Raw genomic sequence first — 62,140 nt, forward strand, 5'->3', positions numbered from 1 at the left:
ATTTATTCAGCCATCAGTTGGTCATTTATTGGCTCGCTTTCTGCCAGACTCGTTTTACTGTAATGGAAGCTTGATTTGAGGAAGGGAAAAAAAACCTGGCTGATCAATTTGTATTCATTAATTCTTCATATTAAGACCATCAGCAGATTAAAAAACAACAACCCCAGAGTTGATTGATTGTATCAGTTGGGATCCATCTATCTGCATGAAATAATTCATAAGAGAACAACCCCTTGCTTGGAGTTTGATGATACTCACATCACAATTTAGGAGACACGCATTGCCTCTTCTAAAAAGATTACCGTATGCAGGGTGTTTTTTTGGGAGGGGGGGTTGTGTGTGTGCCAAATGCATTACAAATAATTAAAATGGCTGGTTTTAAAAAATATAAATACAGTGGTACCTCTGGTTGCGAACGGGATCCATTCCGGAGGCCCGTTCGCAACATGAAAAGAGCGCAACCCGCAGCAGTGCATCTGCGCATGCGTGGGTCGTGATTTGCTGCTTCTGCACATGTGTGTGATGTTATGTTGTACATCTGTGCATGCGCGAGCGGCAAAACCCTGAAGTTACCCTTTCTTGTACTTCCCGGTCGCCGCAGGACATAACCTGAAAGAACGTAACATGAAGCGGAACGTAACATGATGCGCACGATGTCATTTTGCACATCTGCGCATGTACGAGCGGCGAAACCCAGAAGTAACCCTTTCCGGTACTTCCAGGTCACTGCGGGACGTAATCTGAAAGAACGTAACATGAAGCAGACGTAACCAGAGGTACCACTGTAATAATAATCTCCTAGCTGATACGGCAGGGAGACTTTCATCAATCGAAATATTTCATTATATTGGAGGATGCGATCCTGTGCTCATTGGCCAAGGAAGAAGCCCCACTGAAGTGGGATGATTCCTGAGATGAAATGTTTAAAGTTGCAGTGCAAATGCTATAACCCTGATTGTCGCTTACATTTTATTCCTCTGATCTGCACAGGAAGTTATTTAACAGCTACTAGTGTATTGCTTGTTAATTTATAGGATTTCGTTTCCAGACCTTTTCTACACACCTTCCAGCATGTCAATATCCTTCTTAAATTGTGGTGCCCAGAATTGTACACAGCGTTGGAGGTGCAGACTCACCAAGGCAGAACAGAGGGGTAACTATTACTTCCTCTCAATAAGAAACTGGATTTAAATAGAACATTGGGTCCCAAAGTAAACATAGATTTTCCCAGTAAACAAAGGACCTGGATCTTTACACATAAGCACACAAACACTTGTATAAGAGTTTCCTCCATTTAAATAAATAAATGGAGAAACCATTGTTAGATACCAGGAATTGTACATCCGAACTTTCGCACTCACCACAAAACTGTGGTGCAAAGATTTCTTGCTGGGACAGCAGAAGGAAACATCTGGGTTAAGAACACAGGGAGAATTGCAGGGTGCATGGCTTTTAAAAGGGATTTGGACAGGAAGGTGTGATGGTTTGAAGTGTGCCAGGAATATGGTTTGGAGTCTGTCCACAGCAGAGTTCACTGAGGAGGACAGAAGAACAGAAGCTGGAGGTTCAGGCAGAGGATTTCGTCCGGGCAGAGCTCAGAGATCAGGACTCTGAGACGGAGTGAAGACTTAGAAGGCCGAAGCTGCAAGCCCTGCAAACCATCAAAATAAAAAATGGTAATGCAAAGCAAGGACCCCATTGGTTGGAAAACTCCACAAACTGCAGAGTTGCTTCATGCATTGAAATGAATCGGTGGTGTTCACGAAAAAGAATTTGTGTCTTGGGTTAGGACTTGGTTCGCATCTGAAGCTCACTTTGGCCAGCTACTCTGTGTGTGTGTGTGTGTGTGTGTGTGTGTGTGTGTGTCTGTGTGTCTGTGTGTGTCTGTGTGTGTCTGTGTGTGTGTCAGCCTAGCCTTCCTCACAGGGTCGTTGTGACAATAAGCTCCTCTTCCTCCCTGTTTACATTGATCTCCTTGGGGGGGGGGATATGGGATATAAATGGAATAGTGAATAAGAAGAAAATGACTGGGCTTACCAAAAAAAAGTCGGCATAACAGAATACCAGCACAAAGGCATTCAAAAACAATGCCCAAAGGATCAGATCAGCTTTATTTATTTATTTATTTATTTATTTTATTAACATAGAAAAAACATACATATACATTTACACAACACATGTACACAACACACTACCTAATTTTCATAACATAAAACATACCTACATTATACTATACTATACTATACTATACTATACTATACTATACTATACTATACATCCAGTAGTGAGAGCTGGGCCATAAAGAAAGCTGATCGCCGAAGAATGGATGCTTTTGAATTATGGTGCTGGAGGAGACTCTTGAGAGTCCCACGGACTGCAAGAAGATCAAACCGATCCATTCTGAAGGAAATCAGCCCTGAGTGCTCACTGGAAGGACAGATCCTGAAGCTGAGGCTCCAATACTTTGGCCACCTCAGGAGAAGAGAAGACTCCCTGGAAAAGACCTTAATGTTGGGAAAGATGGAGGGCACAAGGAGAAGGGGAGGACAGAGAACGAGATGGTTGGACAGTGTTCTCGAAGCTACCAGCATGAGTTTGACCAAACTGCGGGAGGCAGTGGAAGACAGGAGTGCCTGGTGTGCTCTGGTCCATGGGATCACAAAGAGTCGGACACGACTAAACCACTAAACAACATACTATACATATCTACATACCTACACAACTACCCCACACGGACACCCGCCAAGTGACTTGACTTCCAGCCGTTCTTGTTACGCTACTTTATTTTTACAACTAGCTTAAACGCATTTTATTATTTCTTTTATCTCTTCTCTTATCTTAACTTTACTCTCACTCTAATCATTTTCTGGATTCACTCAGTATCTGTCAGAAATTCTACTTTTTCCACATAAATGTTGATGTATTCCTACTCCTTATTCACTTTTTGTACCATATCTCCTCTTATCCTACCTGTTAGTTCGGCAATATGGAAGTATTCCATCATTTTAGATAACCAGTCTGTTTTAGTTGGGACGCTGCTGCTTTTCCCATTTTTGGCAATCAATAACCTTGCCGCCGTAATTGCATACATAAATATTGGTCTGACCGTTCTTTTTATTTCCTCTGACATGATACCTAGGAGAAAGGATTCTGGGTTTTTTCCAAATGAAAATCTAAACATCTTTTTCCGTTCATTATAGATATTTTCCCAGAATCCCACTATCTCTTTGCACTCCCACCACATATGTAGAAAGGTTCCTACCTAAAGGATCAGCTCTAAAAGACTTTCGCTGGATGGTTGTGGGCCAGTGATCCACTATCATTCGGCTCAGCCTACCTCAGAGGGTTGTTGTAAGGATCAATGGAACCACGCCAGGCATTCTGCCCTGAGCTCTCTGGAGTTGGTTAGAGCGTGATGCTGATAACGCCGAGGTTGCAGGTTCAATTTCCGTAAGGGACAACTGTGTGTTTCTGCATTCCAGGGGGTTGGACTAGATGATCCTCAGGGTCCCTTCCAAGTCTGTGATTCTATGATTCTGCGCTGAGAATTTGAAAGGAGAGTTGCTGTTCCCAGAGTGCAAATTTGCCCCACTTTTGCCTGTCTCAAAGATGAATTGCAGGCTGTGATATTCTTTCAGAAACCTGTTTGAAACCTGGGAAAGAGAAATGTGTGCCTACGTATTAAAGGCCTTTGAAGATACAGTATGCTGCTACCAGACCCACACCTGACATTCAGGTGGGCATAGTTTGCCAGGTGTTATGTACTGAGTTGAATAGGATCCAGAATGCAGCAGTCTGATTGGTCCTAGAACTATAGGATCCAGAATGCAACAGTCTGGTTGGTCCTAGAACAATAGGATCCAGAATGCAGCAGTCTGATTGGTCCTAAAACAATAGGATCCAGAATGCAGCAGTCTGATTGGCCCACAGGAGCCACCCAATCCAGCTCCAGGTGGAAGTGAATCCGCAACCTGATTGGCCTACAGGAGAATCCCGGAATTAGCCAATCACATGGGGCCCATTGTGTAAATACTGTATAAAAAGCAGACGTTCTGGGGGAACTTGCATTCCTCCTCACCACTATGAGCTGAATAAAGGTAAAGGTAAAGGGACCCCTGACCATTAGGTCCAGTCGTGGCCGGCTCTGGGGTTGCGGCGCTCATCTCGCTTTATTGGCCAAGGGAGCCGACGTACAGCTTCCGGGTCATGTGGCCAGCATGACTAAGCCGCTTCTGGTGAACCAGAGCAGTGCACGGAAACACCATTTACCTTCCTGCCAGAGTGGTACCTATTTATCTACTTGCACTTTGACGTGCTTTCGAACTGCTAGGTTGGCAGGAGCAGGGACCGAGTAACGGGAGCTCACCCCGTCGCAGGGATTCAAACCGCCGACCTTCTGATCGGCAAGTCCTAGGCTCTGTGGTTTAACCCACAGCGCCACCTAAAGAGCATGGAATCCTCTCTCGACTCTGAGTATATTTCACCAGGGATGGCCAGGTGGGCCAAATTTGGACCCCTGGTGGGGACAAAGCTGACCCACTGACTAGAGGTGCCACCCTAACCTTAGAGCAGCAGTTCTCAACCTGTGGGTCCCCAGATGTTGTTGGACTACAACTCCCATCATCCCTGAGCTCTGTCCTTGCTAGCTAGGGGTGATGGGAGTTGTAGTTCAACAACATCTGGGGACCCACAGGTTGAGAAAGGCTGCCTTAGAGGGTTGAGATGCCCCACTGCTGGTGTGTGTCGTGTGAAACAAAGCCTTGCTCAAGCCATGTTTGGCTCTTAAAAATGACTCTGTCTTCAACCAAAACATATGTTACTGTGGAACTTAGGAAACTGAGTTATACAGAAAGAAGGTTCTTTTCATCATATGTGGTGGTCTTGTTGGAAGGTTAAAGCTTACTGGGAAATGATATATAATGAATTGAAAAGAATGTTCAACATAACTTTAATTTAAAAAAGAAGCTTTTCTTTTGGGAATTATAGGGACAGAATTAGCTAAATTGTATAGAAATTTATTTATGTATGCTACTACAGCAGCAAGAATGCTACTCCCCCCAAAATGGAAAGAAGCAGAAGTCCCAGCAAAGGAAGAATGGATACAGAAACTCATGGAATATGCAGAAATGGCGAAACTCACCCGAAGAATAAGAAATCAAGATAACAAATTCTTTATAACAGAATGGAAATGGTTTATTGAATATTTACAGATAACTTGTAAACAGATAAAAACATTAGCAGGATTATCGTAGTTTTATAAGAGCATATATTTACAGATGATAATTAAATGAGTAAGTTAAATGAATTTGGACATGCAGAAGATATGGGGGGGAAATTAATTTAGGGAACCGCAGAAGGCGAGGGAAGGAAGTCAAATTTTGAAATGTTAAAATGGATTGTAAAATTAATGAAATGTATAAATTTGCAAAGTATAAATAAAAAACTTTTTTTTAAAAAAAGGAAGATGCCTTATACAGAGTCAGACCACTGCCCCACAGTGCTCTCCAGGCCTTCACACAGGAGCAGTCTTTGACCAGCTCCATCCAGAGATGCCAGGGATTGAATCTGCTGTGCAAAACAACACATAGAAGACTATGGAACTCCTTGCCACAAGAGGCAGTGAGGCCAGCAACTTGGGTGGTTTTATGCATAGCTCAGTTGGTTAGAGAGTGGTGCTGACAATAATAATAATAGTAATAATAGTACAGTGGTACCTCGGGTTACGTACTGAATTCATTCCAGAGGGGAGGTCCGTTCTTAACCTGAAACTGTTCTTAACCTGAAGCACCACTTTAGCTAATGGGGCCTCCTGCTGCCGCTGTGCCGTCGCTGCACGATTTCTATTCTCATCCTGAAGCAAAGTTCTTAACCCGAGGTAATATTTCTGGGTTAGCGGAGTCGGTAACCTGAAGCATATGTAACCTGAAGCGTATGTAACCTGAGGTACCACTGTAATAATAATAATAATAATAATAATAATAATAATAATAATAATAATAATTTTATTTATACTCCGCCCTCACTGGCCAGAGCCAGGCTCAGGGCGGCTAACATCAATAAAAACACAGTAAAAACATAATAGGGGAAAGAGAGAGAGAAAAAAAAAACCCCAATTTAAAATACAGGTTAAAATGCAATTTAAAACGCAGCCTCATTTTAATGTAGCCGATAAATCAAGACCATAAGGGGAGGGAAACATAAGGGTCAGACTGAGTCCAAACCAAAGGCCAGGCGGAACAGCTCTGTCTTGCAGGCCCTGCGGAAAGATGTCAAGTCCCGCAGGGCCCTGGTCTCTTGTGACAGAGCGTTCCACCAAGTCGGGGCCAGTACTAAAAAGGCCCTGGCCCTAGTTGAGACCAATCTAACCACCTTGCAACTTGGGAACTCCAATATGTTGTTATTTGTGGACTTTAAGGTCCTCCGCGGGGCATAATAGGAGAGGCGGTCCCATAGGTATGAGGGTCCTAGGCCGCATAGGGCTTTAAATAGCAAGGTTGCAGGGGGTTAGATCCTCTAAGCCCTTCCAACTCTAAAAAATTCTATGATTCTCCACAGTTGGAGGCTGCAATACTTCTGAGGTAATGGTAACGCGGGTGGCGCTGTGGTAGAAACCACCGAGTCTCTTGGGCTTGACGATCGGAAGGTCGGCGGTTCAAATCCCTGTGACGGAGTGAGCTCCCGTTGCTCAGTTCCAGCTCCTGCCAACCTAGCAGTTCGAAAGCACACCAGTGCAAGTAGATAAATGGTATTATAAACCAGTAAGGTTATATCATATTACAAAATCTGGAAGTAAGAATTGCTGGAGGAAATGTGGAGTGATGAAAACGTACAGTCATATGTGGTGGGATTGTCCATTAGTTAATGAATTTTGGAAACACATTTGTATAGAAATATGGGGCATTGTGGGAAGTAACGTGGAAATAACTAAATTAATGGTTCTTGTTACCCAGTACTGCGTTAAAAACAAAAGAGGAAAGTAAATGGGTAAAATTGATGGTAACTGCAGCCAGACAGGTTATAGCGAGTAACTGGAAAAATGCAGAAGAGCTAGGGATGAACCAATGGAGGAAAAAAAACTGAATAATATTATAATTTTAGAATACCTAACTGTGAAAATACATAGAATGAAAGGGTTTAAGGTCAGTGAGAAGGAGGAGGATTGGTTTGAGAAGATACTCAATTATTTGAGTAGGTTTGAACAATTTGGGGCAATTAAAATGTTAAAAGTTAAATATGTTATTATTGAATATTATTATTGAATATTATATTATTGAATATTGTATATTATTGAGTATTGTATACCCAATGTATCAGCTGCCAGGGGGTTTCACTGTTTGTGTTTTGGCGGTTGGTAAAAAAATAAAAGTAAAAAAAAACCAACCCCTTAGCGCATTGCGGGAGGGCCATGCTCAGTGGTAGAGCATCTCGTGAGAGCATAAGAGCAGTCTGCTGGATCAGGCCAATGGCCCATCCAGCCCAGCACCCTCTTCTCGTAGGAGCCAACCAGATGTCTGCGCGAAACCCACAAGCAGGAACCGGGCCCAAAAGCCCTCTCTCCTTCTGTGGTTTCCAGTAACTGGTGTTCAGAAGCATGGCTGCTTCTAAGTATGAAGACAGAGCAGAGCCTCTTTTAAAGCCATCCGAGCTGATGGCCAGCATTGTCCCCTGTGGCAGGGAGTTCCATAGATTAACATCACTTGCATTGAGCAACTGCTATCTGACCCTTATCTAGTGGAGTTTTTGCAAACCCTCCCTTCATGCAAAAAGCCAGATCTTTGAGCGGGGGGTGGGGGTGGGGGTGGAGAGCCCATTTGTTACACAAAACCTCCAACTTAGCTCTCATCTTGCAATCTGAAGGTTTCGTGTTCGAATCCCTCTTAGAACTGCCTTTTTTTGTTTTTTGTTTTGCGACTACACCTAAACTGTTACGCTTGTGGAGCTAGTTTTGAATAACACACACACCAAAAAAAAAAAAAATCCAAACACAACTGTTGCAGTGTTAGATTCCCTTTCTTTCCACACTGTGTGGGCGAAGGCACGAATTATCTCCAATTCACATCCCCCTTTGGACCATATGCTTTGGCTCTGTTGCACAGTGGGGCTGCTGTTCCTTCTCTCCAACCCCCTGACTCCCCCCCAACCACGCTTTAAGATGAACACAACTTGACCCAGACACCCACAGCCGTGCACATCTGTATCTCAGGCAAGCGATCTCTGCGACCTCCAAGCGGCGACGTTTTGCTCGGGACGCACATCTGCAAAGAGGGAATTTCAGCTGGCATTCTTAGGATTGTTTGCCTGTGTCATTGTGAGAGAAGAAGTCCTCACCCACGCGAGAGGCTCCAGGAAACTGGTCGCTGTAAAAATATTAGCGTTCAGAACATAAAGAGCAGCGCACACACACAGAGAGAGACACATGCTTTGAAATCATTACAGCGAAGCTCACATGCTTTGGAGGAGCTTCAGAGGATGAGTGCAAAGGAATCCAATCTATTGCAGGCTGATCTGCGAGGAGTTTCTTCATTCGTGAACTCTCTCTCTCTCTCTCTCTCTCTCTCTTCTCCCACCCCTCCTCCAGTGACTTAACTTTCCTCTTGGCTTTCCGAGAACCTCAGTCTGCTTGAATGCCGCAGGACGGCGAGACCCCCCCCCCCTTCAGGAGCGCCAGAGGTTCACTGGCCGAGCACCTCTGGCAAAGAACGGAGAGGGAGGATTTGACAGCGGCCACTTTTGCCACAACACTAGGTGAGTATGGGAGAGGATTTATCTGAATAGGATCAAAGGGGAAGGGGAATCTCTGGTGGAAGGAACTCCTGGGAATTTTCTGACTTGTTCTGGATACTCTTACAGACCACGGAGTAAGAGAAACATCTGTTGCTCCCTTTCTGTTTTTCGTTCAACAGCAGGAAAAATAAAATAAAACTCTGGGGCACTGTCTAAGCAACATAGCTGTCAACATTTCCCTTTTTTAAAAAAGGGAAATTCCCTTATTCCGAATAGGATTCCTCACAAGAAAAGGGAAAAGTTGACAGCTATGCCAAGCAAAGGGCAGCCGTTTGCCAACCGATTAAGTTCCCATCGTGGGGCAGCTGAACGTTGGCTGAGAGCTGCGCTCTCATCCACAGTTCCTAGAAAGAAATTCCCATTTGGCTCAAAGGAACTGACTTTGGAGTAAACACACTGATGGCTGTATTGGATGTCTCGCCCGCTGAAATCAAGAGGGTCAGGGCTGCAATCCTATGCATGCGTTTACCTGGGAGTAAGCTCCGCTGAAAGCAGGGAGACTTGCTTTTGAGGAAGGAGAGGCAAATCTGTCGATTGCCCATTCTTCCACATTTCTACATCAGTTTGCGAACGAAACATTAAAAAACCTCACAAAAATTCTCAGGCGAATTTAACGCACATCTCTCCTAATATAAAACAACATAAGATTTCTGCCCCCCCTTACATTTTTGTGTGTTACTTTCACCAATACATTCATTTTCATGGACTCTTTACCCTAACACACACTTTTTGGGGGACACAATTTTGGGGGGTTGGAGAACCTTGCTGAAAAATTCAGAGAAGTGCGGATTTTGAGGGATATTTGTGTGGTGCTTCCTTTGGGAAGTACAAATTAGGTAGGCTAAAAAGTGAACTGAACTGAATTCCTTCCCCATCCCTCCTTCTGAGTAAACATGCATTAGATTGCACTATCAGGGTTGTTCAACTCGGCCAGGTCTCATCCTGTGTGATGGAGGATGGACTAAACAAGGGTGATGTCATGGTTAGGACGACTCAGCTCGGCTCTTAGGGAAGGGTAGGGTTATTCATGCTGATGGCTGTTTTACACAGTGATTCATCCAGCCTCGTGATTAGACTGCTGTAAAGTGCTCTGTGTGGGGCTTCCCCTGGGGTTTGGTCCGGATGCTGCAGCCAAGTTGCTGAATGGAGTACCTGAATGAGCAAATATCACGCCTGTTCTGGGGTAATGTCACTGGCTGCCAAATAGCTACTGGGATATGCTAGGGTTGCCATATTTCAAGAAGTGAAAACCCGGACACAAATGTGAATATTCTATCCATTTTTCAAGGATGAATCCTGGCTAATTCCAGGAAATTCTGGACTTATGGCAGCCCTAGATATGCTCAAGGTCTTGCGATTAACGACCCAGGACCAGGTTACCTGAAAGATTCCCCAACCATTGTATAGCGCTGCAAGATCACATTGATCACCTGGGGGAATCTTTCTTCTTTCTATCTCTGGGCTAGTAGCATACGTGTGGCTGTTGTCGCATACATAACAAATCTTTTCTGCTCCTTTGGAATGTCGGTACCTATAATAGAAAAGCTTCTGGTTTTTTAACAAAAGTTATTTAAAACATTTTTTTCCATTAATTACAGTGGTACCTTGGTCCTCAAATGCCATGGCACTCAAACAACTTGGAACCCAAACACTGCAAACCTGGAAATAAGTGTTCCGGTTTGCGAACGTTTTTCAGAAGCCAAACTTGCTCTGTTTTGAGTGTTACATTTTCGTAACTTCCGATTTGAGTGCTACACTTCCATTTTTCCACCTTCGCCGCATCAAGCAGTTGGTCCCTTACCTTTCCCGCCCCGACCTGGCCACAGTGATCCATGCGACGGTCATCTCTAGGCTTGACTACTGTAATTCGCTCTATGCGGGGCTGCCCTTGAAGCTGTCCCAGAAACTCCAGCGGGTACAGAATGCTGCAGCGAGGCTCCTCACGGGGTCTCTGCCATGGGAGCATATTCACCCAGTGCTTTTCAAGCTGCACTGGCTCCCGGTGGAGTACAGGGTCAGATTTAAGGTGCTGCTTTTGACCTTTAAAGCCCTTCACGGCCTAGGACCCTCGTACCTACGGACCGCCTCTCCTGGTATGCCCCATGGAGAGCCTCAAGGTCCATAAATAATAACACCCTAGTGGTCCCAGGCCCTAAAGAAGTTAGATTGGCTTCAACCAGAGCCAGGGCCTTTTCAACTCTGGCTCCGGCCTGGTGGAACGCTCTGCCTCATGAGACCAGGGCCCTGCAGGATCTGATTTCTTTCCGCAGGGGCTGTAAGAGTTGTTCCGCCTGGCCTTTGGCTTGGAGCCAATTTGATTCCCTCCCTCTCTCTCTCTCTCTCTCTCTCTCTCTCTCTCTTTCCTCCTCTTTCTTTCTTTTCCTTCTCCTGCGATGAGGCTACATTTTAATATTTTAATGTTCCATTATTTTAATGTTGTATTTTATTTTTGTTTTTAAGTTGTAATCATTCATCTTGTTTTTATTATTGCTTGTAAGCCGCTCTGAGCCCGGCCTTGGCTGGGGAGGGCGGGGTATAAATAAAAAATTATTATTATTATTATTATTATTATTATTATTATTATTATTATTATTATTATTTTGAGTGCTACACTGAGGTCTGTCTGTTTTTGCTATTTATTTTGTGTTTTTGTTTTTGTGGCTCTTTTTGTTTTGTTTTTGTGACTGCGTGGAACCCAGTTCAGCTACTGATTGATTGATTGTGTGACTGCAGTACATTGTTTATTGCTTTCATTTTATGGATCGATGGTCTCGTTAGATAGTAAAATCCATGTTAAATTGCTGTTTTAGGGGTTGTTTTTAAAAGTCTGGAACGGATTAATCCATTTTGCATTACTTTCTATGGGAAAGCGCACCTTGGTTTTGGAATGCTTTGGTTTTGGAACGGACTTCCGGATTGGATTAAGTCTGAGAACCAAGCTACCACTGTATATGTCATCTCCCAGAAAGCTTTTATCACCTTACATGACCACACTCTGGTTTCTCTTCACATCGTATAAAACTTTTGCCTTCTACTTCTTATGTTCTTATGAACCAATGCAGTGTGTGTGTGTGTGTGTATGTTTGCAAAGAAGTGTTTGCCATTCCAACTCTGCAATTTCTATGATTCTATGTTCCAAACATCTCATGGACTTCAGGTGTGCTCCTGAAACATCTCACATACGAAGAAGACGTGAGCTTTCAGATGCTAACTTGGCTTTCATCGTTCACAATATACGTAACCACAGGCGGATATTTTGTGAAGGCTGCAATCCTATACATATTGACATGGAATCAATCCCATTCAAGTCTATGGTTATTGTGGGGTTTTTTACCCCATAGTAGACAAGTATGGATGGGACGTGGGTGGCGCTGTGGCCTAAAACACTGAGCCTAGGGCTTGCCGATCAGAAGGTCGCGGTTCAAATCCCTGCGATGGGGTGAGCTCCCGTTGCTCGGTCCCTGCTCCTGCCAAGCTAGCAGCTCGAAAGCACGCAAGTGCAAGTAGATAAAGAGGTACCGCTCTGGCGGGAAGGTAAACGACGTTGTGCGCTGCTCTGGTTCGCCAGAAGCAGCTAAGTCCTGCTGGCCACATGACCCGGAAGCTGTACGCTGGCTCCCTCGGCCAATAAAGCGAGATGATTCCCACAACCCCAGAGTCGGTCACAACTGGACCTAATGGTCAGGGGTCCGTTTACCTTTAGACAAGTATGGAGTTGCCTTGTAAACAAGGCATTTGATGAAGCCCTCAAGGAATGGATGCTTTAGCTGAGATTCCTGCAACACAGAGAGTGTTGGAGTTGAGGAACTTTGATTCTATGAATGGCTCTGGGAAGATGGGCAGAAGGGTCAATGGGAGGAACCATTCCTAATAGGAAGAAGGGGGTCACCCCATGAAATAGTTGATAGTTGCATCACTTGGTTTCTTCGTGTCACCCCTAGGCGGCCTCCCTTTTGGGCTGATTCTTGACCGAAGTGTCCCATTTGCTGTTGTTCTGTGGGCTACCACAGCTATTTCCTGTTTGGAGTATGGATGGTAAATGTGGTCTTTGCTGTCCTCCAGGCAACAGCCGTTGCAACGCAACTGTTTGACACATTTACGACCTCAAGCTGGCGCATGGCTTATTTTATTTATTGCAGAGGAACATAGGAAGAAGCTGTCTTCTACTGAGTCTGGCAGTTGGCCAATCCAGCTCAGTGTTTTTATCTGTCACAGAATTGTTGCGACCCTCCAGGGGTTTAGGCAAAGGTCTCTCCTAGACCTACCTGAAGATACCAGAAATTGGACCTGGGACCATTCAAGGCGGTAGATGAAGGCTACTTAGGCCTCCCATCCAGGAACTGGCTGCAACCAGGCCAGCACAGAATCATAAAATTATAGAGTTGGAAACATCATCAAGCCCAAAAACAACAATTTATTTATACCCCGCCCATCTGGCTGGGTCCCCCAGCCACTCTGGACAGCTTCCAACAAAACACTAAAATACAATAACCTATTAAACATTAAAAGCTTCCTTAAACAGGGCTGCCTTCAGATGTCTTCTAAAAGTTTGGTAGTTATTTTGCTCTTTGACATCTGGTGGGAGGGCAATCCACAGGGCGGGCGCCACCACCGAGAAGGCCCTCTGCCTGGTTCCCTGTAACTTGCCTTCTCGCAGTGAGGGAACTGCCAGAAGGCCCTCGGCGCTGGACATCAGTGTCCGGGCAGAATGATGGAGGTGCAGACGCTCCTTCAGGTCTACTGGACTGAGGCTGTTTAGGGCTTTAAAGGTCAGCACCAACACTTTGAATTGTGCTCGGAAACGTACTGGAAGCCAATGCAGATCTCTCAGAACCAGTGTTATGTGGTCTTGGAGACCGCTCCCAGTCACCAGTCTAGCTCCCGCATTCTGGATTAGGGTAGTTCCTAGGTCACCTTCAAAGGTAGCCCCGCATAGAGCGCATGGCAGTAGTCCAAGCGGGAGATTACCAGAGCATGCACCACTGTGGCGAGACAGTCCGCGGGCAGGTAGGGTCTTAGCCTGCATACCAGATGGAGCTGGTAGACAGCTGCCCTGGACACAGAATTGACCTGCGCCTCCATGGACACCTGAGAGTCCAGAATGACTCCCAGGCTGCGCACCTGGTCCTTCAGGGGCACAGTTACCCCATTCAGGACCAGGGAGTCTTCCACACCTGCCCGCCTCCTGTCCCCCCCAAAACAGTACTTCTGTCTTGTCAGGATTCAACCTCAATCTGTTAGCCGCCATCCATCTAACCACCTTCAGATAACCCTGCAATGCAGAAATCTCAGCGAAAGTATCCATGACAGATGGCCATCCAACCTCTGCTTAGAAACCTCCAAGGAAAAGGAGCCCATCACCTCCTGAGGGAATCTGTTCCCCTGTCAAACAGTTCATACATTAGGAAAGTTCATCCTGTCATTCAGATCCTGCCCTCCAGAGCAGGAGAAAACAAGTTCGCTCCATCTCCCGTTTGACGGCCCTTGAGACATTTGAAGACGGCTATCAAATCTCTTCTCAGCCTCTTTTTTTCCTGGCCAAACACGTCGAACTCCCTCAACTGATCCGCATAAGGCTTTCTTATTGTTATTTTTAATTAAAAGTCACCACTAGGGATTGGGGGGGCGGAATTCAGTTCAGTTCACATTTAAAGGCAAACTTATCTCATATTCACTTCCTGAAACAGTCCGAGAACAAAAGCTATCCTTTGAAATTTGCACTTCTCCAAATTTTGCAATGCCACGCTCCAAAATGCGTACCAAATGCATTTGATAGGGTAAAATGCACATTCAGATGCATACGTTGGTGGAAGCAACGTACAAAAACGCAGTGGGTTCAGGAAGGTTGCTTTGCAAATATAGGGATTCAACACAGAATTGCATAGTCACTCTACGTGGGGCTGCCCTTGAGACTGACCCAGAAACTCCAGCGGGTGCAGAATGCCGTGGCGAGACTCCTTATGGGGTCCTCACCATGGGATCACATTCACCCTGTCCTATACCAGCTGCACTGGCTCCCCATGGAGTACAGGATCAGGTTCAAGGTGCTGGTTTTAACCTTTAAAGCCCTATACAGCCCAGGACCCTTGTACCTACAGGACCGCCTCTCCTGGAATGTCCCACGGAGGACCTTACAGTCTTCAAACAAAAACATCTTGGAGGTCCCAGGCCACAGAGAGGTTAGGCTGGCCTCAACCAGAGCCAGGGCTTTTGGGGCCGTGGCTCCAATCTGGTGGAATGCTCTGCCACAAGAGACTAGGGCCCTGCGGGACTTGACATCTTTCCACAGGGCCTGCAAGACAGAGCTGTTCCGCCTGGCCTTTGGCCAAGGCACAGCCTGACCTCCTCCTTTGGTAATCCTCACAGAACTCTAGCCCAATGGTTGCCATTAATTTGATTTTGAATTGATTTTAAAATGAATTGATTTTAAAATGCTGTGTTAGTTTTATTGTTGTTAGCCGCTCTGAGCCCGGCTTCGGCTGGGGAGGGCGGGATATAAATAAAATATGATGATGGTGATGATGATGATTAATATATGTACTCTATGTTAAAGGTAAAGGTAAAGGGATCCCTGACCATTAGTCGTGACCAACTCTGGGGTTGCGGTGCTCATCTCGCTTTATTGGCCGAAGGAGCCAGCCGGGATGACTACGCCAGCATGACTAAGCCGCTTCTGGCGAACCAGAGCAGTGCACGGAAACGCCGTTTACCTTCCCACCAGAGTGGTACCTATTTATCTACTTGCACTTTGACGTGCTTTTGAACTGCTAGGTTGGCAGGAGCAGGGACCGAGCAACAGGAGCTCACCCCGTCGCGGGCATTCGAACCGCCAACCTTCTGATCGGCAAGTCCTAGGCTCTTTGGTTTAACCCACAGCGCCACCCGCGCCCCACTGTATGTTAGGTCGTTCTAAAATTTTGATGAATATTCACGAGCCGTTAAGACAGTGTGGTCTAGTGGTTAGAGTATCAGACTATGACCCAGAAGGCACAGGGTTCAAATCCCCTCTCAGCCATGATGTTCACTGGGTGACCTTGAGCCAGTCACTGCCTCTCTGTGTGACCTACCTCACAGGGTTGCTGCGGGAATTAAATCAATAGGAGGGAAGCCATGTTTGCCATTTTCAGCTCCTTGCAGAGAAAGGTGTGATACAAATGCAATAAGAATAATAAAAAAAGAAGACAGAAAATTATTTGCAAACTGATACGAAAATGTGGAGAACTGAAAAAATAAGAAAACGAGAGAAATTGAAACTTGACAATCACCGTTGCACATCATGGACACACTGAGTTATTTTAACACACAGTTTTGAAGGATCTTGAAGGGGGGGGCTACAAAGCCTGTTTTACTGGATATGACAGTGAGACAGGAAAAAATAATGAGTGTATAAGGACTTTGAGCAAGAAGGTCTCCGTCATATCACAACTTCCCGTAAAAGTCTATCTCCAATCTTTATGCCAAGTGATTTTACAGCAACCCCCACCCACCCCAGTCCTTTGAGGTTTACACCATTCACTCTTTGGGTTGCTTTGAAAAGATATTTGTGGATTTTCAAGCAGACACAGAAAAACCTAAAGTAAATACCCATGCTGACAGATCCCTTCTGATAAAACCTATGACTGATAAGTCAACCGTTCCCCAAAAGTAAAGTCAGCTGACCAGGAAAAGAGTCTATTTCTTTTTTTTTTAAGCCAGACCACTTGCCCCAAACTTACCCCAAACAGCCAGGCTCCACCATTGCTGCCACCCCTTGTCCAGCACTGGGTACCCCATTGCTAGGTCTAGAGTGGTGGTTCTCAAACTTTTTTCTCTGGGGCACACTCATTATTGAGGGGAAGTGCGTGGAACAGGTCTCGGTGTTTCGATTTCTGGGAATGGAGTTGAGAGACGACCTAACCTGGGGAGAAAACAGGAAAGACCTGATGAAGAGAGCACAGCAGTGGTTATATTTTCTGAGAATCCTCCGGAAAAACAATCTCTTAAAGGACCCATTGATGGCATTTTACCATTGCACTGTGGAGAGTGTACTAATTTATGGTCTGTGTGTGTGGTTTGGGAGCTGCACGGCCAGGGAACAAACAATGCTATCCAGGGTTGTAAAGACTGCAGAGAGTATAACTGGGTGCACTCTTCCCACCTTGGATCAAATCTATGCTTCCAGGTGCCATAAGAAAGCTGCAGAGATAGCACAGGATAGTGCGCACCCCGGAAATGATCTCTTTCAGCTTCTGCCTTCTGGAAGAAGGTATAGGGTTATAAAGGCCAGGACTAGCCGTCTGAGAAACAGTTTCTACGCAAATGCAATTCTGGTTCTAAACGCAGCATAAGGGGTCTCTATAGTACAGTGTATTTTAAAATGGGGTTTTAGACTTTTTAGGGGTTTTTGAATGTTTTATGTAGTTTTTCAATTTCATTGTTCTGCATGGAACAATGACAATAAAGATATTGTATATTGTATATCATATATCAGAATAAAAAAAAATGTTCACGCTACACCTAATTTTTGATTGATAAGAAATACATTTGAAAACAAACACTCAAAGTTTTCTGTCCTGTAATTTATCTTAACATATTCTAACCTTATTTTTCCCTTTAATACATTAAGAATCTGTTTGTACTTGGTTCTTTATAGCATTTCCGCTAAAGCCATGTAACTTCATTCCAACATTTTTCTAACATTCATTGATTTTACAGTATTTCTGTAAATAATCTTTAAATTTTTTCCAGTCTTCTTCCACCGACTCTTCTCCCTGGTCTCGGATTCTGCCAGTCATTTCCGCCAGTTCCATATAGTCCATCAACTTCATCTGCCATTCTAAAGTAACTCAAATTTAAAAGCAAAGCTACCTAGCTTGCACTTTCAGAAACAATATGCTGAAACACGGCAAGGCTTTGAAATTCGAAATTCTCTGAATTTCGCAGTGCAGTTCTCCAGCCGAGTGATGTGTGCTAAAAGGCATAAAAGCGTACCTTAAGATTGCATATAGTGGCTGAAATAGCATAGAAAAATTGCATTATTTGGGAGGAAGTTCCTTTGCAAAGATGCACATGATAGACAAAGTGGTATAGATATGTGTGCATTCAGTTCTCATTGAAATCAGGATGAATTTTCATGAGGAATATTCAAAAACAATTTTGCAAATTGACATGAAAATGTGGAGAACTGAATTTAAGATTGGAGAAATGAGAAACTGAAATCGACCGATTCTCCCATCCGTACCCACTATTTACTGTATTTTTTGCTCTATAGGACGCACCTGACCATAGGACGCACCTTGTTTTAGAGGGGGGAGAACAAGAAAAAAAAATCTCCCCCTTACTGCTCAGCGCCCCTTCAGTGAAGCGGCAGGAGGCACTGCGCAGAAAGGGGGAGAATTGTTTTTCTTGTTCTCCCCCTCTAAAACAAGGTGCCGTTCATTCACCTTCAGGTGGCTACCTTGGAAGCCTGGAGAGCGAAAGGGGTCAGTGCGCACCGACCCCTCTCGCTCTCCAGGCTTCAGTGAAGGCAACCCAAAGCCTTCAGAGCGGAGGTTTCAGGTTCCTTTCGACCTGCTCTTTGGGGCTGGCGGGGGAAAGCTCACAGAAGCCGCACACCCTTTAAGGAGCTTGCGGCTCCTGTGGGCTTTTCTACAAGGAGGGAGAAGGGACTGACTGACTGCGTCAGTCCCTTCTCCCTCCTGAGGAAAAGCCTGCAAGAGCCGTGCGGAGCTTGTGTGCGGCTTTTGGGAGCTTTTCCTGCCTGCCTCCCCCCTGCATTCGGTCCATAGGACGCACACACATTTCCCCTTCACTTTTGGAGGGGAAATAGTACATCCTATAGAGCGAAAAATATGGTATTCTTCATGATGTCTATCACAGCTTTCAAAAACCCGTTTCTTCCAACCCCTACCTTAAACAACTGGTTTGGTCTCTAACTTGGACTCTATTTTTCTCCCACTCTTACAGAGCCATGAAATTCTACCTCTTTCTCTTCCTCGCAGCGCTGAATGGAGACGTCTCAACCTTCTCAGCGATGGAACGGTCGCCCTGTGAAATTGTAAGAACTTCAGCAAAGGGTTCGAACCCAAGCAGGGCAAATCCTGCAAGAAGCTGGTGTAATGTCTTGGTTTCAGTAAGGCTTTTGACAAAATCCCCCATGATATTCTCTAAGGAAGCTGGCAAAATGGGGGTTGAACGAGGTCATTGTCAGATGGATTTGTAGCTGGTTGACTGACCGAACCCCAAGCGTACTCACGAATGGTTCCTGATGATCATCCTGTTCTTCATAAACAACTTGGATGAAGGAACTGATGGGATGCTCATCCAATTTGCAGATGGCGGCAAATTGGGAGGGCTGTAGCTAAGCCTGACAGAGGAAAAACACACCTTTAAAGTAGTGTTTGAGTTGCATGGTGTTATAAACAAAAATTGCCCTTTTCCCTTATGGGGTATCCAAGAGCCTTACATAGGTTCCCTATTGGTAGGAGAGAATAACAGAGGCCAACCAGAGAATATTGAGAAGCAAAGTAAGCTTGATCTTTATTGATCTGTTGCAACAGGGTGTTCCCCTCACCCGCAGGAGAGAGGAGGAAACCAGAAAAATGGTGCACAAGGGCTTATAAAGACTTTTGAAATTGCCACCCTGTAGATCAAGACCACCCCAGAAACATCATACATACATCACAGAAGGGGTGTAACCTAAGACCACCCCTCAGATACATCACACATACATCACAGAAAAGGCGGTCCTAAAACAGAAATTTGAATGTTGTTTTTCTCCTGTCCTTGTTTATCTCCTGTCTGGCAGGTTACTTGACTGGATACCCTGGGGAGCCTGGCCAGTCTTTTGTAATGGTAAATACTTAGTTCCTGGGCCAGGTCACAGGCTCACACCCTATTCAAACACAGACATGCCCTTAAGACAGGATTTGTGAAGGAAAAGACAATGGGGAGGCTTTTCCATTTTCCTTTGACCTTGCAGAGACAACATTTGGTCAGTTTAGGAATCAAAATGGTTCCAGGTCGGTCTTCCTGTGCTGATCTATGTATGTGCTTGGTGGTACACTTATGAACATTACCATATATCTAAGACCATAAAATTCCCATCACAATGGTCCTTTTTGCCAGCTTAACTTGCACCGGTCCCCAGGTCATGTTGTTGTAAGCCAGAAAATAGCTTATCTCCTGAGTTTACGCCAACAAAACTCAGAAACGAGAGGAGTTAGGAATCCAACATTGTTTGTTGCAAAGCAATAGGTTACAGTCAGATCATTCCACAAAACTGCAACCCCTTCCGGTAGTCCAGCCAGTGGTATTTATAAAATTGCAAACAAAGCATTTCAATTTCCACCAATCATACACATCACTACCTCATTTCAGCACTCATCTTGCTTTATTGGCCGAGGGAGCCGGCATACAGCTTCCGGATCATGTGGCCAGCATGACTAAGCCGCTTCTGGCGAACCAGAGCAGCGCACGGAAACGCCGTTTACCTTCCCGCCGGAGCAGTACCTATTTATCTACTTGCACTTTGACATGCTTTCGAACTGCTAGGTTGGCAGGAGCAGGGACCGAGGAACGGGAGCTCACCTCATCATGGGGATTCAAACCGCCAACCTTCTGATCGGCAAGTCCTAGGCTCTGTGGTTTAACCCACAGCGCCACCCGCATCCCTCTGTTTAATACACATGCGCAATAAGCAGTGGCAATTTCTGCTGATTAAGTTCTGATTCCCACAGTGTTCTGTTACAGTGTGTTAGTGTTCATGTTGGGAACCTGTGTTACGTGGAAACATTTGCACCATGTAGCAACTTACGTTCTAGCTCAGGGGTCAGCAACCTAAGGCCCATGGATCGTGTGCGTGCGCGGCCACGATTTTTGGCTCTGCACATGCGCAGATGCCATTTTCGGCGCCCCCGAACTGAGTTGCCCCCTCTCAGGCTGCGCTAAACCAGCACAGCAACTCGCTTCTGCAGTGCCCAAAATACCACCTGCGCAGACGCAGACACCGAAAATCACATCTGTGCATGCGCAGACACCAAAAATCGTGGCCGCGCACACTCATATGCACACACGATCTGGCCCATGGAGGGATCTCCGCGGGACCAATCCAGCGCAGGCAAGATAAACCTTGCTGAGCCCTGTTCTGTTTTGAGCTGTATCTTTGCGGTTCACATATTAGCAGTATTTCTGCCCCAATTTTTTGGGGGGGTGCATCAACTTGCAAAATCACCAGTTTCATAAAGTGACAGGCTACTTTTCTATTAGAGGCACACTCAAGGATTTACAGGGGTACACATGGTCCCATTTATTGTGGCCCTTTGGGCCACTGCCACAATGTGACCAAGTCAAGGGTTACTAGGACCTGGTCTAAGTCCTCCCTCTCTAGTCATTTCATACCCCCAGAACTCCCCCTTTCCAGGACTTACACTGGCATAAGATCTGCTGGAGGTATCTCTGGTTGAACCATGAAGGATGGGGAGTTACACCACCGTAACCTGAACGCACCAGGATGCTCTTAGCTCAGCTGGCTTCTAGCCGCACACATCCTTGCTGTAGGATTGCTCTCATAAGCTAGGAACTGTGCCCGCTTCACATTTCTGCAACAGTGCTAAGCGAAGGGAGCTCAGATTGGTGCAGCGTCCAAACGATGCCAGATTTCACCTTGGTTTCGTTCTTACCCGTCCAAGTACGGATTGGCATTTCTTCTTTCAGGCATTGCAAATTCAATTTAAAAAAACCAACCTGCCCAAATGTAATGTAGGAACACAGGAAGATGCCTTTATACCCAGCTCAGTAGTGCCCACACTGACTGAAAATGGCTGTTCAAGGTTTCAGGTAAGATGATTTTCCGCAGCCCTTCTTGTAAATGCCAAAGGTTGAACTCTGGACCTTCTACATGCCAAGCAAGCACTCTGCTACTGAGCCACAGCCTTTCCCATGGTGTTTGTGCAATTATCGTTAGATATCCATTCACCCGGACGCGGGTGGTGCTGTGGGTTAAACCACAGAGCCTAGGACTTGCTCATCAGAAGGCTGGCGGTTCGAATCCCTGTGACGGGGTGAGCTCCCGTTGCTCGGTCCCTGCTCCTGCCAACCTAGCAGTTCAAAAGCACCTCAAAGTTCAAGTAGATAAATAGGTACCACTCTGGCAGGAAGGTAAACGGTGTTTCCGTGCGCTGCTCTGGTTCGCCAGAAGTGGCTTAGTCATGCTGGCCACATGACCCGGAAGCTGTACGCCGGCTCCCTCGGCCAATAAAGCAAGATGAGCGCCGCAACCCCAGAGTCGGCCACAATTGGACCTAATGGTCAGGGGTCCCTTTACCTTTACTATCCATGTATATCACACACATATGCACAAAAACCAAATTGTATGTTACAGTGGTACCTCTGGTTACAGACACTTCAGGTTACAGACTCCGCTAACCCAGAAATAGTACCTCAGGTTAAGAACTTTGCTTCAGGATGAGAACAGAAATTGTGCGGCGGCAGCGGGAGGCCCCACTAGCTAAAGTGGTACCTCAGGTTAAGAACAGTTTCAGGTTAAGAGCGGACCTCCAGAACGAATTAAGTTCTTAACCAGAGGTACCACTGTATTTTTCAATCACATACAGTGGTGCCTTGGTTGTCAAATGCTTCGGAAGCCGAACGTTTTGGTTTTTCGAACAATGAAAAACCAAAAGTGAATGCTTCCGTTTTCGAACGCGCCTCAGGAGTCAAACAGCTTCTGAGGTATGTTTCTCAATTTTCTCAATGACATTTGCCAACCACCCGTTGAGCTTCGGTTGTTAACTGTTTCAGAAGTCCGGAATGGATTATGTTCGACACCTGAGGTAATAATAATAATAATAATAATAATAATAATAATAATAAAAATACTGTAATACATCAAACATTAAAAGCTTCCCTAAACAGGGCTGCCTTCAGATGTCTTCTAGAAGTCAGATAGTTGTTTATTTCCTTCACATCTGATGGGAGGGCGTTCCACAGGGAGGGCGCCACCACCGAGAAGCCCTCTGCCTGGTTCCCTGTAACTTGGCTTCTCGCAGTAAGGGAACCTCCAGAAGGCCCTCAGTGCTGGACCTCAGTGTCCGGGCAGAACGATGGGGGTGGAGACGCTCCTTCAGATATACTAGACCGAGGCCATTTAGGGCTTGAAAGATCAGCACCAACACTGTGAATTGTGCTCGGAAACGTACTAGGAGCCAATGTAGGTCTTTCAAGACCGGTGTTATGTGGTCTTGGTGGCCGCTCCCAGTCACCAGTCTAGCTGCCGCATTCTGGATTTATTGCAGTTTCTGGGTCACCTTCAAAGGTAGCCCCACGTAGAGCGCATTGCAGTAGTCCAAAAAGCACACCCAGTGATAATCTGCTCTACAAATCCTGTCCATAGCCACCTGAGTTTGCTGCCTTCCTCCTGTATGTCACTGTCTCACAGACTGAGCTAAAGGCGTCCAGTCTCAAGAAGCTGTCTTTGAAGAACTCAGACCATAGATTCATCTAGGTTCCTATAGGCTACACTGGCTGGCAGCTGCTCTCCAGGGTTTAGGGCAGTTATGCCCTGTTAATGCTTCGTTCTTGGCCAAGCGATTCGCTGGAACGAATCGAAGACCGAGCAAAGCTTTCGTTCTCCCGCCATTGTTGATTGGGATGCTCTGCGAGGACGTGGGGAGGTCAGGAGATTCAAATTTCGTTAAGCCATCTTGTCTTCAAGCCAGAAAGCCAGCTGTAACATAAAGCAAGGAGAGGCAGCCCTCTCTGTTGGCAGATATGAATATCATGCTCATGCTCTCCTGTGCCTTTCCACAAAGCTTCTTTGGAAGAATTTCCTGTTGAATTTATGCCCCAAGTTGATCAGGGAATTTAGGGGTGCACGGAGTTGTCTTAAACCAGCTCTGCTTGAAGAGTCAGTTGTACACAAACTCTGGAAATCCCATCTTTTGCTTGTTCCTGTTGGAAAGGGAATCCATGCGGAATTGCTGCCAAATGGTTGCGTTCCAGTGCTTGCTGGGTTGTCTTCCCTTGTTTTTTGCAGACCTGATTTGGCCAGAGGAGAGCTTGAAAATGCATTTCTAGCACGCGCAAGGTTTGAGCTGCCTGGGCTTTTAAAGAGCAACTGTACCTTTAATCAAAAGCTTCCTGTTTTCAGATTCGTTCGATTGCTTCCCATTACACTTTAACAAGAATGGCTGGAAGCTAGTACAATAGTACCTCGGGTTAAGTACTTAATTCATTCCGGAGATCCGTATTTAACCTGAAACTGTTCTCCGCCAGAGCCCAATTTCTGTTCTCATCCTGAAGCAAAGTTCTTGACCTGAAGCACTATTTCTGGGTTAGCGGAATCTGTAACCTGAAGCGTATGTAACCCGAGGTACCACTGTCATAATTAACACACATATACACCAGGGCGGAAGAGGATTAATTCAGGGGCAACCTGCCAACAGGAAACATTGCTGGAGACCTTAGCCAAATAGGATGCATGTTACAACAGGATTTGGGTCAAGGAGAAGGGCATTGCTGGTCCCTATCATGCTATATTAAGTGTGGAACCACCCTTTTAACCCCTGTTAATTGTGGAAGAGTAATCCCTTCACTGGGGACGCGGGTGGCGCTGTGGGTAAAACCTCAGCGCCTAGGACTTGCCGATCGCATGGTCGGTGGTTCAAATCCCCGCGGCGGGGTGCGCTCCCGTCATTCGGTCCCAGCGCCTGCCAACCTAGCAGTTCGAAAGCACCCCCGGGTGCAAGTAGATAAATAGGGACCGCTTACCAGCGGGAAGGTAAACGGCGTTCTGTGTGCTGCGCTGGCTCGCTGTGATGCAGCTTCATCATGCTGGCCACGTGACCTGGAAGTGTCTGCGGACAGCGCTGGCTCCTGGCCTATAGAGTGAGATGAGCGCACAACCCTAGAGTCTGGCAAGACTGGCCCGTACGGGCAGGGGTACCTTTACCTTTACTAATCCCTTCACAGTGCCAACGGGCTCTAGCATGGAAGCAACTGTGAGCTGTCGCCCGAGTCAGTGAGCCAAGCCCCTGGGGGAATGTGCCAATTGGGTGTAGCCTGCACTTCGTCCGGCCTGTTCATCTGCAGTTGTACACATCTTGCATTACTCACAGGCACGAGTGAGCTGGACATTGCTCAGCTCCTTCGAAAGCGTTCTGCCTGTCTGGTTTTGTCCACGCTGAAGCACCAGCAGATGTTTTGGGGAGGGTTTTCCCAGAGTACAGTCATTCTGAAGAACTCTTGCTCAGTTCTCCTTGGGAATTATAGGATTCCGGAATATTTGAGGGATCTGGGTTTGCCCAAGATGGGTGGAAACAGCCCCAGGTTGTCCTGGATGAAGACACCTAGAGCAGGCATGTCCAACAGGTAGATTGTGATCAACTGGTAGATCACTGGATGTCTGCGGTAGATCACTGGTAGATCATTGGCTCCCCCAAAGAAGCTGAACAACTGTGGCTCCCCTAAAAAAAGCTCAACGTTTTACCTCCTCCCTGAAAAAACTCAACAACTGAGACCTGAACCTCCCAAAAGGGGGTAGATCACTGCCAGTTTTGAGTAGATCACAGTCTCTTGGGAGTTGGCCACCCCTGACCTAGAGCAATCTGGGGCCACCAGCAGGTGGACTGAAAGAAGGATTTACCAGCTCCATCTGGTATGCAGGATGAGACCCTACTTGCCTGCGGACTGTCTCTCCACAGTGGTGCATGCTCTGGTTATCTCCCGCTTGGACTACTGCAATGCGCTCTATGTGGGTCTACCTTTGAAGGTGACCCGGAAACTACAACTAATCCAGAATGTGGTAGCTAAACTGGTGACTGGGAGTGGCCGCCGAGACCGTATAACACCAGTCTTGAAAGACCTACATTGGCTCCCAGTACGTTTCCGAGCACAATTCAAAGTGTTGGTGCTGACCTTTAAAGCCCTAAATGGCCTTGGTCCAGTATATCTGAAGGAGCGTCTCCACCTCCATTGTTCTACCCGGACACTGAGGTCCAGTACTGAGGGCCTTCTAGCTGTTCCCTCACTGCGAGAAGCCAAGTTACAGGGAACCAGGCAGAGGGCCTTCTCGGTAGTGGCACCCTCCCTGTGGAACGCCCTCCCACCAGATGTTTGATGTATTATAGTATTTTATTATTTTTTGGAAGCTGCCCAGAGTGGCTGGGGAAGCCCAGCCAGAGGGGCGGGGTATAAATAATATATTATTATTATTATTATTATTATTATTATTATTATTAAAGATTCACTTATCTGCTCAGCAACAAAGCTGCTTTATACTGAGTCAGGTCATCGCTACATCTGGCCTGGCATTGCTTAACCTAAGTAGCAGCTACCTGCTTCCATAGCCTAGTGGGTAGAGCATCTGTTTTGCATGCAGAAATCCCAGGTTGGTTCCCTTCAGGTAGGGCTCGGAGAGATTCGGTGCTGGGAACCGTGGAGAGGTGCTGTCAGTCAGGGCAGGCAACACTGAGCTTCATTTGGTGGATGGTCTGTCTTAGCATAGGTCAGTATAGTTAGCATAGGTCCGTATAGTTAAAGCCATGGTTTTCCCGGTAGTGATGTATGGAAGTGAGAGCTGGACCATAAAGAAGGCTGATCGCCGAAGAATTGATGCTTTTGAGTTCTGGTGCTGGAGGAGACTCTTGAGAGTCCATGGACTGCAAGAAAATCAAACCTATCCATTCTGAAGGAAATCAGCCCTGAGTGCTCACTGGAAGGACAGATCCTGAAGCTGAGGCTCCAATACTTTGGCCACCTCATGAGAAGAGAAGACTCCCTGGAAAAGACCCTGATGCTGGGAAAGATGGAGGGCACCAGGAGAAGGGGACGACAGAGGACGAGATGGTTGGACAGTGTTCTCGAAGCTACGAACATGAGTTTGACCAAACTGCGGGAGGCAGTGGAATACAGGAGTGCCTGGCGTGCTCTGGTCCATGGGGTCACAAAGAGTCGGGCACGACTAAACGACTAAACAACAACAACTGTCTTAGCCTGAAGGAAGCTTCTCAAGTTCGGAAGAACATTCCCCTTGGGAAGTGTTAGAACAAAGCTGCTGATCAAAGGAACATGAGTAAGTTGAAAAAGCGATGGGCCCCACTGAGAGAGGTCTGAAGCATTGCCTAGCCCTCAAATAGTTCCCTCGGCCGTTCCTGCGAGGGCTGGAGCCCGTGCGAACGACACGCATCCTGTTTTCCTTCGGCATTCTTTCCTATTCCATATGGAATACCCCCGAATAGACTGCGGTCGCAGAGCCAAGAAAGAAAGTAGATTATATTTCCAAAGCAGAAGAGAGATCTGGAGAAACTTGGACGGGGTTCAAAAGTAATGTCTGGGCAGGAAAGGAGAGGGTGGTGAAAGATGTTGTTGTTTAGTCATTTAGTCGTGTCCGACTCTTCGTGACCCCATAGACCAGAGCACGCCAGGCACTCCTGTCTTCCACTGCCTCCCGCAGTTTGGTCAAACTCATGCTGGTAGCTTCGAGAACACTGTCCCACCATCTCATCCTCTGTCGTCCCCTTGACAGAGGTGAAAGATGAGCCCCCTCCAAAAAAAAAAAAAAAGTGGAAAGAGGTATAGAGGCTTTGTTTGGGAATTATGATGGGTGAAGAGGGTGCTCGTCCCTCAGACCATGTGGTGGGCCGGACTATATTTTGGGTGGGGAAATGAATGAATTCCTGTGCCCCACAAATAACCCAGAGATGCATTTTAAATAAAAGGACACATTCTACTCATGTAAAAAGACGCTGATTCCTGGACCGTCCGCAAGCCGGATTGAGAAGGCGATTGGGCCGCATCCAGCCCCCGGGCCTTAGGTTGCCTACCCCTGATAGATGCAAACAAGATGGGAAGGGTGAGGAGCAGAGGTGGAAGGCAACCCAATGCAGAGAACGCTTACTCATGCCGGGCCTGGGCACTGAATGTGGCCCTCCAAGCCTCTGCGTCTGGCCCTCAGGACTTTCCTCATTGGCCCTGCTTTGCACCCTTCTTTGAAAGTATCCTTCTGGCTAAAATGTTCCCTTGAGCTCTGATAATACCTTTAGCTTCCCTGTATGCAGGATTGGGTTTGTGTCAAAACAAGCCTACTTTACAAATACAGCGGTACCTTGGTTCTCAAACTTAATCCGTTGCGGAAGTCTGTTCCAAAACCAAAGCGTTCCAAAACCAAGGCATTCTTTCCCATAGAAAGTAATGCAAAATGGATTAATCTATTCCAGACTTTTAAAAACAACCCCTAAAACAGCCATTTAACATGGATTTTACTATCTAATGAGACCACTGATCCATAAAATGAAAGCAATAATAATACAGTACAATAATCAATGTACAGCACTATATAATAAATAAGACAGTATTGTAGATGATAAAGATAATTTTTTTTATTTTTTCTTACCTGCACTGATGATAGTCATTGTTTGGATGGGGGGCTTTTATGCATTTCCACAGTCACACAATCAATCAATCAGTAGCTGAACCGGGTTCCACACAGTCGCAAAAACAAATGAACCGAAAAAGCCTCAAAAATAAAAATGCGAAATAAATAGCAAAAACAAAAGCACCAAACTTAATCCATTCTGAAAGTCCATTTGACTTCCGAAATGTTCAAAAACCAAGGTGCAGCTTCTGATTGGTGCAGATGCCCCGGAAACAATAGCCGATAGTTGCAGTGGATGTTCAGCTTCCAAAAAACATTTGAAAACTGGAACACTCATTTCCAGGTTTTCAGCGTTTGAGAACCAAGGCATTTGAGAACCAAGGCGTTTGAGAACCAAGGCATTTGAGAACCAAGGCATTTGAGAACCAAGGCATTTGAGAACCAAGGTACCACTGTGTCCATGAATTTGTCTGATCCTCTTTTAAAGCCATCTAACTCTGTGGCCATCATAACCTCTCCTGCAAGGACACTACTGCATGCACGCTATGGAGGGATAGCTCTGTTGGTAGAGCGTGAGACTCGCAGGGTTGTGGGTTTGAGCCACACAATGGGCAAAACATCCCTGCATTGCAGGGGTTGGACTAGATGACCCTTGGGGTTCCTTTCAACTCTACAAGTCTATGATCCCCATAATATTTTTTTGAAATAATTTTTATTTGGTTTTACAGATATAGAATCATAACAGTACAATACAAAAATACATATCCTTATTTAGAGATTTCTCCTGATCTCTCGACTTCCCACCTTCCCCTCCACGGGTCCTATTGTCATCCTTTTCAACTGCATATTATTTCATAATCCATATTTTATGTCTCTCCATTTTATCCATAGCATTTGCTACATTACAAGTGTTATCCAAGATAAATTATAAATTTTCCCCTTTCTTTATTGAAGTTTTGGTTTTCTTGGTTCCTGAGCTATCCAGTCAGTCTCGCCATTTCGGAGTAGTCCTACAGCTTAATTTGCCATTTCTCTCTGGTAGGGACTTTATCTTCTTTCCATTTTGGGGCTAGTATGTTGACGCATACATAAAAAGTCTTTTCTGCTCCTTTGGAATATCGGTACCTACAATTCCTAATAAAAAATCAGAATTTATTTATTATTGTCCACATAATTTAATTCTGTGCAGTGTATCGAGGTTCCTTCTTTTATCTGCCCCAAATCTTCCAACATTTATTTTTGTTGGATGGCTTTGAGCTGTAGGCAATGTGAATGTCATCCTAGCTCATTCCTCTCTCTCTCTCTCTCTCTCTCCTTTTTTGTAGAGAAGTATGGAGGCATTTTGTCACGGCAAAGATCTTCACCAGATACCTCCAGAGCTTCACCCAAATTTACGTAAAATCGACCTCTCCAAAAACAAGCTCCTGAACATCACAGAAAGTCCCCTGGCTTTTTACACCTCCCTCCGCCATCTAGACTTAAGTTCCAATTATATCGGTTTCATCGAGCCTGAACTCTTCAGAGATATGAGGAATTTGGAGGAGATCAACTTGGCCGACAACCAGCTCTACCAGTTGGCTCAGTACAACCTGTGGCTTGGCTCACTCCCCCAAGTCAGAATGCTAGACTTGTCCCGCAACAGACTCTACACTGGGATGGCTGAACATTTCATCCACAAAGCTCCTTCACTTCGGCATCTTTCATTGGCGGAGAACAGCATTATAGAAATTTCACAAAGGACGTTCCAGGGGTCTCCAGGTCTGGTGGAAGTGAACCTTCACAGCAATATGATCATGGAGATAGAAGAAGGAGCCTTTGAGATCCTGTCTCAACTCTCCAAGCTCAACCTCTCTATGAACTCCCTCACCTGTATTGCTGGCTTCAACCTGAAACAGCTGAGAGTTCTCGATCTCAGCCGGAACAGCATCGAGACCTTCCATTCCACCAAATCGGAGGAGGAGTTCAACCTGGTTTGGCTGGACTTGAGCGAGAATAAGCTCCTTCGGTTCCCATTTCTCACGCAGGCAAGCAAACTGGCCTACCTGAATTTATCCAAGAACATAATGCAGTTTGTTATGGTAGAATCTCCACGTGATGACGATGATGGCGACTACGGCTGGATGGACACATCCCTTGGTCTTCAGGACCAGGCTCAGAAGAACAACACCATCTCTCCACATCTGCCTGGACTGTTATATTTGGACCTGAGCTACAATGAGATCCAAACCATCCCTAGCGAGTTCTTCACTTCCATGTCTGCCCTTCAGGTTCTCAACCTCAGCAAAAACTGCCTCCAGACTTTCATGGCAAGTGCCGAGCTGGTCTCCCTGACCACCCTCGACCTCAGTTCTAACTCTCTGCAGCATCTGGATTGGGGTTCCGGCACCCTGGTCAACTTGCAGAAGCTCTTCCTCCAAGGCAACCATCTCCAGGCACTGCCACCAGACATCTTTGCCCACCTCCCTCGCCTCTCGCTCCTGAACCTCCGAAGCAACAACCTCTGTCTTTGTGGCTTCTATTCAGGGTTAGCCAGGAAAAGGCTCGCTGGGGAGGACCGCGGCTGCGTCTCGTTCGTTGACCTTCCTGAACTTCAGCACTTGTACCTTTCCGACAACAAGCTGAAGAGGATTCCCATGCATGCTTTCTACAGGACTCAACTCGTGGCCTTGGACCTCTCTCTGAACTGGGGACTCCACATAGAGCCCAAATCTTTCTCGGGCTTGGAGATGTCTCTAAAATATATGGATTTGCACGGGAACGGCATGACGTCTCTGAGCACCGACTTCCCGCTTTTCCCACACCTCGTATATCTCAACTTGTCAGACAACCGATTGAGCTGGTTGCCTGCTTGGTCTGAGAACTGCTGTGCCTTGGAAGTTTTGGATCTGCAGAACAACAGCTTCAGCGACCTCAAAGGTAGCAAGATTCCAACTTTGGAGAAGAACCTACGGAACTTGTACCTGGCGGGCAACCCGCTCAGTTGCTGCGGGAACATTTGGCTCTCCCAAATGATCCACAGGGCCACTGTGGAGATCCCCAACTTGGACCTCACCAAATGTCAGTACGCCAAGAGCTTTGGCTACGAAGAAGAAATGGCGGTCAGGGACATCAGGCCAGAAGATTGCAAGAAGGAGGACCTCAAGAAGATGAGTGTCTTGATCTTGGTGGCAGCCATCCTGGCTCTGTCCCTGGTCGTCGTCGGGGTGGGTGTGTTTTGCTGCTATCGCAGGCACATGTTTGGCCGACACTTTAAGGCATAGGTCTTACATCTGAGGTGGGCTTCCATCCCTACATCCCTCACCACTGGACGACTCGCATCCAAAGGTGTGAACGGACCCCACTGAAGAATGTGGGAGGTGAGAAGATGAAAGCTTGGTCTGTGGGATTACTCTGCGATGACTCATTCACACATGCAGAACAAATCTACTTTATTTTTCAATTAAAGTTGTACATTCATCTTTTGAGCTGCTGAGCAATGGTGCACAGAGCACATGATCTCCTTAAATAATTTGAACATATGTTTACAGAACAGTTTGCAAAGGAATCATGTCAATGCTCTGGAACAGTCAAGTCCAGCTAGACAGGCAGTGCTATTGTCTTTCTTGGGGCAGAGAGATGGAGGCTGGCTGGGACCAAAAATGGACTCCAGGTCAGATGTGTGGCTTGGAAAGTGCAAAGCTACGAACGGGTCTTTGGACAGAGCCCCTGTCCTTGCCCATGAGCACCAAGACCTTCAGGTTCTCATGCAGTTCTGGTTTAAAATGTGCTCAAAATAGATGCCCCCTCAGCTAACAGAGGAGCAGCATACATGCAAGTCCTCACTTGGTGACCAGGTTACTGAGAAACCCCCCCCCAAAACCCCCCCACACACCTCATTCAGGGATCCTCCAGTCATGAAGAGAAACCCAGCCATGAATTACCCACATTTCTCAAACTGTTGACACCTGGGACCCCATTTTTTTCTGGATTAGAATGGGAGGTGCATCAATCATTCTTATAATTAAGAAACCACCCGTATTTCCTCTCCCATCTATCACAGGGGTGGGAAATCTCAGGCTAAGGGGCCAAAGGTCCATCTACCTGGTCTTCAGAACTGTCTCCAGGCCACACACCTGTCTGAGACACAAGTCCTCTGCCCCAGCGCACATCTCCCACTTGCCCTGCTTCCCACCATCGTCTAATATTTTTGCCTCGCTGGAATGTGTCCTCGGACTCTGGCGATGCTTCTCGCTTGTCTGGATGAAGACTGGGGGGAGGGGTGTGAGCACGTGGAGTGTAGCATTCCCAAAGCAAGGAAGGATTGGACTCTGATTAATAAAATACACACGAGGCTTGAGCAGCAAGACTCTGAGAGGAGGTGCCAATAATGATTCCTCTCCACCCCTCGGCCCAGGTCGTTTTATTCACAAAAGAACTTTTTACACAGTATTTGTAAGAACCAATCAGATTTCCTCTGAGCATTTCAAAAAAAACCCACATGGGGACAAAGTTAAAGTTAAAACTACAAAGAGCTAATTTCCTGCTTGAGAATGCATAGTTCAGAGTATATAAAATAGGAAAGGAGGAGGAATGCTTTTAGGAAACCCTGGAGGTCATAAACAGGAGAGGAAGGATGGGTAGTATTTACCATCTCTTTGTGAACTCTCTTCCTGGCCCTTAAGATCGATCTAAAGATTAACAAACTACATCAAAGTAACCTACTATCTTTATGTACTGAGGATGCCTGATGAAGCAACTGGCCTGTGTTTCATTTTTTTTATATATAATAATTTTTATTAAGGTTTTCCAAATTAAAACAAATCAAAACAAATTAAATCCAATCTATAAACTTTTTGCCAATAACTAGGACTTCCCCTCCCTACCCCCTCTTGTGTTCCAAATCTTCCAAATAAGCAATTAAATTCAACAAGTTCTTATCCCCAAATTACACTCTTCATCAATAACCCAATTTATCCAAATTCCCATCCCCTAAGATCGATCTATACCCTTCAACGAGTTTCCCCCTTTCAAACATAGTACAGATGGAAATAAGATAAATATGAATAATAATTTTACAGCCTTTGGATTCCAATTTTCCCTCCCCTCTTTCCCCTTTGCGTTTCACCTATCCCTCCACTTCTAATATCTTCCTGGAGTTCCCACATTACACTATGTCCCTCAGGTTCTTTGCCAGTCTTTAATTACGGATGTCCAATCATAGAAGGAGTCTATCAAATAAGGGCCCATTTCTTCTATCCAGGTTTTTATATCCAGGAGTAAAAACTCCAATTTTGTATCCATAAGCTTGTCAAACCTGAATATCCCAAATGTTCCCCCAGTTCTGTCCAGTTCTTGTTATTTCCTTGTTCTTGTCAATCATTCTCCTCCTTTTTATTTCTCTGTTCTCCCACAGAAATGTTCTTTTTCCAAAAGTTTCTAGTGTCTCTGCAGAGGCTTGTTGTTCATGGAGCAAAGCATTGCATCATGTTCCTTTCATTTTCCAACAAATAGTTCCATTGTTTCCTGTAGTGTGTAGACCTCTGTAGACAAAATAATGTCCCATTCCTGCAGTTTCCCAGGAGATTAAAAGTTCCATTCAATTGTTCAAGTTTCCTGTGAAAAACACATGCAATATCCCTCGGCTCCTCTAGGTGGATTGCAGTAACAAAGTTCCCTTCCAGAATCACATCCACCAGACCAAGTAGCTTGTTGACCGATATTTAAAACAGTTTATATTCAATTTATAACAAATATAACCGGCAAAGTCCTCATAACAAAGTCTCTATTTTCATCTTCCTTTTTGACAGCTCTTTGACAGCTGTCAAAACCTCCATCGCTTTTCTCCAGGCAGTTTCACGAATCGCTCCAGGGATTCCGGGGGGGGGGGGGGGTTGCTTTTAAAACAATTCCACTTTTCTCCTCCAGCTCAATCTTATAATTTTCCCTCGCGAAGTTGCTGATTCGGCAAGATAAGGTTACACTCGATCTTAGTTGTCCAGTCCTTTGTTTTGGCTCTTCTACAATTTAGGGGTGGGTTGACTTCCTTTTTTCCACCTCCCCCGTTCGCTCCGAATTTTAAAAATTTATCCCCCTTTTTTTAGTCCATATTCCAATTACTCACGGGTTCTTCTTTAGAGCCAAATTTTCAATAGAAGAAGTCAGCGCTCTCCGCCGGATGGCATGCGGCTGCGCTCGGCAGGGATAGCAGAGAACTCAAAGCACCACGCTTCTCCCCGGCACCCGATCCGTAGCCTTTAAAAAGGCTCCTTCACGAGTCGGGAGAGCGCTAACGGTGCCAGCCGAGTCTCCATGTCCACGGCCTCAATCTGGCCGTGGTTTTTAAGGGTCCCCGCATCGCCGGTGTGGTAGGACCCAGCCCCTGCCAAGCCGGCTCCCTCCGGAGCTCGGAGGGAGCCCGCCATTCGGCGATGGCGCCGACCCGGAAGTCTGTGTTTCAGAATGCTTATACGTGCCTGTCAGGTATAGAGAAAGCAAATGGCAGAGGTGGAGAGGCCTGCGGGATTCGATCAGAAACTATTGTCAATGAATCAAACCCAGTCAACGCAATGCTTTCGTTGCTGACACAACGGCTTGCTTCATATTTCATAATTCCTCATAGCAATCCCACCTGACCTCCACACTCTGGATATTTGCACCCCCACAGTGGAGCCTGTGTAGAATCTAGACTACTGTATAACATTAATTGCTCCACCCATTCTGGCCCCTGGCCCTTGCCCACCTCTGGAATGTGGCCTCCATAAGGTCGCTCAGAAGGGAAGGCAGCCTTCAGACAGAAATACATTCTCCACACCTCTGCACTGTCAGACCCTGGAAGTTCAGGCAGGCACCCTCCTTGCAAAGGATGGGATACCCTGGGTAATCCTTCTGTCCTTCCTCTGCCCAGGTCAGGTTGGGCTGGGATGCTGCCTCCTGAGTAGCCATAATGCTTCCAGAGGTTGTAAGCTCCGTTTCCTGGGAGGCCTTAAAGCAGAGGTTGGAGGGCCACCTGCCATGGTTGCTTTAGTTGAGATTCCTGCATTGCAGAGGGTTGGACTAGATGAGAGCCATCTTCAGCTATCTCAAGGGCTTTCACATGGAAGATGGAGAAAGCTTGTTTTCTCCTGCTCCAGAGAGTAGGACTCGAACCAGTGGCTTCAAGTTACAAGAAAGGAGATTCCAGCTGTTTGACGGTGGGACAGTCTCCTTTGGGAGATGGTGGGCTCTCCTTCCTTGGAGGTTTTCATGCAGAGGTTGGGTGGCCATCAGTCATGGATGCTTTAGCTGGGATTCCTGCATTGCAGAGGGTTGGACTAGAGGACCCTTGGAGATCCCTCCAACTCTATGATTCCTAGACTTGCCATCTGTCAGGTAGCCTCTGCAAGGAACCCCTGTTACTGTTACTCCCTTCCTTGAGAGATGATGTCACTGCCCATATATGGACAGTGAGGTGGGAACAAGGCTGGGCGGGGCAGTTTCCTAAGGCAGGGGTGTGGAACCTCAGGCCCAGGGTCCAAAAGTGCCTGTCCAATCCTCTTTTATCTGGCCCTTGGGACACACCTTCCTCCCGCCCCCCCCCCCCAGGCCATGCCCTTTACCAGCCCTGCTCCACACCCTCCTGGGTTGTTTTTGCCAGGCTGGAATTTGTCCTTGAACTCAGAGAACAATCCTTGATCATCTGGATGGAGGAGAGAGGCCACATTGTCTTCTGGGCAACTATCTAGGGGCCACACACCAGTGTTGGGCATTAGGGGGCTCAGAGGCAAAAGTGGACAGAGCAACAAATGCAAATGTCTGCCTTTGAAGAATAGGCTGCTTCCTAGACACACAAACCGTTCTCTATCCCCAGGCAAGGAAGAAGCATTATCCAAGCTGATAATGGACACATTTGAGGCAGGCAAAAACACACCAGGCTGGTGCAAAGCATGGCCAGTGAAGACTGTGGCTGAGAGGGTCTCAAAGGCCATAGAGAGAGAGCTTTGAGGGGCCACAGGCTGGGGGTCCCCCTGGTATATCAAGAGCCTTGCCGGGTGGGTTGACCAGCATGTTTCGCCAGAGATTTTGCACGTTTCTGATCCTGCAAAGTCAAGAGCCGGAGGGTTAAACATAAAAACGAGAAATGTTTGTTGATGATTCGAAGCAATAAACCACAATGGACTTTTTACCTTTCGTTGGCCAATGCTGTTTAAGAACGTAAGAGCAGGCTGGTGGATCAGGCCCATGATGCCCAGCATCCTGTTCTCAAAAGGGGCCAATCGGATGCCCATGCTGGGAAAACCACAAGCAGAACCTGAGTACCAGAGCAACTCTCCCCACCTGCAGATTCCAGCAATGGGTGTCAGAGGCAGGGGCCTAAGCTACTGAAGGTAATGGGGCCCTTTATATGTCCAGCTGTCCTTTGTCAACAACAAATGGTAGCTGTTTTTTGTGTTGAATATACAGGGCCCCCTCAGGCCCCATGGAGTCGGCGCCTATGGGTGAAACTCGAAAAAATAGAATATCGTGGAAAAGTTCATTGATTTCAGTAATTCAACTTAAAAGGTGAAACTAACATATGACACTAACATCATGGCATGCAAAGCGAGATATGCTTCTACTTCTCAGAGATCCAATCTTGCTCTATTTGCAATCCTTGTTTTGCTGATTTCATTGAATATTCTAATTTTCTGAGATGGTTAATTTGGGGTTTTCATCAGCTGTATGCCATGATCATCTCAATGATAACAAAGAAAGGCTTAGCACATCTCACTTTGCATGTCATGAATCTATCTCATATATGAGTTTCACCTTTTAAGTTGAATTACAGAAATCAAGAAACTTTCCCACAATATTCTAATTTTTCGAGTTTCACCTGTATGCTATATGGTAATTTATGGACCTAATAGGTATAAAAAGCCATTTGCACATAACAAATAGAAGCCTACACAACACAAAACACTCTTGCTGTATGTAGGTTTTATTTTATTTTATTTTTTATCTTATATTTTGGATATGTACATCCCAGCCCCCATCTCAAAGGATTTGAGGAAGCAAGGATGGGAAAGAGCTCTTTCTGTCTGTCTGAAACCAGAGCTAGCCATAAACCCAAGTTGCCAGCATGGCCTGTGCCAAAAGTAGGTTAAGGCTGGGCTACCTGAACTGTTTCCATCCCTGCTGGTCTGTATAAGAACTGTGACTTTAAGGCACTTGCTGTTTTCTTTGCCCTCGCCACCCTTCTTTCCTCGTGTGCATTATCTTTTTAAGCTTAAGGGCAGCTTGCCTTACTATATATACAATATACAATATCTTTATTGTCATTGTCCCATGCAGAACAATGAAATTGAAAAACTACATAAAACATTCAAAACCCCCTAAAAACTCTGAAACCCCATTTTAAAATACACTGTACTATAGAGACCCCTTATGCTGCGTTTAGAACCAGAATTGCATTTGCGTAGAAACTGTTTCTCAGGCGGCTAGTCCTTGTCTTTATAACCGTGTACCTTCTTCCAGAAGGCAGAAGCTGAAAGAGATCGTTTCCGGGGTGCGCACTATCCTGCGCTATCTCTGCCGCTTTCTTATGGCACCTGGAAGCATAGATTTGATCCAAGGTGGGAAGAGTGCACCCAATTATTCTCTCCGCAGTCTTTACAACCCTGGACAGCATTGTTTTTTCCCTGGCTGTGCAGCTCCCAAACCACATACATAAGTTAGTACAATCTCCACAGTACAATGGTAAATGCCATCAACAGGTCCTTTGAGAGATTGTTTTTCCAGAGGATTCTCAGAAAATATAACCTCTGCTGTGCTCTCTTCATTAGGTCTCTGCTGTTTGCTCCCCATGTTAGGTCCTCTCTCAACTCCATTCCCAGAAATCGAAACACCGAGACCTGTTCCACGCACTTCCCCTCAATAATAAGTGGCTGAATATTCAATTTACATTTCCTAAAGTCCACAATGATCTCTTTTGTTTTCTTTAAGTTAAGGAGTAAGTTGTTTGTCCTACATTGTGACATAAAGGTTAGAGTGTTGGACGAAGACTTTGAGAACCAGGGTTCGAATCTCCTCTCAACCATGAATCTCGTGGGCCAACCAACATCCCTGGGCCCAACCTACCTCATGGGGCTGTTGTGAAGATAAAGTGGGGTGGGGTGGGGGGCAGGAGAAACCGCCTTGAGCCCCTTGGAGGAAAAGACTACGGCGCCACCCACACCCCCCTGCTGCCAACTGGAATAATGGAGCAGCTGGGGAAATGCCTATCTTTTCCCCACTGCCAAGCATCCCACGGCCTCTGAGCATCCTCAACCCTCTTTGGACGGTTGCTGAGTCCTCCCACCCAAACGGCACATGGGCTTACAGAGGGAATGGGGTTTTTTTTAGAGCAGCCAATCCCAACGGGATTGTGCAGAACAGATTGCGCAATGTAACTCATAAATCCTCAGAGCGTCTTTGTGAGGGAAGCCAGGCTGAGAGAGAGAGTGACTCAATACCATCCTACGGGCTCCAGTATTTGGAAAAAAAACGTTTCTGAAACTGGATCTCGTGTGTTCAGATTCATAGCTCAAGCTGGAAAGTCACAAGAAAGAAAAAGAAACCGTGCATATCTCTCTCTCTCTCTCTCTCTAAGGCCCTTTCTCTCCTTTCATTTAAGCAAAACAAGTTTCTAGCCCTTAAGATGACAAGTAGGGCTTTGAAAGTGTCTGGGTGGAGTTTGGGAATCCAAAGGGTATATAAATATAGTTTGTTCTGTTTTTACTTTGCTTTGCTATTGGTATGGAAATTGGGAAAGTCGTGGAAGGGAAATTTTGGTCGACTTTAGGAAAAATGTTTAAGAAAAAATAATGAGGTATAAATATTGATGTGTAAATTTGGATAAGTTAAAATTGGTTATTAAAATGGTCTAAACTAAATGAAAATAAGGCTTGTAAATATAAATTGAGGAAATGGAAGAAAGAAGAAAAGTAAAATAATAACATGTTAGAATAAATTAAATTAAGTCAAAATGGAGAAGTAAGGTAAGGATTTGCTGAGCTAATAATTTAAATTGGAATACAAGAAAGGGAGGCGTGAGGAGGTCTGAGAAGCAAGTTAAAAGAAAATAAGTATTTGAACTTTTAAGTGTTTTTAATTGTTTTTAAGTTTTGGATTTTTGTATTTTTGTTATCTTTTTGTTTATATTTTGTTTTTGTTTTTATATGTTTTTTCTTTTTTTTTTGAAAATGCTAATAAATATTCATTAAAAAAAAAAAAAGAAAGTGTATGGGAGATGCCTGTGGTGGTGGCCTGCAGTAGCACAGAACATGGTGAAGGATGTCTGGTGCATTACGGAGGCTCTGTGGCCTACCTCACAGGGCTGTTGTGTAGGGCAGCATAATAATAATAATAATAATAATAATAATAATAATAATAATAATAATAATAATAATAATAATTTATTTATATCCTGCTCATCTGGCTGGGTTTCCCCAGCCACTCTGGGCGGTTCCCAACAAAGGATTAAAAGTACATTAAAACATCAGTCATTCAAAACTTCCCTAAACAGGGCTGCCTTCAGATGTCTTCTAAAAGTCAGGTAGTTGTTTATCTCCTTGACATCTGATGGGAGGGCGTTCCACAGGGTGGGCGCCACCACCGAGAAGGCCCTCTGCCTGGTTCCCTGTAATTTCGCTTCTCGCAGTGAGGGAACCACCAGAAGGCCATCGGCGCTGGACTTCGGTGTCAGGGCTGAACGATGGGGGTGGAGACGCTCCTTCAGGTATACTGGGCCGAGGCCGTTGAGGGCTTACAAGGTCAGCACCAATACTTTGAATATGGCCAAGCACTTTGCCAGTTGAGCCTGCAAGGTGAATGTGAGGAAGATGCAGGAGAGCAAAGGGCAAGAGGCCTGTTTGCAAAGGTGCTGAATTTTCAAGCTCAAAGGAAGTTTGCCGCAGTTGCATCACACCAGACCTTCAAAGTTCTGCAGGACCTGAGTTGAGCCTCGGCTGTGTGATGCACGGCAGACACAACAAAGCAATTAGCAAGTAGCGCCTTTCCATGCAAGCCCGATAGCATCACTGTAGACATGGGGCCTATCTGGAGATCTGAGCCCAGCACACGCACAGTTTATGATCTGTATATCCAGCTATTGTTTCTCAGCAAACCGGATGCAGACAGTGGGAGCTGGAATGGCATATGGTCCGAATTGTTCTCTTGGAAACGAGGATGGTGGCGGCAGAAAACATTCTTTGTTCCAATTAAAGGGAATGCTGCCAGCCAGATGATTTCCTTGTGATCATAACAACAAACAACAACACTTGAGCGTTTTGTTCCAGGCATTTCGCCACATCATTTTGATCACCCGTACTTCGCTCTAGCAATTGTCACCTCCGCATTGAAAGCGAGAGGTCTGAAGCTCACCTAAAGCTACCTGGTGAGTTCATGGTAAAGACAGACTTTGAATGGGAAATGCGGGCACGCGGGAAGGCTGCAGAGTGTAGATCACCTGCAAGATGATTTCTAAGACACTTAAATAGGGGCAGGCGAATATGTCAATCTCAGCTTCTCTCGGTTTCTCGTTTCTACAGTCTTAAAGTTCAGTTCTCCACATTTCCACATCAGTTTGCAATTTTTTAAAAGAAAGGTCTCGTGAAAATTCATCAGTATCTTTGCACAATTTTCTGTATACAATTGTATATGTAATTTTGCCTAATATAAACATTTTTGCAAAGCAATTTCCCCAAATATAACTCAATCTTTGTACAGTGGTACCTCGGGTTAAGTACTTAATTCATTCCGGAGGTCCGTACTTAACCTGAAACTGTTCTTAACCTGAAGCACCACTTTAGCTAATGGGGCCTCCCATTGCCGCTGCGCTGCCGGAGCACGATTTCTGTTCTTAACCCGAGGTATTATTTCTGGGTTAGCAGAATCTGTAACCTGAAGCGTCTGTAACCCGAGGTACCACTATATGCAGTTTTCAGTCCTATGTGCATGTTTAAGGTAAAGGTAAAGGGACCCCTGACCATTAGGTCCAGTCATGGCCGACTCCGGGGTTGTGCACTCATCTCCCTTTATGAAGGCACCAGGTGAACATCCCTGGGGAGAGCATTGCACAGACGGGGAGCCACTGCAGAGAAGGCCCCGTTCTCGTGTTGCCACCCTCCGAACCTCTCATGGAGGAGGCACACAAAGGAGGACCTCAGAAGATGGTCTCAGGGTCCGGGTAGGTTCATATGGAAAGAGGTGGTCCTTGAGGTATTGCGGTCCTGAGCCTGCGGTAGCCAAGACATCCCTCATAAGGCAAATCTAGAAACAGACCAGGCAACTGGGAGGGAGGCATACAGAGCAGAAAAGAAGCTCTGTCCCTTATGTGAAAAGCAAACAGGGACAGCTGGCAAGGATGTAAATATAATCACACAAAAACGGCTTCTTGGATGGGACTAAGAATCATTCATCAATGATCAGGAGTGGTCTGGAAAGAATCTGGACTTTTCGTCACTGAATCTTATTGGGGAAAGGTCTGTTTGCAATCAGATTAAGTGCTTGAATTAGCTCACTTCCTGCTTCGTATTGCAAGTCTGAATACATAATTAGGGAGGAAAGAACTGAATAAGACTGTGATATTGCAACAGAGCTACTCCTGCCTTGGTTTCGCTCCCTGGCATCCGGACTCTCTCCGTGCAAGTCAGACCCCGGCTAGCCAGCAGCCTTTTTGAGACGAGGTCATCCTAAATTGATGCTGCCTCTCCCTGGGTCACAGTGGGGTTGAGGCAGCTATGGGGATGCCTCTGGAGGCTGTTGACACTGGCTTCAGAAAATGTGAGAGCCTGGTTGGGCTGCTGGACTGGAACAGCCACCACGCCAGACAGGAAGTCTGAGCGTTCCTGGAAGCAGTTAGGAGGGCACCAAGCTAATTCAAGCCAGAGCATGTTGCACAGTGTGGGGGCTGGAGAGGCTGTAGCTGGGCATGTGGCATTTTGATGCCACCTAAGCAGACTCCCTGCTTATATAACTTGCATGCAGAATTCATCATGTGAAAGGCTGGGCTGGATGAATCCCAAGCCGGAATTAATATTGCCGGAAGAAATATCAAGAACCTCAGATATGCAGGTGACACAACCTTGATGGCAGAAAGTGAGGGTGAAAGAGGAGAGCGCAAAATATGGTCTGAAGCTCAACATCAAAAAAAAAAAAACCCAAATATCATGGCCACTGGTCCCATCACCTCCTGGCAAATAGAAAGGGAAGAAATGGAGGAAGTGGGAGATTTTATTTTCATGGATCATAGCTTTCGTCCATGGAGTTTTCTTGGAAGGGATACTGGAGTGGCTTGACGGTTCCTGCTCCAGGTGGATCACATTTAGTCAAAACTCTCCACTATGACCTGTCCGTCTTGGGTGGCCCTGCATGGCATAGCTCATAGCTTCTCTGAGTTATTCAAGCCTCTTCACAACAGCAAGGCAGTGATCCATGAAGGAGGGCTGTCTTCTAAAAGTCAGAAACTTGTTTATTTCCTTGACATATGAAGGGAGGGCGTTCCACAGGGCAGGTGCCACCACCAAGAAGGCCCTCTGCCTGGTTCCCTGCAACCTCACTTCTCGCAGGGAGGAACCACCAGAAGACCCTTGGAGCTGGACCTCAGTGTCCGGGCTGAACGATGGGGGTGGAGACGCTCCTTCAGGTCTACTGGGCCAAGGCCGTTTAGGGTTTTCACGGTCAACACCAACACTTTGAATTGTGCTTGGAAATGTACTGGGAGCCTATTAAGGCAATAGGAGGAATTGTCCATGGGAGAGAGGGAGCCCCTGCTCACTAGCAAATTTGGTCCTTTTTATCTCTCAAGGTCGATCTATCTCTGGCATTTGGCCTTCAGAGGGTTGGCAACAAGGGAACACACCCTTTTGGACTAAAAGGTGTCCTTACCTCTGTACCCAGTATCTTTTTAGACCTCAATTTGGACACCTATCAATTATTATATGCCAAGTTGTCAGAAATGCATCTTAAAACCCCGAGAAGGTACAGTGGTACCTCGGGTTACATATGCTTCAGGTTACAGACGCTTCAGGTTACAGACTCCGCTAACCCAGAAATATTACCTCGGGTTAAGAACTTTGCTTCAGGATGAGAACAGAAATCGTGCGCCTATGGTGCGGCGGCAGCAGGAGGCCCCATTAGCTAAAGTGGTGCTTCAGCTTAAGAACAGTTTCAGGTTAAGAACAGACCTCCAGAACGAATTAAGTACTTAGCCTGAGGTACCACTGTACTTCCAAATGGCACAACTCTGGCAAAATAAATAAAGCAACTTTTGAACCGGAGAGCTTGCCAGCAACTACTGGCAGGAATTATCTCGTACAGGTCAGTGTTCCAGTTTCTCTCCATCAGAACCACCTTTGGGTCACCTGCGATGCTGTGTGCTGGGAGCGGGAGATAAACGGCTAGACAAACCACTAGAAAAAAAGGAGCTGTTTGCAACACAAACAGAGAGAGAGGCCTATCTATCTCCAGTTATCTCAAGAGGAGCGATAAAGCTGTTTAAAGCTGGACATGGCTGTGGTGGCTTAGTAAGACGGAGAATGTTTAACCAATTGGGGCCATGTCTGATTCACTATTTTACCCCGAAAGGAAAAAGAGAAAATGAGGAAAGTGTGAGTCGCACGTGGACCTTGCGTGCGTGCGATGTGGTTCTTTGGTCTTAACGTTATGTTAATCACAAATTCTGCAAAGTTTTATTAGGCTGTGAATCATGGCAACATATCCCAAGCAGAGAGGTTCTCCACCCCCCTCAGAGAGTTATAACTCTCCAAATTCCAGGGGATTAAGATGCTCAGCTACAGAAAAATAACAGGATCCAGGCCTCTGTGGTGTTCACAAGTTCCGAACGGGGAGGCTGGGGGGTGAAGGCGTTTTTGGAAACCGGAATGCTCTGCTGTGTTCCCCTATGTAGAAGATAAGGCCAGTGGCTGCTGTCACCATCTGCAGTGATCATGGAGCCCAAGAAAGTAAAATTTCTCGCTGCCTCCATTTCTTCCCCTTCTATTTGCCAGGAGGTGATGGGACCAGTGGCCATGATCTTCGTTTTTTTGATGTTGAGCTTCAGACCATATTTTGCGCTCTCCTCTTTCTCCCTCATTAAAAGGTTCTTTAATTCCTCCTCAGTTTCTGCCATCAAGGTTGTGTCATCTGCGTATCTGAGGTTGTTGATATTTCTTCCGGCAATCTTAATTCCGGCTTGGGATTCATCCAGCCCAGCCTTTCGCATGATGAATTCTGCATATAAGTTAAATAAGCAGGGAGACAATATACAGCCTTGTCGTACTCCTTTCCCAATTTTGAACCAATCAGTTGTTCCATATCCAGTTCCAACTGTAGCTTCTTGTCCCACATAGAGCTACTGGACAATTTTTAAATTTATTTTGACTGTATCAGACCAACACGGCTACCTACCTGAATCTGTGCACAGGGAGTTTTTGATATTATTATTATTTGCAATTATATCCCATCTTTCCTCCATGGAGCTCAAGGTGCTGCAGTACATAGTTCTTTTTCTCCTCCTCCCAACTTTGGACCTGGTTATACAGTTTGAGATCAGTGGCATCCATCTCTCTTGGGAGACAATGGAGGATGGGCCAGTCAAACTGTTGGAAGGTCACAGTGGCTGTAAACATGGGAGAGACATGTTTTGTTACAGCAGATGAAAGCGTCCGGCTGTGCTGTTGTAGGTACACCAGAGTGTTTCTTTTCTCCTCCCAGTGGTCATTCCTCCTATGATCACTGCTATGGATGCACAACCTGACTGCCTGTCTCTGCAGTTGTCTGCAAGGGATTATCACATGGCAGGGATAATGCAACCAGCCTTCATATCATGTCTGAGATGAAGATGTACATATGAGCATGCTGAATGAACTTAAGAATTAATTAAAGAATTAATTAAGGTCAATTCTGTGTCCAGGGCAGCTGTATACCAGCTCCATCTGGTACGCAGGCTGAGACCCTCCCTGCCAACTGACTGTCTTGCTACAGTGGTGCATGCTCTGGTTATCTCCCGCTTGGACTACTGCAATGCACTCTATGTGGGGCTACCTTTGAAGGTGACCCAGAAACTACAACTAATCCAGAATGCGGCAGCCAGACTGGTGACTGGGAGCGGCTGCCGAGACCATATAACACCGGTCCTGAAAGACCTACCTTGGCTCCCAGTATGTTTCCGAGCACAATTCAAAGTGTTGGTGCTGACCTTTAAACCCCAAACGGCCTCGGTCCAGTATACCTGAAGGAGCGTCTCCACCCCCATCGTTCTGCCCAGACGCTGAGGTCCTGCTCCGAGTGCCTTCTGGCGGTTCCCTCCCTGCTAGAAGTGAGATTACAGGGAACCAGGCAGAGGGCCTTCTCGGTGGTGGCGCCCACCCTGTGGAACGCCCTCCCATCAGATGTCAAGGAAATAAGCAACTATCTGACTTTTAGAAGACATTTAGAAGGCAGCCCTGTTTAGGGAAGTTTTTAATGTTTGATGTTTTATCGTGTTTTTAATATTCTGTTGGGAGCTGCCTAGAGTGGCTGGGGAAACCCAGCCAGATGGGCAGGATATAAATATTATTAGTATTAGTATTAGTATTATTTTAAGAAGAGCCTCCTGCTGGATCAAACCAGAGGCCCATATTTTCCTGCATCCTCTTCCCACGGTTGCCAACCAGATGCCCCTTTTTGGAAACCCTCAAGCAGCACCTGACCCAGATCTTTCCCCATTTGGGATCCCCAGCCATTGGCACCCAGAAGCATACTGAGTTAGAGCATAGCCATTGTGGCTAATAACATTCTATAGCCTTGGATTTGTCTAATCCTCTTTTAGAGCAATCCAATATGGTGACCTTCACTGCTTCTTGTGGCAGTGAGTTCCACAGTCGAACTAGGTGCTGCGTTAAGAACTACTCACTTCCTCCTGTCCTGAATCTTCCAAGATTCCCCTTCATTGGGTCCTGGAATGATAAGAGAGGGAGCAAAAGCTTCGCTTTTCTCCACACCGGGCGTAACAGTGGGTATCTATCCCCAACATGTCTTATTTGTCAGCTATCGAGTCCGGAGCAGAAAGGTGCATTAAACAGACCTTTCTTTTGGCGCAGAAAGTTAGTCATTGTGGTCTAATCGCAGTTGAACCGGCTTAACAGAGGGCACAGATCTCAAGCGTATCTGATTTATGGGACTAATAAATCTCATGAAAAGTATTGTCTCACTGGCTGCACTTCTCAAAGAAACACACCCTTCTGAGAGCGAGATTTTTATCTGGTTTCGGAATTCTAGAAACTTATCCCTTTATCTACTTTCCACTCTCCTTTTAATAACAGGGCTATTAAAAAAAACTAAGTGAAGCAATCAGCTGGGCAAGTTAATCATTGAGGGTCCCAAAGCAGTTTCACAGCACCAGGAAACTGTGGACGAGGTGGGAGCGAGGAGCGCAAGAAGGACTCTTCAAGCCAAGCCCACTCCTTCGTACAGGATGGGTCTGCGAAACCATTCACTCAGGTGACAAGGTTTAGAGGTGTTAACGGAGAAATCTGAGGGCTCCCTTGGACAAAAAACAAGGACACCAGCCAGGAATACCAGAGCAAAACATCAGCCACTAGGCTTGGTCTTTATTGAAGACTGTCGCGACACGACTCCCACCTGCCACAAGGTGGAACAAGATGGAAGCCCCGAACGAAAGAGCCCCCAAACTTTTATTAGCTGCTAATGCCCATGTTACACCCCCCAAACTCATCACTAATACATCATGGTTACATCATGAGAAGGGGAGGTCTGGTGGCAGTAATCTGAGCATCCTGGACCCTGCCCCATGGTTCTCCTTGCCCTCCACCAAACACCCATCAAGTGTAACAAAAGATATTTACATTTCTCTGTTTCCCAGCCAAGTTAATTACACCCTTTTGTTTTCATCTGGGTTTGTGATTTCTGGAATGGCTACTTGTCTGGAACTCAGGTATCAGGATGCCAGGGATTATCACTCAGGCAGAGGGGCTGCTGAGTAGCTGAGCTAACATATCTATATGAATTTCTGAAGTTTTCCCAGTGAGCCAGTACAGAGATACATTTATCAGTGAATTCTTACATTTGGTATCGTGCAGCAAAGGCCCTTTGAACAGATAGGAAGAAACTGTGATGAAGTGTTTTGTGGGGACAAATCACAAAAGTCACAAGTGATTGTGCTGGTTTTGGTGGTAGGCTGCATGTGTATGATATCTACTGGAGGGGCAACCCCCCCAATCAATACATAAATTCCTGCAACAGAGGGGAGTGATGTCTCTAATGTATCCAAAATGGCACTGCCCACACCCCAAAGGGCAGGTGCCAGCAGGGCTTGGGGGAACCCCAAAGTTTGCAAAAGTGCACATGATCGAGTAGGTGGGGGAGGTTAAGTGGGAGAGATGAAACAGCACACAAACACCAAAAACCACAGCTGGGGGAACCAGAAACTTCAATGGGAGTAAGAATGGAATGGAGTATTCGGAGTGTGATAGGAATTTTATGGTCTTAGATATATGGTAATGTCCATGAGTGTACCAACCAAGCACATACATAGATCAGCACAGGAAGACCGACCTGGAACCATTTTGATTCCTAAACTGAGCTGATGATTTCTCTGCAAGGTCAAAGTGGGAAACCTCCCCCTTGTCTCTTTCCTCACAAATCCTGTCTTAAGGGCACATTTAAGATATGAATAGGGTGTGAGCCTGTGAGCCTAGGGGGTGACCTGGCCCAGGAACTAAGTATTTATCACTACAAAAGACTGGCCAGGCTCCCCAGGCAATCCAATCAAGTAACCTGCCAGACAGGAGATAAACAACATTCAAAATTTCTGTTTTAGACCGCCTTTTCTGTGATGTAGGTGTGATGTATCTGAGGGGTGGTCTTAGGTTACACCTCTTCTGTGATGTATGTATGATGTTTCTGGGGGTGGTCTTGATCTACAGGGTGGCAATTTCAAAAGTCTTTGTAAGGCCTTGCGCGCCATTTTTCTAGGTCCCTCCTCTCTAATGCAGGTGAGGGGAGCACTCTGTTGCAACAGATCAATAAAGATCAGGCTTACTAGCTGCTTTGCTTCTCAATATTCTCTGGTTGGCCTCTGTTATCTTCTCCTACCAATAGGGAACCTATGTAAGGACTCTATATGGGCTCTGGGATACCCCATAAGGGAAAAGGGCAATTTTTGTTTACAACAGGAGGAAGGGCATATCTGGCTGGCTGGCTAGAATCCTGGACAAGGCAAATTTCTTTCTTTCTTTCTTTCTTTCTTTCTTTCTTTCTTTCTTGAATTTTATGGAGCTCTCCCCATAATACAATGATATTACAGCTGTCTAAGATACATGTCAGGACTGCCGCTAGGTCCCAGCTCACAGAGGACCAACGCCCAGTGGATATTATATACAAAAGTCTTTATTGAAGTTTAGTTTCCATTTCCAAGCTCTGGGCGCGCAGACCCACGTCTTAACGCTAGACCGGCTAAGTCCCCTCTGACTCACTGCTCCACCCACACCAGTTTAAGATTCTAGCCCGGCTCCACCTCTTGCGCTGCTCTTTCCTGCGTTGGGTCCTTCTGCCCTCTGGGGTTCCCTCCTTCCTGGACTCCTCTGACGCGGAGCCTCCTGAGTCTTGCCCCTCCCTCCGGCGGGCTTTAGGACCTGGCTCCCTTCCCGGGCTCCCCGCTGTGCCGCGCTCCTGTACATTTGAACTTGGCGCGCGCGCCCAGCCGGTGACTTTCCTTCTGACCGTTTCCCCGCTTCCTGATGTGGGTGTTGCCAAACCTGACTCCTCTCCTCCCTCTGGTGGTGAGGACACTGGTCCCGACTCCTGGGACTCCCCCTCCCCACTGCGCTCTGGTGGAGACGCTGGTCCTGATCTCCAGCTGCTGCTCAGGGACTCCCCGCTGGCCCCTCCCTCTTGAGGTTTCTCCCTTGGAATCTCCCTTGCTCTGGCCACCGGCGCTCCCTTCTGTGAGTCCTCCGATTCGCTAGAGAGGCTTGTGGAATAACTCTGGCCACTGTCACTGCCTGCGCCCCCCTCGTACTCCTCCTCCTCACTCTCCATTTGCTCCCCCTCCTGTGTCTCTCCTTCTGAACCCCTGACAATACAAAACAAGATAAAGGAAAAGGGACAATAGAGATAAAGAGAGAAAAGAGAGAAAGGGGGGGGGGACCAAAGAAAGCAGAAACAGAGAAACATTAGAAAAAAAACTAGAAAAGAGAGGCTTCTGAATTTCCATCAGCTGGTCATGTATCAGAAGAAACTATAATGATTTAAAACATTCCCAGAAGGCACCCTGGCGATCGTCACAGGGACATGCCTGGGCAAGGATGCTTCATCCTGGCTCATCCTTTTGAGGACTGCTGTGGAATTGGGGGGGGGGGTTGGCCACCTCCTTGAAAATATTGGGAGGGACCTCATTCCCCACCCACCCCTAGATGGGGCCCCTGCCCATTAGCCAGGTTTCATCTGAAGCAGCGTTTCCACTGCCCAGACACTGAGGTCCAGCTCCGAGGGCCTTCTGGCAGTTCCCTCACTGGGAGAAGCCAAGTTATGGGGAACCAGGCAGAGGGCCTTCTCGGTGGTGGCACCCGCCCTGTGGAACACTTTCCCACCAGATATCAAGGAAATGAACAACTATCTGACTTTTAGAAGACATCTGAAGGCAGCCCTGTTTAGGGAAGTTTTTAATGACTGATGTTTTAATATACAGTGGTACCTCAGGTTACAAACACTTCAGGTTACACACTCCACTAACCCAGAAGTAGTACCTCGGGTTAAGAACTTTAGCTCAGAATGAGATCAGAAATCGTGCACCAGCGGCAGCAGGAGGCCCCATTAGCTAAAACGGTACCTCAGGTTAAGAACGGTTTCAGGTTAAGAACGGACCTCCGGAACTAATTAAGTTTGTAACCAGAGGTATCACTGTATTTTTAATCTCTCGTTGGAACCCGCCCAGAGTGGCTGGGGAAGCCCAGCCAGATGGGCGGGGTACAAGTAAATTATTATTATTATTATTATTATTATTATTATTATTATTATTATTATTATTATTTCCCTGGACCACCTAACCCTATCTTCTGATGAGAAAGAACTGCCATCCCCTCAGACAGGATATGAAGTAATATAGACCACACAGGTCTGTCCCAGTGCATTTGTGGAGAAGGGATCACTTTCACAAGAAAAATAATAATGAGCCATCACTCCATGAACCTATGAATTGCGAGTCATCCCAGTTTTGGGAATTACGGTAAATAGAGATCAGAGGCCTCTCTCATTATACCAGCAGGCTGACATTGTGGTTTTGGTGCTCTGTGTACATGGGGCTTGTGGCTGGTTGAGGGAAAGTACTCATGTCTTCGGGGGGTTCAGTGATCCAAAAACAATGACAAATTGGTCCTTAATGAGATGCACAGCAAACCAGGACATCAGTTTGCAGGGAAATTTATGAGGGCTGTTGGTTAGTCTTTCGTTGCTCCATGTCTCTGTCACACAAGAGACAGTGGTCTGAACTCAGAGACCTTTCTGTTGTCCCAACCCTTCTGAAAAGCAAACAAACCAACCGACTGATTCTTGAAGAAGGAATTCTCGCTCCTCATTGCGTCTCTCAGTTTCATGCTTTTGACCACTTCCCATATTGCAGCTACCCAATCTTCCAATATTGGTGCTTTCCAATTACCGCTAATTGCCATAAGAGCTGCCATGAATATATGGATTATCGTGTCTCTATCCCCCAAGGAAGGCTCTTCATAGCTCAGTCGGTAGAGATTCTTAATCAGGAGTCAGCAAACTTTTTCAGCAGGGGGCCGGTCCACTGTCCCTCAGACCTTGTGGGAGGCCGGACTATATTTTGGAAAAAGAACGAATTCCTATGCCCCACAAATAACCCAGAGGTGCATTTTAAATAAAAGGACGCATTCTACTCATGTAAAAACACCAGGCAGGCCCCACAAATAACCCAGAGATGCATTTTAAATAAAAGGACACATTCTACTCATGTAAAAACACGCAGGCCAGATTGAGAAGGTGATTGGGCCAGATCTGAACCCCGGGCCTTAGTTTGCCTATCCATGCTCTTAATCCCAGGGTTGTGGGTTCGAGTCCTGCATTGGGCAAAAGATTCCAGCATTGCAGAGGGTTGGACTAGATGACCCTCGCGGTCCCTTCCAACTCTACAATTCTAGGACCTTGATGTGGCACAAGAGGTTAACTAGCAGGTAGAAGAGCACAACAAATCCTGTAATACTCAGTTTTATCTGTTAGCGTGCTCCAAAAGATAAAAACCGGCCTTATCTTTCCCAAAAGCGATTAGCGGGGAGCCACGATTTTTTCCAGTTGCTGCTTGTGTTTTTTTCTTGGAAGGAGAGACCCTGCTTTGCTTACAGGAATGCACAAGCGAGTCTGAGAGATGATTTACAGGGTGCTAGAGAAGTGACCGGTGGTCTAACCCCTGGGCATTTTCCTTCTCGCTTTTAAGCCGGTCAGAATTCAAGGAATTCCAGCAGACACTCAGCTCCGAGGTGTTGCTTGGAAAAATGAACAAGAGATTTATTGTCAGTTGCATCAAATCTGAGACGCACCTCTCTGAGATACATTGGCATGAAATCGCAGGATTTTAAAAGCCGCAGTCCCAAATGAAAAACTGCAGAATGGATTTAATATTTACATAACCCAAAACCGAGATGGAGGGAAGTCAACCGTTATTTGTTGTTAATTAATGTTTGTCTTCTGGTTTGTTCATGTGTTTTGTTTTGGTTGGGGTTTTCTTTTTTCTTTGGAGGTGTGTTGTTTGTTTTTGTTTTTCTTTTTTTGTGGTTTGGTTATAGAAAATGAATAAAAAGAAGTTAATAAAATAATAATAAAATAATAATAAAATAAAAAAGCCGCAGTCCCGAGCATCCTTAACAGGATAACCAGGAAAGATACCTTGGATGCCTGCCTGCCTGCCTTCCATGGAGTCTGACCATTATTCCACTTAGACCAGTGCTACCTACACTGATTGGCAGCGGCAGAGGTTCTCCCGTGTTTCAGAAAGCAGACCCTCCCAGGTTTTCCTGGTCCAGGATTGAACCAAGACCATTCAGGAGGCAAAGCAGATGCTACTGAAAATGTCGACTCAGTGTGTGGCAGGGACAATTGAAAAAGGATTGAAAATAAAACAGCCAATATGGTTTTCCCAGTAGTGATGTATGGAAGTGAGAGCTGGACCATAAAGAAGGCTGATCACCAATTCTGGGCTGCATCAATAGGAGTATAGCATCTAGATCAAGGGAAGTAATAGTGCCACTGTATTCTGCTCTGGTCAGACCTCACCTGGAGTACTGTGTCCAGTTCTGGGCACCACAGTTCAAGAAGGACGCTGACAAACTGGAACGTGTCCAGAGGAGGGCAACCAAAATGGTCAAAGGCCTGGAAACTATGCCTTAGGTGGAACGGCTAAGGGAGCTGGGCATGTTTAGCCTGGAGAAGAGGAGGTTAAGGGGTGATATGATAGCCATGTTCAAATATATAAAAGGATGTCACATAGAGGAGGGAGAAAGGTTGTATCCTGCTGCTCCAGAGAAGCGGACACGGAGCAATGGTTCCAAACTACAGGAAAGAAGATTCCACCTAAACATTAGGAAGAACTTCCTGACAGTAAGAGCTCCTTGGAATTTGCTGCCAAGGAGTGTGGTGGAGTCTCCTTCTTTGGAGGTCTTTAAGCAGAGGCTTGACAACCATATGTCAGGAGTGCTCTGATGGTGTTTCCTGCTTGGCAGGGGGTTGGACTCGATGGCCCTTGTAGTCTCTTCCAACTCTATGATTCTATGATTCTATGATTCTATTATCTCGGGCTCGCGCTTCGTTCCGGCGGCTGAGCGATTTTCGGTATCCCACCTCCAACAATCGAGCGGCAAATCGATGCTTAAAATCACAGGCACGCGCTTCGTTCCAGTGGGTGAGCGATTTTCGGCATTCCCCCCAAATAACCCCCAAAGCTCAATCCCCCCTATTTTCTAAATTTTGAGGGCCCCCCCCAAAATAGGGGTCGTCTTATACATGGAGGAATGGACGCAGGTGGCGCTGTGGGTTAAACCACAGAGCCTAGGATTTGCCGATCAGAAGGTTGGTGGTTCGAATACCCATGACGGGGTGAGCTCCCATTGTTCAGTCCCTGCTCCTGCCAACCTAGCAGTTCGAAAGCATATCAAAGTGCAAGTAGATAGGTACCGCTCCGCCAGGAAGGTAAACGGTGTTTCCGTGCGCAGCTCTGGTTCGCCAGAAGCGGCTTAGTCCTGCTGGCCACATGACCCGGAAGCTGTACGCCGGCTCCCTTGGCCAGTAAAGCGAGATGAGTGCCGCAACCCCAGAGTCGGTCATGACTGGACCTAATAGTCAGGGGTCCCTTTACCTTTTATACATGGGGGCGTCCTATAGACGGAAAAGTACGGTAAATCTATGGTGCGACCACACTTGGAATAAAATATAGGGTTCTGATCCCTGCACCTCAAAAGAGACATTGTAGACTGGGCCAGTCCACTCAAATGATCAAGGGGAGTCAGCTTCCCTCCTTTCTTCCCTGGAGGGAAGCAGCTGCCATTTGGGAGATCATAGAGTTGGAAGGGACCCATATAGTCATCTAGACCAACCCCCTGCAATGCAGGGATCTCAGCCAAAGTTGAAATTTCAGGAGGGGAGAATAGTGTTGAGCTCAGGTCCTGCTTGCAGGGTTCCTACAAGCATCGGGTTGGCTACTGTGATGCTGGACTAGATGGGCCATTGGCCAGATCCTGCAGGCTCTTAAAGGGGTCACGCCATCATCTAAGTCCTGTGAGTCCAACGGAATGAACTGGGCCTCAGTCCCAATGCAATGGCTGAGAACAGTTTAGTCCAGGCATAGGCAAACTCGGCCTTCCAGATATTTGGGGACTACAATTCCCATCATCTCTAGCTAACAGGACCAGTGGTCAGGGATAATGGGAATTGTAATCGCAAAACATCTGGAGGGCCGAGTTTGCCTATGCCTTGTTTAGTCTGCTGTTTGGGCTTGCAGGGGAGTTCAGTAACCAGGAGCTGTGCATGCTTCCACTCTCTTGTAGGCCCAGGAAAAAGGATAAATGGATATATTACGAAACCCTGCCAAAGAGATCACTCTTGCAATGTTTTCCCAAGAGGGGCGAGCGAGTTTGTAGGAAATGAAAGATAAGATGGCATCCTTAGGGATGTCACTCGATACTAAACACAGCAATACTCGATACTAAACCCTAAGCGGGGAAAGGAATGTATTCCTTTACGCAACCGCGGCAGCCAGAATCGTAGTGGCAAAAAAATGGGAAAACTGATAAAATACCAGGATTATTAGAACGGAGAATCAAATTTCTTGAATTCGTGGAGATGGCAAAATTAACAGCATCAATCAGAGGCTACCCTAATCAAAAAATTAATACAGAGTGAGAATGGGTTAAAGAATACATGAAAAAAGTCGGTGCTGGAGCTTAAAAATTAATATGCAAAAGTTTAAAAGGAGCAAGGAGATAGGATAATAATATATAAGGATGGAATAACAAATAAAGTGAATAACGCAAAAATAACAAAAATTAATAGCAGGTAAAGAAGATCTCACACAGGTGGAAGGAAGTATTGGGTTGTGGGGAAGAGAGGTGAAGTGATTAATTGAAATTGTTAAAGAATGGTGTAGGATTTAAGAGATTTAAATTTTTATAAAGATTCTATAATGAAAGCAGAAAAAACAGCAAGAAATATCAAGTAAAGGTATCGAAGAGGAGATCAGTGTAAATGAAAACATGAGACTTATGGTTTTGTTACATACGATTTTATTTTGGAGTTGTCTGTTTATCTTGGAGTTGTTTGTTGTAAAGAATGTATAAAGGTAAAGGGACTCCTGACCATTAGGTCCAGTCGTGGCCAACTCTGGGGTTGCGGCACTCATCTTGCTTTATTGGTCGAGGGAGCTGGCGTACAGCTTCTGGGTCATTTGGCCAGCATGACTAAGCCGCTTCTGGCGAACCAGAGCAGCCCACGGAAACGCCGTTTACCTTCCCGCCAGAGCGGTACCTATTTATCTACTTGCACTTTGATGTGGTTTCAAACTGATAGGTTGGCAAGAGCAGGGACTGAGCAACGGGAGCTCACCCCTTCACAGGGATTCGAACCACCGACCATCTGATCAGCAAGTCCTAGGCTCTGTGGTTTAACCCACAGCGCCACCTGCATCCCGTAAAGAATGTATATTATGTGAATAAAACAATAAAGGATTTGGAAAAAGGCGGGGGGATTTCAGACAGCATCCCCACACCTCATCGGAAAGGGACACGTTGTTAAAACAAACCGTCATTCTGCAGAAATCCTTTCGCTTTCCAGAAAAGGCAGACCCTTCAGGGTCGGGCAAGAGGCACTTCTCCATTGGCAAAACTCGTCGGTGAGCAATAGAGAGGCGCAGCTCACATCCTGTGGGGGCACATCTGGTTCTAGTAATGGAAAAAGATGGTACTCGGGAGCAGGACGCGTGAGTCAGCAGACGACTCAGGGAGAAAGCAGGGACAGGGAAAGGCTGCGGAGGACTCAGAGAAAGCGCGGTCACTCCAGCCAAAAAGCGACTAAGAGGCTACATGATACAAGCTCATAAAATTCCTCTTCCTCTCTCGACGCTAGAACTCGTTGACCTCTCACAAAGCGGAACATTGCAAGATTCAGGTCCATCACTGTCAAATGTCCCTTATTTGGCGGGAAAGTCCCTTATCCCAGCGCTGTGTTCCACTGCTGTCCCTTATTGATGATGTCCCTTAAATTTCCCGGGTTTCAAAGGAAGCAGCTCCTCTCCCTCCCTCCCTGCCGGCCAGGGAGGAGGGAGGCTCCAACTGTGTTGCTTGGCTGCGTTGTTCACCCAATAAGGAGTCTAAGAATGACTGGGGGGTGGAACTTGCATGCCTTGTGCCGATCAAATCGGCCACGTTGCTTGGGGTCTCGCCTTTGCTCAGCGCTTCCCAGCGGAGAGGTGACGTGGTTTTCCTTGCTGCATCCCCTTTGTCGGGTTGCTGCACTGTGGGAACCACCGCTTGAGGCTTTGTTTGGCTGCTGGCTGGGCTTTCTGCCTTTGGCTCAGAGGGGCTCAGAAGTTGAACACACCTGTGTCTGCAAAATCCCTTATTTTGGCTGCTGATCCCTTATTTTGGAGGTTGATGATCCATTATTTTCAAATCTGTAAGTTGACAGCTATGTTCAGGTCGGATAAAGGAAAGTCATCCTTCACACAGAGTGGTGTTAATCTATGGAACTCACTGCCACAGGAGGCAGCACCGGCCACTAAACCTGATGGTTTTGGAAGGATACGAGACAAATGCATGGAGGAGATGAGTGCTATGGGGGAGACAGACTTTTATCTCTCCACTTTCTCCATGCCATGAAAATTTTTATAAACTTGTATCATGCCACGAAAACGTCCTGAATGTTGCAACCTTTGGGAAGTCGCTCCATCCTCTTCAAACAAACACTGGTGGAGATGGGCCTTTAAACATTACAGCGATGCTGTGGGGCGACCCCATTAAAGAAAAAAATACATATATACACCCACACACCTATTTGCACAGTCCGGCTGTGACATTTGCAATGTGCATCAGGCACAAGAGCTAAGCGCAGCCTCCGTGCATCTGCCTCTATTTAGCTTACCCACAATTCCCTTTTCAGCAAGAGCAGGAGAGTCTGCTTTTCTGTCATCTATCAGGATCAAGAAATCACTTGGGTGGTCTTGGGGGGGGGGGGTTGTGTCCACGTTTTGCAACAGCCAAAAGCGAATCCAAACACCAACTTCATGTGACAATGTAAACGTCATGGGTTCCTCTGAAATCAATCAACTATTAAAAATATTTACACACCGATAATTTAGGTGGATTTGTAGCTGGTTGAGTGACTGAACCCAAAGAGTACTCATTAATGGTTCCTCGTTATCTTGGGGGAAAGTGACAAGTGGGGTGCCACAGGGTTCTGACCTAGGCCTGTTGTTGTTCAGTGTCTTTATAAATGACTTGGATGAAGGAATTGAGGGGGTGCTCATCAAATTTGCAGGTGACACCAAACAGGGAGAGATAGCTAATGTCGCAGAAGACAGAATCAGAATTCAGAATGACCTGAACAGATTGGAGAACTAGGCGCAAGCTAACAAGATGAAGTTCAATAGGGACAAATGTAAGGTTCTGCACTTAGAAAAAAGCACACCAAGAACTCAGGCCAATGTAAGTTTCAATAGTGGGAGTGGTCCCTACTCACAAGTCAATAGTCAATAGTAACAAAAACTAATCCATTCAAAAGTATGTATTCTGACAAGAATTACAAACTCGAGTAGAGATTACAAACTCAAACACATGAAGATATGTATAACACAATAATTTGATTTTCTCTTTTTCACTCGACAATAATGTTAATCCTTATAATTTATCAGCTTGCAGATGGAGACTCAGTTTCAATCAAAGAGAAGTCAGAAGTCTTGTTTTGATCTATTCACCTTCATCAGTTGGAAGTATCAAATATTACATGAAAATACATTTAGATGCTAAATTATCATAAATTATTCAACAATCATAAATTATAAAACAGTATTATATACCATTGACTATTGACTTGTGAGTAGGGACCACTCCCACTATTGAAACTTTTATTGGCCTGAGTTCTTGGTGTGCTTTTTTTCTTGGTATATTTAATAACAAGAACTCCAACTTTTTTAACGTTAGGTTCTGCACTTAGGCAGGAAGAACCAGATGCACAAATATAGGATGGGGGACACCTTGCTTGCTAGCAGTACATGTGAAAAGGATCTAGGGGTCTTGGTGGACCACAAGCTTAGCATGAGACAACAGTGTGATGCAGCAGCAAAAAAGGCTAATGCTATTCTAGGCTGCATCAACGGAAGTCTGGTGTCCTGATCAAGGGAAGTAATAGTACCACTCTATTCTGCCTTGGTCAGACCACACCTGGAATACTGTGTCCAATTCTGGACACCACAATTTAAGACGGATGTTGGCAAGCTGTAACAGGTGCAGAGGAGAGCAACCAAGATGATCAAGGGTCTGGAAACCAAGCCTTATGAGGAACGGTCGAAGGAGCCAGGTATGTTTAGCCTGGAAAAGAGGAGACTGAGAGGAGATAGGATTCTTGTTGTTGCTTAGTCGTGTCCGACTCTTCGTGACCCCCTGGACCAGAGCACGCCAGGCACTCCTGTCTTCCACTGCCTCCCACAGTTTGGTCAAACTCATGCTGGTAGCTTCAAGAACACTGTCCAACCATCTCGTCCTCTGTCGTCCCCTTCTCCTTGTGCCCTCCATCTTTCCCAACATCAGGGTCTTTTCCAGGGACTCTTCTCTTCTCATGAGGTAGCCAAAGTATTGGAGTCTCAGCTTTAGGAACTCTCCTTCCAGTGAGCACTCAGGGCTGATTTCCTTCAGAATGGAGAGGTTTGATCTTCTTGCAGTCCATGGGACTCTCAATAGTCTCCTCCAGCACCACAATTCAAAAGCATCCATTCTTCGGCGATCAGCCTTCTTTATGGTCCAGGTCTCACTTCTATACATCACTACTGGGAAAACTATAGCTTTAACTATACGGGCCTTTGTTGGCAAGGTGATGTCTCTGCTTTTTAAGATGCTGTCTAGGTTTGTCGGAGATATGATAGCCATCTTCAAATATCTTAAGGGCTGTCCCATGGAGGAGGGAGTATGCTTGTTTTCTCCTGCTCTGGAGGGCAGGATTCGAACAAATGGCTTCAAGTTGCAAGAAAGGAGATTCCGACTAAACATTTGGAAGAACTTTCTTACAGTAAGAGCTGTTCAGCAGTGGAACAGACGCCCACAAGAAGTTGTCGACCTTCCTTCCTTGGAGGTTTTTAAGCAGAAGTTAGATGACCATCTGTCATGGATGCTTCACCTGAGTTTCCAGCATTGCAGGGGGTTGGACTAGATGACCCTTGAGGTACCTTTCAACTCTATGATTCTACTGTGTCCAGTTCTGGGCACCACAGTTCAAGAAGGCCACTGACAAACTGGAACGTGTCCAGAGGAGGGCAACCAAAATGGTCAAAGGAATGGAAACGATGCCTTATGAGGAACGGCTAAGGGAGCTGGGCATGTTTAGCCTGGAGAAGAGGAGGTTAAGGGGTGATATGATAGCCATGTTCAAATATATAAAAGGATGTCACATAGAGGAGGGAGAAAGGTTGTTTTCTGCTGCTCCAGAGAAGTGGACACGGAGCAATGGATCCAAACTACAAGAAAGAAGATTCCACCTAAACATTAGGAAGAACTTCCTGGCAGTAAGAGCTGTTCGACAGTGGGATTTGCTGCCAAGGAGTGTGGTGGAGTCTCCTTCTTTGGAGGTCTTTAAGCAGAGGCTTGACAACCATATGTCAGGAGTGCTCTGATGGTGTTTCCTGCTTGGCAGGGGATTGGACTCGATGGCCCTTGTGGTCTCTTCCAACTCTATGATTCTATGATTCTATGATTCTATATGCATCTTTGAGAACGTCATGTGAGCAAAGATTTAAAACCAGCACTGGAAACCCAGTGACTGCACAGTAAATAGGAATGTGAACACAGCAACAGTTAGTTAAAATGGAGAGGGCAATCCAAGAACCAGGAGTTGTCTTTTGGGAGTCTTCCTTCATGCATGAAGCCCATGAAATGAATCATTAGAACCAAAAAATGAAATTAACATCCCAGGCATGGAAGCCCAATAGGCTTGCATGTGCGTTAAGAGAGAAAAGTAAACACACACATCCCTTTTGGAACTGCAAGATCTGAGAACAGCAAACATCTCTCAAAATAAACACAGTCAGCCTGGGAAATTGGACATCAAAACAGGAATTCGGCTTCCCATCGCAATGCTTGTCGTCTGCTTTGAAGACAAGAAGCACAGTTTATTTATTGGCTGTGGATAGGCTGCTGGAGTTATTTCTGCAACCTATTTTGGACTTAATCCTTCAAGGAGGGGACGGGGGAGAAATGCGGTTCAGTCTGCATTGAACAGAGAACCTGCTTAATGTGCACTTCCCAGAACGAGACACAAATTGAAACACAGCCACCCCTTGAAAATTGCACTCCTCTGAATTTTGCACAGCTAGTAACGTGTTCTGATATGCACAGGCTAGGGAAAGGCATGCGTTAAAACACACCTATACCAGCAAAAATTAATTGTGTTAGGGAAACTTGCACACAAAAATGTATTAAATAGGAGACATTCTCAATCAGGAAAAATAAACATGAAAATGGGAAAATGCAAAACAGAGAGGAACCGAAATCGACAGATTCCCCTGATCCTTAGCTTCAACCCAAATGAGGGGCATGGCAGGAAGTTCTAGATAAGCAAGGCTGTTTTCAGGTGTCACAAGAAACCATGGTTTGCTGTAATAATAATAATAATTTATTATTTATACCCTGCCCATCTGGCTGGGTTTCCCCAGCCACTCTGGGTGGCTTCCAACAGAATGTTAAAATACAATAGCCTATTAAGCATTAAAAGCTTCCCTAAACAGGGCTGCCTTCAGATGTCTTCTAAAAGTCTGGTAGTTGTTGTTCTCTTTGACATCTGGTGGGAGGGCGTTCCACAGGGTGGGCACCACCCCCAAGAAGGCCCTCTGCCTGGTTCCCTGTAACTTGGCTTCTCGCAGTGAGGGAACCGCCAGTTGGCCCTCGGAGCTGGACCTCAGTGTCTGGGCAGAACGATGGAGGTGGACACTCTCCTTCAGGTATACCGGACTGAGGCCATTTAGGGCTCCTCTGAATTTTGCACAGCTAGTAACGTGTTCTGATATGCACAGGCTAGGGAAAGGTATGCATATACACACCTATACCAGCCAAAATCATGTGCGAAAATTGTGTTAGGGAAATTTGCACACAAAAATGTATGTAACAGGAGACATTCTCAATCCGGAGAAATGAACGTGAAAATGGGAAAATGCAAAACAGAGAGGAATCAAAATCGACAGATTCACCAGATCCTTAGCTTCAATCCAAATGAGAAGCATGGCAGGAAGTTCTAGATAAGCAAGGCTGTATTCAGATGTCACAAGAAACCATGGTTTGCTGCAAAAAGAACAATGTTTGATATCGAAAACAACGTATTTACCGGAACCTAGGAAGGTGTTTAATGGGTCAGACAACTGGTCCTTTAAGCTCAGTACTGTCTAGAAGAGTTTGGATTTGATATCCCGCTTTATCACTACCCGAAGGAGTCTCAAAGCGGCTAGCATTCTCCTTTCCCTTCCTCCCCCACAACAAACACTCTGTGAGGTGAGTGGGGCTGAGAGACGTCAGAGAAGTGTGACTGGCCCAAGGTCACCCAGCAGCTGCATGTGGAGGAGCGGGGAATCGAACCTGGTTCCCCAGATTACGAGTCCACTGCTCTTAACCACTACACCACACAGCTTTCCATGGTTTCAGGCAGGGGGCATTGCCAGGCCTAACTGGAGATGCAGGAATTGAACCTGCAACCTTCTGCAAAAGCAGGGGCTCTGCCACTGAGCTACAGACTGTGAAAATGGCAAGAAATTACTATGTCCTGGTAAAGTAAAGGTAAAGGGACCCCTGACCATTAGGTCCAGTCGTGACCGACTCTGGGGTTGCGGCGCTCATCTCGCTTTATTGGCCGAGGGAGCCGGCGTACAGCTTCCGGGTCATGTGGCCAGCAGGACTAAGCCGCTTCTGGCGAAGCAGAGCAGCGCACGGAAACGCCGTTTACCTTCCCACCGGAGCGGTACCTATTTATCTACTTGCACTGGCATGCTTTCAAACTGCTAAGTTGGCAGTAGCTGGGACAGAGCAACGGGAGCTCACAACTACTTACATATAAGCTCTCAACGGGAGCTTATATGTAAGTAAAAAGGTAAAGAGACCCCTGACCATTAGGTCCAGTTGTGACTGACTCTGGGGTTGTAGCACTCATCTCACTTTATTGGACGAGGGAGCTGGCATACAGCTTCCGGGTCATGTGGCCGGCATGACTAAGCCACTTCTGGCGAACCAGAGCAGCGCACGGAAACGCCGTTTACCTTCCCACCGGAGCGGTACCTATTTA

At 46.1% G+C, this 62,140-nt stretch overlaps 1 protein-coding gene across 3 annotated transcripts; it reads left to right on the forward strand.

Moving 5' to 3' along the window:
- The first annotated feature begins 8,393 nt into the window (after window positions 1–8,393).
- LRRC32 (leucine rich repeat containing 32) lies at window positions 8,394–31,599 on the forward strand. Of its 3 annotated transcripts, none has more exons than XM_083736667.1 (3): window positions 8,394–8,745; window positions 18,730–18,820; window positions 29,461–31,599. In XM_083736667.1, the coding sequence occupies exons 2-3, from the start codon at window positions 18,734–18,736 to the stop codon at window positions 31,393–31,395; spliced, it is 2,022 nt and encodes a 673-aa protein (XP_083592793.1). In that variant the 5' UTR covers window positions 8,394–8,745; window positions 18,730–18,733; the 3' UTR covers window positions 31,396–31,599. The 3 variants fall into 3 exon arrangements, with proteins under 3 accessions (XP_083592793.1, XP_083592792.1, XP_083592794.1); XM_083736666.1 differs by having other exon boundaries at window positions 18,765–18,820; XM_083736668.1 differs by lacking the exon at window positions 18,730–18,820 and having other exon boundaries at window positions 8,605–8,745.
- The last annotated feature ends 30,541 nt before the right edge of the window (window positions 31,600–62,140 follow it).

Source organism: Podarcis gaigeae (genome assembly GCF_964106915.1).
Source record: "Podarcis gaigeae genome assembly, chromosome: 4".
NCBI lineage: Eukaryota > Metazoa > Chordata > Lepidosauria > Squamata > Lacertidae > Podarcis > Podarcis gaigeae.

Excerpts from the sequence above, each read along its gene's own strand:
- LRRC32 (XM_083736666.1), top strand. The coding sequence starts at position 8,625 with ATGCCGCAGGACGGCGAGACCCCCCCCCCCTTCAGGAGCGCCAGAGGT. Across the intron at positions 8,746-18,764 it reads CACTTTTGCCACAACACTAG|CGCTGAATGGAGACGTCTCA; the intron begins GTGAGTATGGGA and ends TCTTCCTCGCAG. Across the intron at positions 18,821-29,460 it reads AACGGTCGCCCTGTGAAATT|AGAAGTATGGAGGCATTTTG; the intron begins GTAAGAACTTCA and ends CCTTTTTTGTAG.